Source organism: Carya illinoinensis, chromosome 10 (assembly GCF_018687715.1).
Source record: "Carya illinoinensis cultivar Pawnee chromosome 10, C.illinoinensisPawnee_v1, whole genome shotgun sequence".
Lineage (NCBI taxonomy): Eukaryota > Viridiplantae > Streptophyta > Magnoliopsida > Fagales > Juglandaceae > Carya > Carya illinoinensis.
The window spans coordinates 17,560,052-17,631,117 of record NC_056761.1 but is presented as its reverse complement, the minus strand read 5'-3'; the positions used below and the strand labels follow the sequence as shown (position 1 = coordinate 17,631,117).

The 71,066-nt window shown below is 36.0% G+C and overlaps 2 protein-coding genes and 1 pseudogene across 10 annotated transcripts; 1 reads left to right on the top strand and 2 right to left on the bottom strand.

The window, feature by feature from the left end:
* Positions 1 to 10,499: 10,499 nt before the first annotated feature.
* On the top strand, positions 10,500 to 44,876 carry LOC122278951 (annotated as a pseudogene).
* An 8,961-nt stretch (positions 44,877 to 53,837) lies between these two features.
* On the bottom strand, positions 53,838 to 58,856 carry LOC122279655 (flocculation protein FLO11-like). Of its 2 annotated transcripts, XM_043090408.1 has the most exons (6): positions 58,559 to 58,856; positions 57,814 to 58,439; positions 56,856 to 57,464; positions 55,475 to 55,883; positions 55,244 to 55,321; positions 53,838 to 54,600 (listed from the first exon to the last, which is right to left on the bottom strand). In XM_043090408.1, exons 2-6 carry the CDS (start codon positions 57,879 to 57,881, stop codon positions 54,547 to 54,549), a joined length of 1,218 nt encoding a protein of 405 aa, XP_042946342.1. In that variant the 5' UTR covers positions 57,882 to 58,439; positions 58,559 to 58,856; the 3' UTR covers positions 53,838 to 54,546. The 2 variants fall into 2 exon arrangements, with proteins under 2 accessions (XP_042946342.1, XP_042946343.1); XM_043090409.1 differs by lacking the exon at positions 57,814 to 58,439 and having other exon boundaries at positions 58,559 to 58,850.
* Positions 58,857 to 64,452: 5,596 nt separating this feature from the next.
* On the bottom strand, positions 64,453 to 70,460 carry LOC122280122 (transcription initiation factor TFIID subunit 11). Of its 8 annotated transcripts, none has more exons than XR_006229741.1 (6): positions 70,031 to 70,460; positions 69,216 to 69,303; positions 66,872 to 66,971; positions 66,398 to 66,584; positions 65,130 to 65,234; positions 64,453 to 64,787 (listed from the first exon to the last, which is right to left on the bottom strand). XR_006229741.1 is itself a non-coding variant. In XM_043091099.1 (5 exons), exons 1-4 carry the CDS (start codon positions 70,381 to 70,383, stop codon positions 66,457 to 66,459), a joined length of 669 nt encoding a protein of 222 aa, XP_042947033.1. In that variant the 5' UTR covers positions 70,384 to 70,460; the 3' UTR covers positions 64,453 to 64,787; positions 66,415 to 66,456. The 8 variants fall into 8 exon arrangements, 4 of the variants coding, with proteins under 4 accessions (XP_042947033.1, XP_042947035.1, XP_042947034.1 ...); XR_006229740.1 differs by having other exon boundaries at positions 64,453 to 64,768; XR_006229739.1 differs by lacking the exon at positions 65,130 to 65,234.
* Positions 70,461 to 71,066: the final 606 nt, after the last annotated feature.

The window sequence follows — 71,066 nt, the reverse complement described above, 5'->3', positions numbered from 1 at the left end:
GTGGTTCTGGGCGGAGAGAGAAACGAACGGAGAAAGGGGCAGAGAGAGAGAGTCGCACGGGAGGAAGGAGAAGAAGAAAAAAAAAAGAAAAAGAAAGAAGAAGAAAAAAAAAAAAGAGAAAAAGGAAAAAGGAAAAAGGGAAAAAAAGAAATATAGGAAAGAGATGAGGTCCAATCCTCACTCCGGGAAACAAAACAAATCTGCCGAAACGAGATTAAAAATCGAAAACGACTAAAAGAAATAAAACACAACAACAAATAAATTAAAAACAAATTTTAAACGCAATAAATTAAAATAACTAAACTAATATATTAATTAAAATAAAACAACCCTTCAGTGAAAATACACTCAAAAGCGAGTCACCACATCCTCCCCTCCATAAAAATAAATTTCGTCCTCAAAATTTGCAGATCAACCACCCACTTAAAGCAAGCCACATAAAAGCACATAAACCAACTGTGACTAAGATTAAGATACATACCTTCATTATTCAAACAAGTATGGGTACTGCTCCCTCATGTTCGCTACTCGCTCCCAAGAGAAGTCTTGTATTAACGGATCTCCCCAAGCCACCTTAACCAAAGGTATCGTCTTGGACCTCAACTGTTGCTCCTTCCAATCCATGATCTGCGACGGAACAACTTCATAAGTGAGATCCAGTTGCAACTGAATACCCTCTGGGTCGACGAAGCGGGGCTCTTGCTGTCCAAAGCTCCTCTTTAGGGATGATACGGGAAGACATCATGAACATCCCCAAAATATTCTGGCAAAGCAACTCTATAGGCGACGGACCCTACTTTCTCCAGAATCTGAAAAGGGCCGACATACCTCGGATCTAGCTTCCTCTTCTTACCAAAACGCTTAACACCTCTCATGGGAGAGACTTTAAGGTAAACCCAATCACCAACTTCAAAAGATAACTCTCTCCTCCTGGTATCAGCGTAACTTTTCTGGCGACTCTGAGCTGCCGCCATTTTATCTCTGATGATCCGGACTTGGCTTTGCATTTCTTGAATTATTTTGGGTCCAAATATCCTACTCTCCCTGACTTCATCCCAACACAAGGGCGACCTGCACTTTCTCCCATAAAGAGCTTCATAGGGAGCCATCTGAATGGTCGCATGGAAGCTGTTATTATATGCAAACTCGATGAGCGGCAAATGGTTTTCCCAACTCCCTTGAAATTCCATGACACATGCTCGCAACATGTCTTCAAGGGTCTGAATGGTGCGCTCTGACTGGCCGTCTGTCTGCGGGTGATATGCAGTACTGAACTTCAACTTAGTACCCAAAGCTGCCTGCAAACTCTTCCGAAACTGCGACATGAACCTCGGGTCTCGATCCGACACTATACTCTTTGGTATGCCGTGTAGCCGCACTATCTCCTTGACATACAAGCGGGTCAACTTACCCAAAGAGTCGGTGTTATTAACAGGCAGAAAATGAGCACTCTTCGTTAACCGGTCAACAATCACCCAAATAGAATTTTTCCCACTAGGCGTTCTCGGCAAACCCACTACAAAGTCCATCGTGATGTCATCCCATTTCCACTCAGGAATAGGGAGGGGTTGGAGCATACCTGCAGGTCTTTGATGCTCGGCCTTCACTTGACGGCATGTGTGGCATTTCTCAACATACAAGGCAATATCCTTCTTCATTCCATCCCACCAGTAATTTTTCTTCAAGTCCCGGTACATCTTTGTACTGCCGGGATGAACTGAATAAGGGGCCGCATGAGCTTCTGCCATGATCCATTCTTTGAATTCTGAGTCTTTAGGGACCACTCTGTGATCTCGGAACCGAAGTATCCCATCGTTATCCATGCTATAATGCAACGGCCCTCGAGATTTTCTGACTCTTTTCCTGATGTTCAGCAGCATCGGATCCTTCCTTTGGAGAGTCTTCAATTCTTCAAAATCAGTTACCCGAATATCAAGAACTGAAGATAAAATCTCTTCTTGCTGCGAACTCTCTATAAGGAGCCTTCTCATCCCACAAAGCAACGAATCCAATTTTGACGGCTCGGCTTCATCCTCCAAGTGTGACTTCCGGCTCAAAGTATCAGCAACTATATTAGCCTTCCCCGGATGGTACTTGATCTCACACTGATAGTCACTGATTAGCTCCAGCCATCGCCTCTGCCTCATATTCATATTTTTCTGGGAAAACAAATGCTTCAAGCTCTTGTGATCAGTAAATACCTCGCAAGCTTCCCCATACAAGAAGTGCCGCCAGATCTTGAGAGCAAAAACAATCGCAGCCAATTCTAGATCATGCGTCGGATAATTCTTCTCATGGTCCTTTAGCTGACGAGATGCATAGGCAACAACTCGTCCTTCCTGCATAAGGACACAACCCAAACCAAACTTAGACGCATCACTGAAGACTACGAATGGCTTATGCGGTTCTGGGAGCGCTAACACTGGTGCCGTCGTCAACCTGTTCTTTAATTCTTGGAAGCTTCTCTCACATTTATCTGACCAAACAAATTATGTATTCTTCCGAGTCAAAGCTGTGAGAGGTCTGGATAGGCGAGCAAAACCCTTTACAAATCTTCGGTAGTACCCGGCAAGCCCCAAGAAACTCCGGATCTCGCGCACTGTAGTCGGGTGCTGCCATGACAAAATGGCTTCTACCTTACTAGGATCAACAGCCACTCCGTCTCGGGAAATTACATGCCCAAGAAATTTAACTTCTTCCAACCAGAATTCACACTTGCTGAGCTTGGCGTACAACTGGTGTTCTCTCAATTTCCCAAGTACCAGACGAAGATGATACACATGCTCTTCAACATCTCAGGAATAAATCAGAATATCATCAATAAATACTACCACAAAGGAATCCAGATAAGGTCGAAACACTCGATTCATTAAATCCATGAAAGCAGTAGGGGCATTAGCTAACCCAAACGGCATCACCTTAAATTCATAATGTCCATACCTCGACCTGAAGGTAGTTTTAGGCACATCCTTGTCTCTGATCCTCAGCTGGTAGTATCTCGACCTCAAATCAATTTTAGAGAACACAGCTGCTCCTTGAAGCTGATCAAATAAATCATCTATCCGCGGGAGAGGATATTTATTTTTGATGGTCACCTTGTTCAATTTCCGATAATCAATGCACATACGGAGGGTTCCATCTTTCTTTTTAACAAATAAAACTGGTGCACCCAACGGTGACGTACTAGGCTGAATAAATCCCTTCTCTACCAGCTCTTGCAACTGAGTCTTCAACTCTTTTAATTCAGCCGGTGCCATGCGATAAGGAGCTTTATGCACAGGAGCCGCTCCAGGTTCCAAGTCTATAACAAACTCCATTTCCTGAACAGGGGTAGTCCGGGCAAGTCATCCACAAACACATCGGGGAATTCTTCCACAACTGGAATGTCTGCCAATGACTTCTTCTCAGACTGCGTGGACACCATCTGAACCAAGAATACATCCGCTCCCCATGCAATCTCTCTTCTTGCTTGAATCGCTGATATAATTATCGGCTTTTCTTTTAATTTACTCCCTGCAAATTCCAGACAATCACCATCTGGAAGCTGAAAGCTAATTATCCGACTTCTGTAATTAATACTAGCAGAATATCAGTATAGCCAATCCATTCCGAGGATGATATCAAAACCCAACAGCTTGAATACCACCAATTCAGCATCCAAGAACCTTCCCTCAAAATTTAACGGGCATCCCAAAGCAACCTTGGAACACCACACCATTTCACCATCGGGTAGAGCCACTACCATAGCCTTCGGCAACGGTTCCGTGACCAAATTACACACCCGCGCAAACGTGGAAGATACAAATGACTGCGACGCACCAGAATCAAACAAAGTACAAGCATAAAACTCATACAAACGGACTCTTCCTGAACCAAACACATCAACCCATGAAATCCAAAAAAAGCAAAGAAGAAACCAAATACACCAAAAATTAAATCCAACTTAAAATTAAATTAATCCATACCTGTGATTACTCCAGCATCATGGGTCGCTGGCGCCTCATCATCCACCTCTCCGGGTGTGACAACATAAACCCGGGCTTGCACTGTTTGTCTCGGGTTTGTTCTTCCACCGCGTCTACCTCCACGGCTTCCTTGAACTGTTCTTGGACATTCTCGGGCAAAGTGACCCTGCTGGCCACAATTATAACATCGAGCCCCACCAGAAGGGCACTCACCCACATGGGCTCTATTACAAACTCCGTAAACAGGCACACGTCCTCCCATGCGAACACTTGAGGATGCTTGCGGTCGAGTCCCGGTCCGCTGAACAAATTTCTGAGGCGAACCCGAGCTGCTTCCTTCACCAGAAAAACTCCACCTCTTATGCCCTGGAGGGGAGCCCATACTCAGATTATTTTCTCGTTCCACCAGGGTGGCCACATCCACTAATTCCTGAAAAGTGCATATCCGATGGCTGACCACTATACGGCGTATATCAGGGCGTAGTCCCTCCTGAAAACGATCAGCTCGCATCTCCTCTGTGGCGATAAGGTGAGGAGCAAATCGCCCAAGTTCTATGAATCTCTGGGCGTACTGTTCCACTGTCGCGCCCCCTTGGACCAAATCTGAGAACTCTCTCGCCTTTTGCTTCCTTACCGATGCGGGAAAGAAGCGGTCATTAAATTCCTTCTTGAAGCGCTGCCAGGTCACCGCAGCGAAAGATCCCAATTCTGATTCCAGCATCACCCTCTTGGTATCCCACCAATCAGAAGCGGTACCTTGCAAGAGATAGCTGGCGTAGAGTACCTGTTGCGCCTCGGTGCATCCACACACCTCAAATGTTCTCTCCAGGTCTTTGATCCATTTTCCAGCTTGAAGTGGATCCTCTTCTCCAGTGAAGTGTGAAGTCCTATGCGCCAGGAAGCGCTCATAGGTGCACCCGGCTTGCACCATGCTACTGGACCCTCCCGGGTACATCCAAGGCCCTCCCTGATATGGCCAAGGACCTCCTGGTTGTGGCCAAAATCCTTCTTGTTGCGGACAAGGCCCTCCTTGTGGCGGCCAGGGACCCCCTTGTTGTGGCCAAGGTCCCCCTGGTTGTGGCCAAGGACCTGTCTGTTGTGGCCTATAACTTTGCTGCATAAACTCCGTCATCTGCCGTATGGCTTGGGCTATGGAGTCATCTCTTGATGTATTGTCACGTGGCTCCTGAGTAGATTTCTTTGGCCTTCCCATCTCCTGCCACCACAACCTTTGACCCCCTTTCAGAAAACAAAAACAAATAAAACCAACAAAAACAAAACCAACACCACACACAAAACAAAAGAAACCAACTTGCAAAAACATAACTACGTAAATAAAAACAAACAAACAAACTCAAACAAATAAAACAACTGTACTTAACATAATTTTTAAAACACAACTTTAAAAGCATTCTGGTACTACCTACGGGACATGTGGTTTTACCCAGAGCCAAATCGCTCTGATACCACCTGTGACGCCCCCAAATCCGCACGCACGGACACGGAGAAATCGAGACGTCCGGATGATGACATCACGGGTCACCACCCTAACAACGTGTGCCAAGTGTGTGTAAAAGCAACAATGTGCACGAGAAATACGCAGCGAAAAGCAAGTCAATAACTAAGTACCAGAATTTTTCTTGTTTAATACAAAGCTTTTCAAAACATACATAAATAAATATTACAAAACACGAATATAATATAATATCAAATACAAAGCATAACATCAGCAACCCGGAGGAGCCGTATCCTCAGGCTCAGCCTCCTCCTCCTCATCCTCGAACTCTGCACCAAAAGCTACGGAACCGAAAATGGTACCGCAGGTAAGTAAAACTCAAACACCATCAGATAAAAACACATAGAACTCAAGCAACATGGATGCAAGAAAAGCCAATGCACATGTCCTGCAAAACCACATTTTTACCATGCACGCCAAAAAACCCATTTGGCCCATAAAAACATATCCTCAAAACCAAGCCTCGCCATTATCGCAGATAACGGCCCAAACCACCATTTTCCCAGAAAATGGATCAAAAGCCTCAAAACCAAAACTCGCCATTTTTCGAGAAAATGGCCCACATCTGAAAACCATAAAAACAATCCGGTTTTGCATGCACCATGATCTCCCCTAGGGATCATCCGCACACCCTGGTTCTGTGCCACACCGCAAGTAACGACTACGCATGTGACACCTAAACGAGCGATGCCCAGACTCGTGCCCAGCGCGTACCTGGCCAGGCCATCCTCTAGCCCTGGCCAGCGAAGGGCCACGGAGTCAGTGAGTAGAGCGATGCCCAAACTCGCGCCCAGCGCATACCTGGCCAGGCCATCCTCTAGCCCCGCTCCCGTCGTCGCCCAGCGACAACTCAGGGGACGTCACTCAGTATTATCCACTCCCGAGTGACCAGAGGAGCTCCACCGAGATAATAACCCATCCCAGCTTGGGCTCGTGAGACACACACACCCGAAAATCCATTCATGCCAGAAAAACAGGATTTCTCAAATAAAATAAAATACATGTGCATGCACCATGCAAATGCAATTATCAATGCACAAAACAAACAACCAACCATACTACAATAAATCAAGCAACTCTGTCCTCCATCCATCCGACCCCCGAACTCCTTGGACTCAGTCCGGAATCAACCAACCAGCAGATAAAATAAATTGAATGAGCGATATATATTTAAATCTGAAAATAGGGTTTGGAAAATACTTACAGCGCTATACGGTAATTTTAGAAAACACCTGGCATTGCAAACGGCGGAGAAAAAGCAACGTTATATTGAAAAATCACTGTGGTCGTGGGTTGTGAAATACCCACCTTTGAGCGGGGACAAACCAGGGCTTGGGATCGATAGGGAATGGTCTAGGGATGATTTTGAAGCTATTGGAAGTGGTGGTTGGCCGCGGGTGGCGGCGAAAGTGCCGGAGAGAGGCCGGATTTCCCAAAAAGGAAAGCTAGCTCGTGGGAGCTGTTCTGGTGGTCGTTGGAGGCCGAAAATAGGTGGGTTAGGACGGCAAGGGACCGGTGATGAAGTGGTGAAGAAATGGTGGCCGGAGGTGGAGTGACGACGGCGGATTGAGCTAAAACCGTGGAGCTTCAAGGGTGTTTTCCGGCCAAACGGCTGGCCGGATGGGGGTGGGAATTGGTGGTGAGAGAAACGGACGGAGAAAGGGGTAGAGAGAGAGAGTCGCGCGGGACGCACGGGAGGAAGGAGAAGAAGAAGAAAAAGAAAAAGAAAAAGAAAGAAGAAGAAAAAAAAAAGAAAAGAGAAAAAGGAAAAAGGAAAAAGGGAAAAAAAGAAATGTAGGAAAGAGATGAGGTTCAGTCCTCACTCCGGGAAACAAAACAAATCTGCCGAAACGAGATTAAAAACCGAAAACGACTAAAAGAAATAAAACACAATAACAAATAAATTAAAAACAAATTTTAAACGCAATAAATTAAAATAACTAAACTAATATATTAATTAAAATAAAAAAACCCTTCAGTGAAAATACACTCAAAAGCGGGTCACCACAATTGTGTTCCCAAATAAGGCCCAAGACTCTAAAATCTATATTTTAGTGCTTTAATCTTTCCACAATAAAATGATTTTTATTAGCATACACAATCTTGCAATCTTCAAACTTCATAATTGTTGGATCAATGGATTTTTGCAATCTTCAAACTCCTGATGTCACTAATTGCTATGAGAATCTAATAAATTGATTTGTGTTAAAAGTTATATGCTTGTACTAGTGTCCTATAATTATGCCTACCAAAATTGTCAAACATTTCTACATAATAATTATAGGACACTAGCATATTAGATGTACATATAAAAACTATGGGAGAGCCTCATAATCGGCAGCTCATATCGAAGTGAGAAACCTGTTCCTCCCATGGCATTGGGTGATAGACTTGCTATGTGGATTAATTGACTTCCCTTCAACCATTACCTCATACATTTAAATAAAATTTTGATTATTTAGACAAGAAAATGAACAATTTTGGGAAAAAAGCATATAACATGTAATTTACAAAAGAGACATGTTGTTGATGCCAATACAAAAATACTTCAAAATTTTCAATTACATAATACATCAAGTGAGGCATAGAATAACTTGAAATATAAAATTTATTGCTAAATTTCATAACTAAAATAGATATGGAAGCAAACCTAGAACCAAGAGAGGTTACCAAAAGCATAATGATTCTTGAAAGATTAGAGAGAAAGAGGGAGATGAGAGAGAGAGATAGAATTGGGGTGACTGGGCGAGGTGGGTCTAACTTGTGGACAACCAAAAGGAGGTCGAATGGAGAACTCAAAGAGGTCTAAGAGTGAGAGATGAGAGAGAAACAACTGAGAGTGAGAGATGAGTGAAAAACAACTGAGAGGAGGAGAAATGAAAAAGAAGGGGGTCGGGTTAGGGCAACCTAAAACAACGTTGTTTGGTGTATTAAAACTAAGGCTAAAAAAAAACTATTTGATTCAAATCGATTCATTCTGTTCAAATTTGAATCAGTAAGAAATTGAATCAATTTTACCGAACATTTTAAATCGTTCACTGAATCAATTCAATCGACTGATTCTACCTGATTTTAGACTGATTTGAACCAATTCCAACCTATTCAAAATTGTATTTATTTTTAAGTTGTCTAAAAATTGAGTTTTTTCTTTTAATTGCTTGTTCACAAAATGATAGAACTAAATTTATATCAACTTTTTCAACATTGTATTCGATAAGAATTGTAGAAAAATTGATAGATAAAACATGTAGTTCTTTATTTTTTTTAGTTGAACAAAAAATTAAGGAAAGGAAATGAATGAGTATTTTATATTAAATTTATAATTGTGCATAAAAATTTACATTTGCCATATGTTTATAACTTAATGGTCTTTATCTTTTTCGTATATAAAGTAAAAAAAATTGACAATTGAGGGTAAATACATAAATTTCATATTTATTGAAACTATTTAGATTCATATCATATATATATATATATATATATATATATATTTTATTGAAATTAGTCAATGAATTTATATTTTATACTCTTTTATATATGATATCAAATGCTTGAATTGTATCAGATATGATTTTAAATACTATTTTTTTTTTAATTATCAACATTGAAATATTCGATTTAAGATTGTCATGAATCGCCCGATTTTAAACTCGATTTCGATTTTTCGAACCATGAACCAGATAATGTCATTTTTATCAAGTTTTTTTTCCCTAACATTTAGCTATAAAATGAAATCGAATTGATTGACATCGGTTTCTATCATTTGGACCACTAGTCGATTGGTTCCGGTCGATAAAGGTTGGTTCTAGGAGCTACTCTTTATTCTTTCGTTAATACTTAAGGGATAACTGCTGGAAACAACTATGGGTTTTACCTATTGCTAATGCAATCAGGAGTTTTTTATGGAGAGCATGTACTGACTCACTTCCCACAAAACTAAATCTTCATAAGAGGAATATAATAGATGACCCTGTCCCATCTGTTTGAGGGAGGATGAGTCCACTTGGCATATCTTATGGTCGTGTCCTGCTGCTATGGACGTTTGGATGTTGGGTACTAAAAATATGCAAAAAAATTTCATCACTTATCTTGATTTTGCCCATATTTTTAAATAGGTGTTAGAACGACTAAAAGGGAAGGACTTGGCTTACTTTGCATATATTGCTCGATCTTTATGGCTTAGAAGAAATTCCTTGATTCATGAAAGTAGCTACTCTCAACCCTCAATTTGATTTTAGCATGTTGTCAATGAGTGCAATGCTTATCAACAAGCTATGGAAACCATTTCTCAACCAATAGTTTTAGTTTCGAATGCAGTTGTGAAATGGGAATTACTACCAAATGGTTGTAGAAAGATTAATTGGGATGTTGCTATCCAGAGGCAATCAAACAAGATTGGTATTGGGAGTGTGCTTCGAGACTAGGAAGGGATTGTTTTAATTAGTCTTATGAAACCTTTGGACTATTGTTTTGATGCAGTAGTGGCCAAAGCAAGAGGTTTATTTGAAGCTATCAAGTTGTGTAAAGAGTCGGGATTAAATGGATGCTTTTTAGAGGGTGATTCTTCTCAAGTGATGAATGCTATACTTCAATATAATGGGGAAGAGGGATGCTGTAATTCTCTTATTGCAGATATTAAACAGTTGTTGCAGGGAATTGGTTGGAAGCTTAGGCATGTTAAAAGGGAAGCAAATCAAGTAGCACATGTGTTAGCAAGAGAGGCTATGCTGTTTAATGATGAGAAGATTGATGTTGATATTGTTATCCCTTGTATTCATGCTCTTGTAATGGCTTAATGCCGACATGTTATATAATATATTTGCGAGTATTCTTATTTCAATAAAAAAAAAAATCACTATTTCGGTATTAAATACAATAATATAAGCCTAAGATCAAAAAAGAAGTAGAAAAAGAATCTCAAGTCCAATTCCCTCCTTAACATGACATTGCAGATCCTCCCAAGGCTTGACCAATTTTGTGCTCTCTCCGACGCGCAAAGAAACAGCCTCTTGGACTCCATGATACTGCTGCAATCTCATTCCAGATTTCTCCTTCAAGCCTTGCTGAATCGAGTTCAGAAGTGAGCGCTCTCTCTCTCTCTCTCTCTCTCTCTCTCTCTCTCTCTCTCTCTCTCTCTCTCTCTCTCTCTCTCTCTCATTTGCTATTTCTACCATGTTAATTCTCTATAGGAGTGGGAACGGGCCCCTCGTATACCTGTAATTCCGAATATTTTCACCTTTTGCATTGTTCTGTCATTGAAAACACTATTGTGGATCTTGTTTGCAATCCGCAAATAAGGATTATACCTCACTCCAGTTTTTGTTCACTAGGACTCAATTTCACAAACTTTTCCTGGCATCCATACATTGATTTTTGAGCTTAGTTTTGCATCGCATGAAGTTTATATAATTCTCAACTTATTTCCTCTTATTTGTATTCAAATCGGTTTTGTGCGTTTTCATGTGGTTCTTTGTGCTCAATGTATGCGTATCTCTGCATTTTCGGTCGAGTGGCTTATTTATAAATTTTTGAATGGACGTTCAATTAAGGGAAAAAAAATATATCGTTTGGTTAAAATTATTGCAGTCGAACTAGCAAGACATTGTTGCCAGTAATCACTTCCATACCACCCAATTTAATTACTATTAAGTAATCTTCTCAATTTTTGTGATGATACTGATGCTTATTCCAGTACTCAATTCATATTTTAGCTTTTTATCACTTGGCCACCTACAAAAATACATATTGGAAACCTGAAGTCAATTTTATTTGCATTTTTATTTTCCATTCCCTTGCACAGCATGCTGATCTGTTTTCAATCGCCTTGCACAGCATGCTGATATGTCATTTCTTTTCTGCAGTTTTGAGAAAGGAGTTGAATTTGATAACCATTGGGTTGAGTTTGATGATGTTCGTTACCATATTCAGGTATTTTATTTTAACAATTTAACATTCCTGTGTAAGGAAATAAAATAATTTCGATTAAACTCGTAACCATGGATCTTGAAGTAATCAACTGCATTAGTTATCAAACAAGTAGTTTTGTCATGTGGAGCATGGGTTTTGGATTAAATTATCCGGTTGCCAAAAATATATTGTAGGTTTCATTGAAGAATCCACACATTTTGCTGCTGTCAGTGTCATTACCCACTCCTCCTCCAGAGGCCATCTTCTTTGGTGGACTTCCTTCCGGAGCTATTGAAGCTATAAAAGCTGCATAGGGTGTGATTGTTCAAATTCTTGATCCTCCAAGGGATGGATTTAACCTCACACTGAAACTGAACTTATCCAAACGTCCTCCAGATGAAGGTTCAACGAGTTCCTTTTCTAAGGTCATTATTAGCTTGTAGTTGATGTGCTGAAGGATTTGTGGATCACTTGTGAAAGATATCCATTTATTCTACTTCTTCAAAATGTTTTTATACTAATTTTATGCCCTTCACACATGACATGGGTGAATGTTAGTGTCAAGGATCCATTCCAACGGCTTGCTAGTGAAATGATTAGAAGTTATAACTGAAAGTGTATAACATGTAGGAAGAGGTTTAAAATGTTTGGAGCTGTGTAGATTCATATTTAATTGCATGGATTTGCCAATCATACACATATGATTATATTCAAGTAGTCCCATTTATTATCGAACAATGGAGAATTTGTATTATTTAATTTCTTGGCCGAACTGATGCTGGATTGTGTTTCCTTTAGGTCTTGCTTGATGCTTTCATTGTGTTGGTTATAGTGTTGCCTATGCTACATATCTTCAAACATGCTATCTCCCCTACCAACAGGCAGCAAAAGCATTGGTAGAAATCAATGGGCAAGGGTTTTCCCTTAGCCTTTCTTAACCTATTGAAATGTCCGCCTACAAGTATAGGCGTGGATGTGTATCTAAAGGTTAGATTTGGTTTAGGGGATTATCTGTGAATAGTAATTCCTTTATTGGTTGGAAATAAAATTTGATTGCAATGGTTGCTCCTTAAAAAGCTTGGCTAGTTCTTGGGTGGTAGGGTTTGCCTATGAAGTATCTGGCCTCCCATTTGGTGCTTCCTTCAAGGCTTAGTCCATATGGAATGAAGTGATCGAGAAGTTTGAATGTAGGTTGGAAAGTTGGAAGAGGTTGTAATTGTCAAAAGATAGTTGGATCACCTGAATCAAGAGTACACTCAAATTTGCATACTTATTTCCTCTCGTTGGTCCCTATACGAGTGCGGTGAATCGCATAAAGCTCCAATGTGACTTCCTTTGGAGCAGCCTAGGTGAAGATTTAAATTTCACCACCTAGTCAATTGGGACAAGGTAGGCTCCCCAATCTCATGTGGTGGTTTGGGGATCCAAAATCTAAAAGTTTTCAACTGGGCTTTTCTTGGGAAATGGTTATGGTGTTACCTTCAAGAGGGGGAGACATTGTGAAAGGTGGTGATAAATTCCAAATATGGTGGTACTTGGGGGGGTGCTCTTTGGAGGCACAAGGTGTTTATGGTGTGGGCTTACGGAAAAACCTTAGAAGGGGTTAGGGGTATTTTCTCAACACACTAGATTTGTGGTTGGGGATGGTTCTAGGATCCGTTTCTAGCATAATATTTGGTGTGGCGAGAGGGCACTCAAGAACACTTTCCCTACTGTATATAGGATTGTGCGTTGAGAAGAGACATTGGTGATACACTTATTGGAGATTTCGGGTGGTTTTGCTTAGTGGAACATTCAATTCCTCAGGGAGCCATCAGACTAAGGGAATTTTCCCGAGATGCACTTATGGAAAATTCCCTACCTATGGTTTGTGCACCCTCAAGATTAATTGGGACTTTTTTCCAAACAACCCATGCCAATTAAAAAAAAAAAAACACTTATGGTGGCCCATGATGGGGAAAGTTGGGGTTCTTACAGATTTCTTCAGCTTATTGTACTCTACTAGAATAAGGAACCAAGAAATAGATAAGATGTCAAGGAGTCCCTCTACCATTCGGAAAAAAAAAAAAAAAAAAAAAAAAAAAAAAAAAAAAAGGAGGGGCGGGGGGGTTTCAAGGATTCCCTCTAGGAAAGGTACATTCTATAGAGTCATCACTAATTAGGATAATAACCACTTCCCTTGGAGGAACGCTTGGAAGAGTAAGGAACCATAAGTCTTCATGGTATCCCTCAAATTGCAACAATATGGACCATAGTTCCCATATGCCTTTTGTGATGCATTTGGAGGAAAAGAAACAAACGGATGCTTGCTGGAGGAACTCAGAAGATTCTTTTTCAACACGTTTTTTTGGGGCAATAGCTTTGGATTTTAATGGGATTAATGTTCATGATTTCCTTGTATCTATTTCTTCTTCCTAGTTTGGCGTTCTCTCTTGTATACATCCAGTGTATTTGGTTGCGCTTGCTGATATCAATAAAATTTTACTTAAAATGGTTGCTCCTTATGAGGGCACTCATGCTTCAAATGAATACTTTGTGAACTATTATGCCCTCATCTGAATTTAACATGCAACATACTTGAAGACTAGTGGAATATATTTAGTTGGGTATATATAACCTGTGAATTTGTTTTGGCTATCTTGCATTTGCAATTGATTGTAGTTGTCCTCATGGGTTCAAGCCAGTTTCTTACGTTCAAAATTATGTTTAAGCCTTTTTAAAATGGTCTTACCATTTTCAAGGATCTCTAAGCTTTATTTAGGCCCTCAAAGCCCCATTTGGATTCAGAGTTGATCTCAACTCATCTCATCTTATCTCATCTAATCGTTATAACTTTTCCAAATTCCCACCAAAATATAGCAAACAATTCAACCTTTTCAAATCGCAAAACAATAATAATATTAAAAAATAATATTTTATTCATTTTTCAACTTTTATCTTAACTCATCTCATCTCAACTCATTATCCAAACGGAACTTAAATGTGTTAAAGAATGTAAGACTTAAGACTTATAATGAGCAAATATTTGGTAATGTATAGCATCAGAAGTCTTTCTGGAGGAATTATCAGGTTTGGAGGGTGTGGAAGAGGAGAGAGTACTATCTGAAGAAGATAAGATATGGGAAAGCAAGTGATTACTGACATTAATGGAGTAGATTTCTTGGGGGTACAAATCAAGGGCTCTATTGTTAGTTAGAGAGGAAGCATGCGTAACAAGTTTTTCTATTGAGTGGCTAACTTGCATAGGAGGAAAAATGTTATTGAGATGCTTTTCATTGATTACTCAGTCTCCTCTAATCAAATTCAGATAAGAAATCATGTTATTTAGTCTGATAAAAATCCACTTTCTAATCGGTTTGCTTGGAGGCCTAAGACTGATGGACTAGCACTCGAGTTTGTAGAAGGAAGAGATGGCCATGTGGCTTGAGGTCTTTTGAAGAGATTGAGATTCTCAAAAGTGTAAAAAAGTATTATAGTTGACAAAGCAACAAACATTCATTAGATCTTGGCACGACAGTGGAAACGAGGCTCTCAAGTTGTAACACCCCCTTCCCTTAGGCTAGGGATGTCACACACCTGTAAATGAAGCCAGACAAGAGATTACACAATTAATAAGACAACTATTTAATTCAGAAAAGATTTATTAAAAAAACCATGTCTTGAATAAAAACATAATCAAAATTTTCAAATAAACTAAATTGAGAAAATTGATGTCATAATGTAAAACCAAACTAAGACTCTTGGGACCAAATTTCATCAAACTGCTCCATCTAAACTTGACCTGCTTGCTCATCCTCATTGTCTTCCTCATTTGGGTGGTTAAAACATAAAACAAAACTAAAGTGAGTCAAAGACTCAGTAAGAAACCCACCATAACATAAATATAGTAAACATAATGTTTTTCATAAAATTTTGCATGCTTGAGAGAATGAAAATCTTGACTATTAAAAAATTATGCTTATGACATGCATGACTTAGAGATATCATCTTCTTTATCTTATCTTAACTTATCTTGATTGGCCAACATACCTTAACCCCGTGTGCAAGGTTGTGCACCAGTTCCACATCCTATGGCTATAAGGGGAACCGCTGATTGTAGCATAACCTATTGTAGTGGACCACATTTAGGTTTGTGATTTGCACATCCACCCATACTGCATTGGTACCATGCATGTCTAAGCTCATCTTATTAATCTTAATTTTTATCTTATACTTTATTAATTTATCAAAAAAAAAATTTATCTTATACTTTATTATATGAAAGCTTATGTGTCTTATGCAACGTGAGATGCATGATATACATAATAACATAACTAACTATAAAATGTGGAAATAATCATGATCATGTGTTATGATGAATAGCATGCCTACATATCTCATGTCATGCATGGTACATAAAAATTGACTTTCAAATAATTGACTTTAATAATTAATTTAACTACACTAGCTAATATGTGCTAATCCTAATTATACGATCAAACTACTTACCTCGTAGCACTAATTCTTGAATTTCACGTTGTAGTTCGTATCTGAGAGAGAAAGGAAGGATGCGACGGATTGGAAGTTGAATTGAAGACGCCGGCGAGAAGGTAATCTCTGACCCTTTTGAGACATGGTGGTGGAAACGAAACAGTGCCATTAAATAGAGGAACACAATAGAGGTTGGAGAGAGAGAGAGAGAGAGAGAGATGTCTTACCGAAGCGGTGTGAGGGTGACGGGAGGTGTTCAGTCGGCTGTTTTTGGGCTGTCCTGTGATTTTCGACTCCCCCTGTCATGGTTGGCAGTGGAGCACGACAAATCACAAACACAAAAATAGTCGGTCACATACTATAGAGAGAGAAAATAGCGGAGGAGAGAGATAGGGTTGACGCTCGTAATGGAGGGAGAAGAGTACTTATTGATGGACACTTCTGTGGTGTCCTTTGGTGGTTTTCAATATGATAGGCTCGAATAATGTGGCTGAATGGACGGTGGGTGTCTCATTTTTTCTTGGCTTGCTTGGGCGGTATTAGGGTGGTTCGTGGTGGTCTAGGTGTGAGGGAAATGGATGTGGCTGCTGGGATGGTGAACGACGGTGCTGTGGCTAACAAGAACGTGAGGGAGGGTCTGGCAGTTTGGCTATCATGGCTAGTTGTGAGGTGTTAGGGACACCGGTCTTGTCCCTAATCATTTTTTTGATAGGTAAAAGAAGTTCTATTGATCCTCGTAAATAGGCAAAGCCCGAGTACACAGGGTCTTGTCCCTAAACATTAAGTCCACGAGCTCGCCTTGGTGATGTTGGTGACCAAGTGATCTTGCCAACTTGCTTGACCTTCAACAATGGGTAGGTGTTTGGGATGTGGAATGATGGAGATGGTGAAGGAATTGGGTAGGCTAAGTGTCTAGGGTTCACAATTCTCTATGGACGGCTAGGGCTTGTTCCTTGAGTGTAGTGTCAAGTTGATTGGGCTAGGGTTGATGAAAGTAAGTGAGGCTAGGGTGTTCGGCTATGAGGCAACTAGGGTTGCTGAAATTGCCCAAGGGAACTTAGGTGGCGCCAAGGTGGATGGAGGCTGGGGTTTTGGAAGGATTCCTAAGTGGTAGGAATCTTTGAGGATTTGGTGTGGCTAGTTTGGTAAGTCAATGTTGACTTGAGAGATTTAAGGAATTGAAGAGAATTGTCAATTTTTTAAATTAAGGGATGAGGGATTTAAGGAATTGAAGAGGATTATCAATTCCTTAAATTAAGGGATTGGAATTGGAGGAAGTCAAGGCTCCTATAAGGAAAGAGTTTCCTTATGGAGCATTGGGGGTGGACTAGGGCAAACACTATAGTGGGCGGCACTAAGTGCTTGGATGGATCAAATGAGGCAAATGGGGATATGGCAATGAATAACCAAAGAACACAATGAATTTTCAAGAACAACTCAAGAGCAATTAAAGAACAATGCACATAAAATAATAAGATCAATGGAAAGTAAATGGAAGACAAGAGAGTGAATGAATAATACTCATACGATTGATAGATTGAACCACATTTATTCACGAATTGTAAAGTGTGATTCTCTCATTAGGGATTCACGAATTGCATCCTAAAGAGCCCAAGTGCTAAGCACCGAAATGGATGATCTCAAGAACAAAGCCGTCCAAAGCAAATTGTCAAAAGATATAAAAGAAAGAATTAAGGGTCCTATTTATAAGAGTTACAACTTGGAAACCCCTAAAAGACCCATTCGAAATAAATAAATAAAAATAAAATAAATAAAAAGGAAATAACATAGTGGCATGGGCCAAGTTGGCCTTGGCATGCATGAGCCCATGGTGGGCTAGGATGGTGCATGTTGGTCTTCGGTCTAGTCCATGGCTAGGTGGCACAACATGGCTTGCTGATTCAACATGGCATGGCATGGTGCCATGCAAAGGCCTACTGGTGGGCATGTTATGGTGCCATGCAAGGCCTGCTGGTGGTGAGTCATGTATGCATGCTGCATGGCCTAAGCTGGTGGCCTGGGCGTTGAAGCTGCAAGGCATGGGTTGGAACCATGCGCTAGTAAGGCATGCGTGTAGGCTGGCCATGGTGCCGTCGTTGCTTCCCAAGGGCAGTGTCGAGGTTTTCCTGAGGCCACTTTTCTAGGGGTTTTAACATGAGGATAGAATGCTAAGTTTTTTTTTTTTTTTGGTGAAATTGTAGAGGGAAAGGAGAAGATTTAAAGATGGGGAAAGGTGCTCAACGTCTTCAAATTGGAGTCCATTATTGACTGCCATAACATTAACCTGCCGGAGGGTCACCCAAGAGGCAGTGGCGGAACCAGGAATTTATTTTAGGGGGGGCCAAATAAAATTATAATAATATACATAAAATATTTTTTATTTTACTTTTATACAATTTTTTTTTACGATATATAATAATCTGATAGGAAGATTTACAATAAAAATAAAATACGTTTAATACAACTTATATATTAAAAAAATATTTGATATGTCAAGAACAATATATCCTTGAAATAATATAAAGACATTCATATAAGTATATTAAACAAAAAAAATACAGAACGTCTAAAATTGTAACTTGCATTCTTTTAAACAAATAAAATCATCAAGTATTGAATTTAAATCAAAATTCTTAATAGACAATGGAAAGAGGTTAGAAATACTATTAGTTATAATTAGAATTTTTTTTATTTATAATAAAAATTATGTATTTTATTTTATATGAGATGTGTTTTATTTATTTCATTTTTATATTAGATTAAATTTTATGGAGGGGCCAATACATAATAAATTAATATTATTTTATTAATAAAAAAATTAATACATATATATTTTTTTTTCACATTGTAGGCCCCCCTTGCCCCAACATGGCTCCGCCACTGCCAAGAGGAGAGAGAGAATGACGGAAGTTTAAAAGCATTGTGCAGCAGTTTAATTAACATGACTCGAAGTGACTGATATTGCTAGTGGGCAGTTTACATATTAATCGTGTAATTTTGGTCAGTGATGATTTTAAACAAAAAGTCTTAACTGATGATTTAGCTACATTTATCCTTTTAATAAATAAAATGAATAATAATAATAATAATAATAATAATAATAATCTGAATTAAAAAATGCGCAGCTTGTTAATGAAATATAATAGTAGCAATAATAGAATGTTTCTAATAATATTTTTAAAATATAAATAAATAAATAAACAAAAATTTATCTTATGGCCTAATTTAGGATCCATATGTTACACAAGTAAGCTTTCTCAAAGGTGTATAGTATTGTGCATTTGCAAGGGGCTTTAGTGGCTGATCTATTGGAGTTGTCATGTTTGAAGAAAATTTTAATCTCTTGTTATCTTCTAGATAATGTTTCGGAGGTCCATACCCTTTAAACCCCCTTCTAGGAAAAGGAAGTTGACTGCCTGATTTTTCTATCATGTCTTTGTACCTCAGGATAGCAACTCTTCCTTGGAGGAATATTTGGTGGACTAAGGTGACTCTAAGAGTAGCTCTTTTCGCATGGACCTCTTTAGGGAAGATCTTCATCATAGATAATCTAAGAAAAGGTCATATTATTGTGATAGATTGGGCCCATAAATCACAACAATATGAAAGATGACCCTTATCCGTTTAATGTGGTGTATTTGTAGGGAAATGAATGATAAAAATTCCGAGGATTGCGAGCTGATGATGGAAGAACTTATAACTTTTGTTTTTCTTCAATACTCCATTCGTTTCATGATTTACTTTTACTTTTCATGATTTACTTTTATCCTTTTCTGTATTTAATTTGGTGTTCTTCTTTTATACGTCCTATATACTTTGGTTATGCCTTTTACGTTTTTTAATAAAATCCTCAATCACATGCAAACAAAATAATCCTCCCTTTTGGTGCTAAGTTGTTATAGCAAATTCCCTCACTGAAAATGCCATGAAAAAGGATGAGGATTATCCTGTAGGGCATAAGCCTTTTATAAGCTACAATGGGATATTCCTTCTTTTACATAGTTTTGCCCCCATGCGCTTTCTTTTCTACTTTTTCTCTCCCTGCACAAATAAAATAGATGTATAAAAGAAAGAATAAAAGTAGCTAGTACAATTGAGTTCTCCCACCATTAAGCACTTGCAATGTTACCCTAAAAAATGCTTCAACAATAATTCTCTCTAAGGATATTGCCCTATTTTTTATCGGTAAATAATAATTTTATTCATGGTAGAAAGTAGGTATAGCTCAAGTACACAGGACACATAAACGAGCAATACCTATGCATAATTGACTAGGGATACAAGGAAATCATGAATAGTCATGCCATTGAAGTTAATTACAATCAACCAATGGATTAAAGAAAAACATTTTAAGCTTGTTCGTTGACCGCTTGCGGTCTTCAAAACTTCTTTCATTCCTCTCCCTCCATAGGTACCGCTAAAGGCTAGTTGGGATCATCTTCCAAATTGCTACAATTTGTGAGTTACCATGAAGGCCTCTAAAATTTGCTAGAAACTCAACCAACCCTTCTCGGCATCACCCAAGCTATTCCAACTCTAGAAAAGATCTCATTCCATAGGGTCATGGGCCATGGCAACTTCACAATCAAGTAATGCATGGTCAATAGACTCCCCACTTTTTTTGCACATACAACAGCAATCCATAACCATGATTCAGCTTTTTAAAGGTTGTCTATAGTGAGGATCTTCCCCAAGGAGACCAACTTGTAGCTTTTAAGGGGCCTTAGTCTTCCAAATGCTTTTCCATGGAAAAGGATTGGAGTCTTCCATGGTGAGAGACTTGTAGAAAGACTAGATGGTGTATCTCCCCTTCTTAGAGGGACGCCAAAAGGTCTTTTCTCCATAACTCTTTGTTTTTGTAATGGAAGCTTTTAGCAAAATGATTTCAGGTGTCATGGAGTGGATTTCTCTCAGGATTCTTAGTGGCTTGATATCTCCCATTTTCTGTTCACATACGACACTCTCAACTTTTGTGAGGCCAACCAAGATTACATCCTAGCTTTGAGGGCACTCTTACTTTGCTTTGAAGTTGTTTCTGGCTTGAAAGTGAATCTAACCAAGTCGGAATTAGTGCCAGTGGAAAATGTTCCAAATGTGTAGAGCTTGGCTCACATTCTCAGGTGTAAAGTATCATCCTTGCCAATAAAATATCTTGGTCTTCCCCTGGGTGCTTCATTCAAATCTATGCCAATTTGGGGTGAGGTCTTGGTAAAAATGGAGCGAAGATTGGCTAGCTGGAGGAGGATATACTTGTCAAGAGGAGGGAGAGTAACTTTGATCAAAAGTACTCTCTAATCTGCCCACCTATTTCCACTCTCTGTTCCCAATTCCAACTAGGGTGGCCCATCGTATGGAGAGACTGCAGTGGGATTTCTTATGGTGGGGATGGAGGATGAGTTCAAATTTCACTTGGTAAAAGCCATGGTATCATTGGTATGTACCCCAATCTTAGAAGGAGGGCTGGGAATTTGTAATTTGTTAGCCTGTAAACATGCTCTATTGGGCAAGTGGCTGTGGAGATATCAATCAAAATATGGTGGGACATGGGGAGGATGGTGTCAAATGAGGTGAGAGGGTCACATGGGATGGGGCTATGGAAGCAAATAAGAAGAGTATGGGCCACTCTCTCTACATACACTTGCTTTGTGGTGGAGGATGGGTCTAGAATCAAATTTTGGCATGAAATATGGTGTGGTTATAGACCCCTCAAGGAAGCTTTTTTCCAGGAATTTACAGAATTTCACGAATGCAAGAAGCCTCCATTGCAGATCTTCTGGATGTATCTAGTGGCTTCTCTCAATGGAAAATTACCTTTATCAAAGCTGCACAAGATTGGGAAGTTGATGCCTTCACTTTGACTTTTCTATTGTAGTCTCTTGAGCATATGGACCATATATTTTCGTTTTTTCTTAAATATGTTTTATCACTTGTATAAAGAAAAAGAAAAGAAAAGAAAAAAGGAAAATAAATGGAAATCTCACTAGTGGTCCCTCTGTTGGTTATGCTAAAGATCATTTTAGGGGTCTGTCCTCTTCCACCCACCCTTCATCATCTGCATACCTTCCTATATTGGACCATGGATGTAAATGCCACATTCTGTTGCTGGAAGTTAAATATCCTACTTCAGGTGTGTAAATTGGCATTACGTTCAAAGTTGTAGAGTTGGGGCTGTGTTAAAACTTTGTGTGACTGGCTGCTGCACCTAATGTTATGAAGCATAATTGTTTGGTAAGGATTCATCTTTGCCGTCTAGCAGTGTAGGGCTTCTGTGCAGACTGGAGCATTTAATGATGCTATAATGCAAGTCATCGTGCCAACATTTTGGGTTTGCTTTAACCTTTTTTCTAAAAGCATATAATAGTTGTTTGATATAACTTTTGTCAATTCTATCTGTCTAAGATTACCCTAAACCATATAGCATAAAAATTCTCACTTATCTATGATAATTTGTTGATTTCTTCAACTTTTTTTCTTGTTGATGTTGTGCAGGGTACAAACATGCTCTTCTGGTAAAGATTGCATCTATAAGGGAAACAGTACTTGCTGCTCCATTGAGAGTAATTCTAAAGCAACTTGCATCAAGGACTGCTGCTTCTAATATGAATCAGCATGTTGCCATTGTGCATCGTTCGAATGAGTCCTTTTTCCTTATTCCTCAGGTAAAATAGCATCTTAACAGGTTAACGTATCTTTGTTGCATAAATTTTTCTTCTTTAGAACTTTGAACAACTTCATTTAACCTTCTTGATTTATTTGTAGAGAGTGGTAGTATTCAGGAGAAAATTATTCCTCTCTCTCTCTCTCTCTCCATCCTCACCGTTTAGATATTTCTTTGACTTCAACTAAGTTAGCATTGAATGTCTACACCATGCAAGCAGTCTTATTTATCCCACAACTATAATATAAGCTCAATTTGCTTTATGCTATCCATTGTGTGCAAATCTAATTATCTAACCTTACTCAAACTCAGCTAGTCTAAAGTCATTAGGTCTCAAAAAATGATTTTTAAATCATTACTTCTATCTTTGAAGTTTGCTAAAACCTTGTCTTGGCAGCCATAAACTAAGTTGCATAGGATGAATTTAAATAGAAATCCATCCTCCTATTCATATTTAAGGTCTCTTTTGCCTTTGTGGCTGCATTCGCTCTGTCAATTTTCCTAGGTTTTTAGTGCACATAAAAGCCCCTTTAAAAGATCTGTATTACTAAAAAGAGGCCTTTGAGGCCTTAAACCCATTTCTATTATTACAGAAAAACCTGGCTAAGTATCAGAGAAAGTATACTTTGCTTTAATTTAACAAGTGTTCTAAGGTTTTGGGCTTTCAACCATTCGATAGGCAACCCAATTTGGGCATAGTCACTCGGCTTTAAAACTGTCCTTAAAAAGGACTAACATTGGCGTTTGATTTATAGAATCTTACATTTCCCCCAACATCCACGTTACCTGGAATGTGATGTTTACAAATATGAATTCTCGGGTATGTGACTAACCCACGTTTAGATATGATTGTGAATCTAATAGGATTCCAGAAATATGTGATTCCCGTGTTTTGTCTAATCCAACGCATTCTCCAGGAATTCTTTATGCCTCTGAAATATTCTTACATTTCTCTGTTTGAAAGCTGTATATAAACCGTGCTTTTGTTCCATTTTCCAACCCAACAAACTGTGCATATTGTTTGATTTATTTTCATATGTAACTAGATCAAACCTGTTCTATTCCGTTTCTTCATGGACTAACAATTCTTTACTTCTATATACAGATTTTACAGAAAATGGTCACAATATGCTCTGATCACATAATTCGCACGCAATCTTAATCTTCTTGTACAAAAATATCCAATAATTAGATAAAACGAATAGAGGCATCAAAAGTTAAAATAATTTTACATCCAGAGACTTTGGGAGAGTTTTTTTTATTTTTTTGGCAAGGTTTGGAGATTGAGAAAGTCTAGGGAGTAAGTTTTCTAAAAATATTTCAGCCATAGTTATATGCTTCTGTCAAAGCAGTCAATCAGCAACTTAGCTCCTAAACACATTGATAATGCACTTGTCAAGAAAAGATATTGATAATGCAAGATTGTAACCCAGTAAGCAAGCAATGTGCAGACAGCTCAAAAAGCCTTTGTTTTCCACAAATTCCCGATTTGTTTCAAATGACTTACATGCATGAAGCATTTCAAAACATGAATTAAACATAAAAACATTATAAAACCAAGCTATTCTACCATAATCATGCCTATTTGATGGAGAAACCAGCCTATTCCTATTGCTGGCAGATTATTTTGAAAACCAAACAGCACTCCAATTACATCTTCATCTTTATAATATTCCAAACCCTGTGCACTAATGCAATAAATTCATTCTTTAGGAGTGAATCGGTCTCATAAACTAATTGTAAAAATACTCCTTAAGATTCATAAATTAAATTGCTAACCCCATGATCTTTTAGCTGCATCAATCTCAAATTTGTATAGAATATTATTGAATTTCAGCAAAAATTTATTTGCATTAAAGTTCATGACACAATTGTGGTAATCATTGTGTATGTTTCATTGTAGCTGATGTATTAGGGTCTGTACTTGAAATTTCGCTGAGAAGATGTTATAATATTGGTTTCTAACAGGTAGGAAAGGTGACGGTGATGTTTCCTATGAGATTTAAGGACTCCATAGATATTGTTCTTGCCACTTCCTTCCTGCAGGTACAATAAGTTTATAACTTATAGTTGATGTAATGCTATGTCTCAAAAAAATGCCAACATGAATTTTATCTGGGAAATATACTAGCGGAGTCACATTTTGTTGATGGTCCTCGGAAGGCCTTTCAGACGTGGAAGCTTTTAACAATTTGCATATATGTATGTTGATATTGTTGCCGACACTTACAAGCATACCTTCCCTTATACTGCTCATGTGCTACTTCTAGTTTTTCACTTCCAAGGTCTGTTTTTCATTCAGGAGTTTGTGGAAGCAAGGCGTACAGCTGGACTTAATAATGCCCCTTCTTGTATGTGGTCTTCATCTCCTCCTTTAGAACTGAAGGGAGCTCCTGCTGAAACATTATCGGCAAATGCAGGATTTGTAACATTTGGTAATGTAGAAAATGGTCAGAGTTGGTTTTTTCTGTGTCTATATCACCATAACAAATTCCAATGTTCAAACCATGCAGTTATCTACCCGCGTCATGTAGAAGGCAAAAAGCTGGACCGTACAGTTTGTAGTTTATCTACCTTTCACGCTTACGTTAGTTATCATGTTAAAGTGAGATTTCTTTCAACTTATCTTCCTGAGTCTTGCTTCCTTTATCTTGAATTTTTTCATATACTTGTAAATTTTGAAATAAAGAACACGTTAAAATTAATATACATCTACATATGTTAGTCTCAATATTTATATGGTCGGATCTCTCGCTCCAAGATGAGTTCTCCCCACCTCCCTAGTGAGTTAAACCCGTCCTAAGTAAGTTTTTTTCCGTTATACCCAACCGGATCATAGTTCTTTAACCAGATTTTCAAAGAAATCTTTCATCCCTTGACCCCGTCTTAAATACCCCCATCTTTCATCCATCTTCCATCGTTTCATCTTTCATCCATTTTATTCACTACCATTACCTTTCATCCATCTTCCATCGTTTCATCTTTCAGAATATCTCAAAAATGGCCAAAAAGAATCTCTCCAGCAACCAAGAGCATCAAACTCCTAACAACTCTGAAAATGCATCCCAAACTTTCAGAAGTATTTGGCAAGATTTGAACCTAGAACCAGAAAATGATCTTGCACTTCAACTTCTGCCCTAGTATTGATAGGTCGTATTATTTCGTCCAGACCACTCAACAAGCATGCACTGCATGCTACTATCAAGTTAGCATGGAGCTTTGCACCAGCGATTACTATAGAAGATCTTGACGTCAATACTTTCCTATTCACTTTCGCAACAGAGCAAGAAAGGATCAGGGTGCTAGAACAAAGGCCATGGAATATAAAAGGTTTCCACATGTTGATTCGTGACTGGCCACCGGGTTTGAGTTTGAATGAAATAAACCTGAAGAGATCAGTGTTCTGGGTGCAAATACATGGACTTCCCTTAGAGTTCATGACCAGCCAAAATGCTGGGAAAATAGCTACAAAGCTTGGGAAATTCATACAAGTAGAGAAAACAACCAGTCCAAGAATTCTCTTCAGAAGATTTATGAGAGTGCAAGTAGAAATCAATGTGGACAATCCACTGCTTGAAGGTTTTCCACTAATCCGAGCACGCAGGCCAGCAACTTGGGTAAGCTTCAAATACGAAAGATTATCAGACTTTTGCTACTGCTGTGGACGCCTAGGACATATTCAACAAGCATGCCCTATTCTCCAAACTCAAACTACAGTTTCCAACTTTGGACCGTGGATGCGAGCTGAAAACCAAAATGCCAAGAGGAATGTACAAGCTGAAGAATACAACCCTACGGAACAAAGAGACTCAGACATGCTATATGTTGACAACCACTCGGATGTCAATGAAACCAGGCAATTCTTCCCTCCGAGATCAAGCAAAGGAAAAGAGAAAATGTTACAAACAGAAACTGAAAGCATGAAAACATTTAGTAATGCATGGATGATGATCCCAACATACAATCAAAGGCAATGCACTGCAATGGATTTCAGCAATGGGCAAGAAGAAGGTACTGAAGTAGGTACTATAGCAGGAAATAGAAACTACATGAACGTGGGACTTGGAGATATTTTCACGGAGACACGTGTACACCAAGCAGCCGGGGGGACAACTTTGTCAGAATCAATCACTGAAGGAAACACAGAGCTTCTGATACAATCAAAATCTGGATTAAAATTCCCAAATGCCAAGGAAATCACAACTGTCCATATTGCCCAAGAAGATCCGATGGCTCAGCAAGCGCCTCTCTCATTAATCAACAGCCCATCCTCTTTAATCCACATCAACTCAAAAAACAGTGTAGCACCATCGGAGCAGTCAAAGCCCAAGGAAACGAATCTGTTTCATCAGATCTTAGCTCAGTTTGAAAATCTTAAAAGCCCAACAGATTCTAGCCTAACTAGCCATTCTCTGTCGCTACTAGTCAGCCTGTCTGGGAGGTCAGTGTTTGCCATAAAGCCCAAGCCAAACAGCAACAACCCAAATGAAGGCAGCCAGCCTCATAACCGAAGCTTTCCATCTGCTATCGACCTTCAGAACATTTCGGTAAACCAAGCCCTAGACATAAACACCCTTCATTTGGGATCTTCGGTTGAACACTCAGTAAAGACAGGTTTTACTCAGGAGGGATCTGGGGAATCAACTTTCTTGAGCGAGATAAACACTGAGAGAACATTTGGTGAGGAAGAGAAATCATTAGCTGAACTTTTCCACTCAGCAAAGAACAAACGAAATGAAGCAGGCGGGAGAAAATCAAAGCGTACCAGGTTCTCACCCTATTTCAAATCGGACTCCAGCACGGGTAAAGCATCTCAGTCCCTCTCAATCCAACCTTTTTCCATCTCTGATGGGGCTTCAGTGGCAGAGCTGATACTGCCACCAAGCCAGAAATGAAAATTCTAGCTTGGAACTGCAGGGGACTTGCCCGACCCTGTGCAAACAGAAGTTTAAGGGCAATGGTCAGGAACTATAAACCTGATCTCGTCTTCATCTCGGAGACCATTTTGAATTCTGTTAATATTCCTAATATTGTGAATAGATTAGGCTTTTGTAAATATGTATATGCCCCAGCAAATGATAATTGGGGGGGCCTCCTAGCTATGTGGATGTATGGTCTGGAACTGGAACCTGTCTTTGTTCACTGTAATATAATTTCGATGCTTGTGTATTTGAACCCCTCTCACAACCCCTGGCTTATGAATTTAATTTATTGTCCTGCGCAACATAGTAAAAAACAGATTTTTTGGAATAGGCTAAACTCTATCGCAGACAACTTTGAGGGACCTAGACTGGACATTGGGGATTTTAATGATATTCTCAATCAAAATGAGAAAGTAGGAGGGAGACCTTTTGGAAACTCTTCTAGACAGAATGGCCTCATTTCCTACCTTAATAGACATGGTTTAATGGACCTAGGCTTTCATGGACCAAAGTTCACTTGGTCCAACAATCGAAAAGGTGCTCGTCACATTAGAGAAGTTCTTGATAGAGGTGTTGTAAATCACACATGGATGCAGCTCTTTCCTAACACCACTCTCAAGCATCTTCCTATCCATGCTTCTGATCATTCCCCTATTTTTCTTGATACCTTTGGGAGAAGATATCAAAAGAAGGGCTTCAAATTTGAAGAGTTTTGGATAAGGGATCATACTAGTCAAATGGTTATCCAAAATGCTTGGAACACTAGATTTACTGGAAATCCTAGTTACATTTTTCTGAGGAAACTGAAAACTGTCCAAAAGGCTCTTAATCAATGGAACAAACATCACTTTGGTCACATCCAAACTTCAATAAAAGACACCATCAATTCCCTTTCTGAAAACCAATCAATTGACCCAAATCTGCATACTATGGCTGAGGAAGATGATCTTAAAACTAAATTAAATGAGCTTCTGAAAAGAGAGGAAATTCTTTGGAGACAAAAATCAAGACTTCAATGGTTAACCACCACTGACCTTAATACCAAATTTTTTCACCTCACCACCACGATGAGAAGGCGAGCAAATACCATTGAGAGTATAAAACTCGAACCCCAGAACTGGACCTCTGATCTGGACACCATTCAAAGCACCTTTGTTGACCATTTTAAGAACATTTTCAAGTCCAATAATTCTCAAATACAGCCTGATCTTGAGGATTTGTTTCCTGAAAAGCTCACTGATCATGATAATTCCTTACTATGTCAAATTCCAAATGATGAGGAGATCATCAGCACTTTGAAACAAACTCCCTCGAACAAAGCCCCTGGCCTTGATGGCTTTACTGGTTTGTTTTACAAACACTATTGGGAGATCATAAAAGAGGATTTTAATGCAGCCATTCGAAACTTTTTTAGAAGTGGAAAACTCCTAAAAGAAATGAATCATACCCACATAGCCTTAATTCCAAAGACTAATAATCCTAATACTGTTCATCAGTATAGGCCTATTAGCCTTTCAAATGTTTGCTATAAAATTATTGCAAAAATTTTGGCAAACAGGCTAAAAAGAATTCTCCCAAAGATCATTTCTCCTTACCAAACTGCTTTTGTACCAGGGAGAACCATCCAAGAAAATACCATTATAGCCCAAGAAGTCTTCCATTTTCTGAAAAGAAAGAAAGGGAAAAAAGGTGTTATGGCCATCAAAATTGATATGGAAAAAGCTTTTGATTATATGGAATGGGATTTCCTTTTCAATATCATGAGCTGCCTCGGTTTCCATACAACTTGGATTAGTTGGATTAGAGAGTGCATCACTTCTGTTTCTTATTCTGTAATCATTAATGGAAATCCTTATGGTAATTTCAGACCAAATAGAGGATTGAGATAAGGTGATCCTCTCTCTCCTTTCCTCTTCATCCTGGGCACTGAAGTCCTTTCCAGATTAATCATAAAAAAAGAAAACTCAAGTCATTTGAGAGGCATGTCGATTAACAGAAATGGCACTCACCTTTCTCATCTCCTTTTCGCTGATGACCTCATTCTTTTTGGGAGAGCCAATATGCAAACTGCAAATAGCTTTAAAAGCTGTCTGGACAAGTACTCTCTTTAGTCAGGGCAAAAGGTTAACATCAACAAATCCTCCATCAAACTTAGTGATAACACTGCACCCAGACAAAAAATGGAGATTAAAAGTGTTTTTGACTTAAAAAATGCCTCATCCAGCATTAAATATCTTGGCCTTCCTTTAAACTTCAATGCCTCAAAAAAGATTCACTTCCAAGACATTCAACAGAAGATTTCTCAAAAACTTGCTAGATGGAAAGCAAAGTTACTGTCCCAGGCTGGAAGAACTACTCTTATCAGATCAGTTGCTAGCTCTATTCCCTCCTATTTCATGTCAACAATTGCAATCCTAAAAACCATCGCTAGAAACATTGATAGGGAGTTTATGAAATTTTGGTGGGGTTTTCCTACTGGAAAAAATCATAATCTCACCCCAAAATCTTGGAAGTCTATATGCAAACCTAAGTCAATGGGCGGCCTTGGCATTAGACTAATCTCTGATTTCAACAGAGCTTTCCTCTGCAAAATTGGATGGCAAATCGTTCTTGGAAATAGTTCAAATTGGATCAATATTCTAGCTGGAAAGTACTTAAAGAATACCTCCTTCCTCAATGCCCTTCAAAAGCCCATAGACTCTTGGACATGGAAAGGAATCCTCAGCCAAAAGGATATGCTGTAGACAAGTATCTGTCATCAGATTAATAATGGAGTGAAAACAAAAGTTTGGATTGATCAATGGATTCCAACCACTCCACCCTTAACCCCAACTCCAAAGGATAACTCGATCCAAATTGATCCCAACATGAAAGTCTCTGAGCTTATGATGGAAAATCCAAGAAGTTGGAATACGATTCTTCTCCAAACCCTTTTCCACCAATCTTCTGTTGAAGAGATTTTGAAAATACCTTTAGCCTAGGATAACTACCAGAATAGGGAAGATAAGCTTGTTTGGATCCACCATTCCTCAGGAAAATTTAGCATAAAATCGGCTTATGCAGCCATAGTGGGGAGTCAAAGCAATAATGAAAACCAAAGTTCACACCAAACAAACCTTTGGAAGAGTATTTGGAAGCTCAAGGTCCAGGACAGGCTTAAATTTTTCTGTTGGAAGATCCTCTGTAATATCATTCCCACTCGTGCTCTCCTTTGTAAGTTCATCCCTATGAACCAAGAAGACCTTCACTGTCCCTTATGTAACTCTGGAGAAGAAAGTATCCCTCATCTGTTTCTAACTTGCACTTTCACCAGAATACTTTGGAGGAACTCTCCCTGGCCTATAAACATTTCTGCCTTCAAAAATCATAGCATAGACCATTGGATTAGATGCATCATTGACCCCATAGGACAGTTAGAAATACCTCCTCCAGATGAGCACCAATTTCAGATCTTTGCATTAATTGCAATGGATAGTATCTGGTACCTAAGAAATAAAGTTGTCCATGATGAGTTTAAGCCTAATGTTCACACCTTTGTGTCATCCACTTTAAAAACACACAAAGAACACTGTGATGCATGGGAAAATAAATTGATTAACTCAAGCCATGATTGGAAAGCCATCCCTCAAGATCATTGCTTCTTAACCTTTGATGTAGCCGATAGACATCATGGTAGTACCACTGCTGCAATTTGTAGAAATGCAGCAGGTACTCCAATCTTTGTTGTAACTAACTGCATTCGGACATCCAATTCCAACCAAGGAGAAGCTGCAGCATTACTTCTAGGAATTCAAGAAGCAAAAGATAAAGGGATTACAAAACTTGTAATTGCTGGAGATTCCCTAAACACACTGCAGGCAGTAAAGGATCCAAGCATCAGCCCAGACTGGTTAGCTCAACCAATCATCCAAGACATTAGGCTTGCTCTAAAGTCCTTCCAGAACTGGGAAACGAGGAAAATACATCGAGATACAAATCGATGTGCGCATTCCATTGCGCAGTGGGCAGCAACCAACAATATGTTAGGAAGCATACCCCTTATCTCTATTTCACCATCTTTACTTAATTTTCATAGTGGGAAAGATCCTCCTGTTTTTTGTATATAACTACTAGTGCTACTGCTGCTAAACAGCTTTCCTTTTATGCCTTATATATAACATGCTGCTTTGTTGAAAAAAAAAAATGTTAGTCTCAATATTTATGGCAAAGAAAGCAGTAAGCATCTTCTTACAGAAAGATTTCACTTCGCATGTTCAAACTTTTAAAGGAGTCACACGGTTCATTCTTACCTATTAAAAGAACAACCTGTTCATTTTAGGTAAATTTACATATAGTGACTAGGTTCACCTGGAAGTAATTACTTTTTATCACTTTATTTACTTTATTACATCAGACAAGATCTAAAATTTGTCAGTGGATAATTCCTTGCAATATGGTTTAAATCTTTTCATATTGTTCTTTTAGTGTATTTGATGTTTTGGTGAGGGGAATGTTTCCCGTGTATGAACTACTGGAAATCTGTCATGTTAATAGTTAGTGTATGTTACTATGTTTACTTTCCTTTCGCAGCAGCCCATCAAATGCATGCAGTAGATGCTCTGGACTCATTTATCTTGAAATCTATTGTTATGCTTTCAAACTCATAAAGACGTGCACATATTATGCATCTTTCTTCCCGGGCCAAGACTAATTAAGAACCCTGCTTCTAATATGATCTTTCCACTTTCAGTAAAAGTAGAAAAACCTTGATCTATTTGGATGTGTTAGATTGTGTGGTATGCAGACTTTATTTGGTCCTATCAGCATCTTTGGGCGTATTTTTGGGGTGCAAAGTCTTCACTTTGTTTTCGCATGCTTTTGTCTTCTACCTTTCAGTCCGTTTTGTTCCCTATATTTTTTTAACAGTGCTCAGAGGGCTTCATGCATACAAGGATGCGGCGTCGTGTGGAGTCTTTGATTCAGGTTCTATATCCTCCTTCAACAGAGTGCGTTTTTATACTTTCTGAAAATGTCCCACTTAGTTTGATTTTGCATTATGCTAATATATTATGCTTGATCCTGAAAAATTATGGAGACAAATGTGAATATCTTAATTAGAAATAGAGCAGACGCAATTGTTGCTGCTAGTAATAGGCTAGAAACGGACCAAATCTCATAAAAGCCATAACATAAAAAAGTGTTGCTCTGTAATCAACAATGAGGAGAAAGTATGATGCCATTTGAGGTTATTTGATGAAATTTATGGATGTTTTGACTTCTAGGAATTTATAACCGTTTTTTTTTTCCAATTTTCTCTTTTTTTTTATCTTATGTACCTTGAATGATACACATATGTATAGGAGTATAAAGGTCTTAATTGACCGCTAAGGCCTGGTCAATTATGACGGCTAAATATGATCATACAATATAAGTCAGTTTATAACACTTCTCTTTTGGATGATCATATTTAAAGAATATGTTTCGTTAAAATCTTATCAAGGAAAAATCCTGTGAAAAAAAAACCAATGGCGAAGGAAAAATAGTACAGTATTCATGTGTACCGTCAAGCGCTTTAAGATTACCTCATTAAAACCTTGCAAAGGAAAATCCAGTGGGATAAAACCTTAGCGAAGGAAAAAGAGTACAATCAGCACAAGTCTTCGAGACATTACTCTCCTTGAAAAGTGCATGATAATAGGTCTTCAAGTTTCCGCATTTCAATGTTCTGCATAATCTTCTTAAATATTGCAGTTGGTAATGCTTTAGTGAATAAATTTGCCAAATTATTACTTGACCGTATCTGCTTGACATCAATTTCACATTTCTCCTCATGAATTGCAATGATCTTTTTGTGTAGATATGAAAGATAACCTGCATCCGTATACCCAAGTAATTGTGGACTTGATCCATATTGATAAAATAATCACATATTCAGAGCTTCAATTGTACTGAGAAAAGGTACTTCAGGACCAAGAATTTATTCACCGTCTTCACAAGAACGAAATAGATCTTTCTGTTCATCAAATGATCGAGCAACCATTAGTGTACTCAGATGATGAGCTTTGTCCATATAAAAGTGATTCAAGACTTTATAGTAAAAAGTCTTTACATTGATGCATATCAATATTGTGTACCAATTCTTTAAATGATGTAGTTAATAATGTTTTGGTAAACAAATTCACCATATTGACTCAAGATCATTTTAATATTAAATTCACTACTCTTCTGGAGTTTTTGAAAATAACATGGTTAGTGAAGAAGTCATCAAAATTAAGCCGCTAACCTCCATATTCAACAAAAACGATGGTCATCTTTTTAGACAAAACAAGTACCGTAGGATTTTACAGCTCTTCTGTAATTGTCAGGCGCCACAGGGTTATGATGCTACATCTCTTGTCTCTAGTAGAGAAATGTTTCACGAGAGATGCTGTGAAGCAATAGAGATGCTTTGTCATAATCTTCTCTATAAAAGAAATATTCAGCTCATCTTCATTCACATCTCATCTTTTTCACTTTTCTGTAATTAATATGCATTCTTACTCTGCAATCTCTTTCTGTATTCTTACTCTGCAATGGCTCAACAATCTTTTCATGACCAATATATGAGATATTCTACATTTCATTCACCAATTGTTTCTACTTCTACCGTAAGTGCTATAATGTAATACAATAATGATTTGACTAATAAGTTAGATAATGATACTATCTACGATCTTGTGAGGCGAAGAATCTCAAATTTCTGTAATTTTATTTCGAGATAATAAAATAATATTTTACAAATATTCATATTGTGTTTCTAGCTTCTAATAGATGTTCTGTGTGCTCCATTTTATTTCTCCTTTAATAATGCACACTTCTTACAAAACCGTAATATGAATCTAAAATACTAATTGCATTTAAAAGATAGTATTTCAGAACTAATAATTTCATTCATCTCCCCCTTAAAACCAAAAGGGTTTCATATTTATATTTCAAATATGTGCAGTTTTCATGAGCTCTTCTGAAACCTCAATGAGATTTAAATTATCTATATAAACTGCAATAAGTTAATATAGATACTGAAAATATATGGAAAATAGCTTGTTCCACGTACGTTTGGATTGTTTTTAGATCATATAAGGATTTTTGAAACTTGATAGAATACATATTTCTGGATGTATTCAGATTAGAAGCTTCAGGCATTTTCTATCATTCAGAGATTTTCATATATATGTCATGATCAAATGATCCATATAAATATGCAGTGAATCATGCATATCCAAACTCTCGATAACTTTCAAACTAATGAAAACCTCAATATAATTTCATCCACTTCAAAAGCATATCAATATTATTTCTGCGAGAAACTGACTCATGATTTATATATCACATTTTCATTTTATTTATACAAATACCCACTAATATTCAACAAGTATCACCTTTTAGGTGTTTGGACTACAAGTCCTTATGTATCATATTTTACTAGTGATATCAATTCTCCAGGAATTATTTCTTTCTATTTTGGCTAATATTTTACGTCGGTATTTTTCGATAGTTCTTGGTTTTTTTCATTACTTTTGGTAATATCAAGTGCCATCTTATATGAAAATACGTTGTCGACAACGGTTTATTTCTATCTAGAATTTCTCCAATACTTATAAAATGTATCGAGATCTCGTTATTTTCAGGTACCTGTCTCTCTTCAAGAGAAGACATTTCATGAAAAACCTTTTCAGGAGGCACTCTTCAGGAGTTTTTTATGGGAGAATTTTGTACATAAAATTTGGATGGATCTTATTGCTTGTTTGTGGGTACGGCTACTTTAGGAGCACCAATTTCTTTTATTTGTGCTTTTCTCTTTCGGGATATTTTATCTTTTTGTATCAATAGGTCTCATATGATTTTAGACATGTCTTATGTTCATTAGACTGCTAAATTTCTTAATTGTCCTACGAGGACTTCAATTCTCGCTGGGATTTTAGCAGCTAGAATATGAGACATTTTTATCTTATTGCATCCATAAATTAATTATCATTTGGACTTCCAGTTCACCTATGATAATTAAGATAACGTCGAATTACTTTATTTTATTTGCTTCTAGCAAATTTTTCTTTTCGCTCCTGGTAGGAAGACTTTATAGTAAAAGAATCTTTTGATTCTTTTATAGACGTCCATATGAAAATTATTCGACTTAACGTAATAGATTTTGGATGATCAAGATAATCATGAAAAACATACAAGTATTTTGAATCATATCACTTTTGATGCATCATAATATTTGATTCAATAGTTATATGATATCATATCAAAGAGAAAACTGGTAGTTTTTCCAATACGAGCTTCTGGCCCGAAATCATAAAAGTATTATAAAGATATTCATTAACACTTCTAATCTCTTAATTTTTTGAATAAAATGCACCATTCTCTTCTGAGAATAATATAAATTCAATATCATTCACTTCAGAGAATGATGTGGAGCTAGTAGGACGTGACTAATGATTTCTTAACAAAAATTCATTACTTTGCTTAGCCACTAGAAGACCAGATATAAATTTAGAATATATTGTGAACTTGTGCACTCGATATTGCTACTTTAGGAGTACATTAGAGACATTCATTTTAAACATATATTCTTTAGTGGCTTTTTTTTATACAATTTCAATTATGCAACTTCAGGTGCATTAATCATAATAAGATTTTGGTACACGTATTACTCATTTAAATTATCTTACATAATTAATAGATCTTTTATTATGAGATATTCAATAAAATTATTGATTTAGAGCGATCTTTCAAGGATGTACAATTTCTATTCCAAGATGAATCTTAATATGAGATACTCAATAAAATTATTGGTTTAGAGCAATTCTTCAGGGATGCTCAATTTCTATTTCAAGATGAATCTTATCATCAATAATTCATAAAAAAATATAAATAAAATAAATAAAACTTGTATATAAACTATGTGAATAAATATAGAATTTTATCAAGTAATAATAATGAATATAATTTTTAATACTCACATTGAGGATTGCAAATAATATATTGAAAAACTTACTTGAAGTAGAAGACTACTAGTTTCAGAATTAGCAAAACTTGAATTAGAAGACCACTTAATCTTATCGTGTCACCTTTCACATCTTTTTAGGTGTAGCTGTTGGTGGGCAGTAGATGCAATAATGGTCTTCTGTCGTCTTGCGAGCTAACTTGCAAAATTTTGTTAAAGTCTTCCTCGAGTAGTGTAGCCCACCAGAGAAATATCTTGAAAGGACAGACGATCAAGATTTTACGTACAATGCGTTGAGAACAGGGTTTGGTAAGGACGTGATATGGGTTACCCGAAGGATCTCATTGGCCGTGATTGGTCTAGCAATCTCTTCAACGTTGCTGTTCAAATGGACGATACCATGTGGGTAACCGAGAGAAGAGGTTGAACCTCTGGTTCGATCCTACCAAGGAGTCTGAAGAAGACCTTGGATCTAAAGGCAGCGAAAGAAAAGCTAGCGCGGAAGCTGGACTCTTCGAAGCTGTCAGCGGTGGCAGAAGGGGAAGCACCGCAACTCCAAGAGAGAGGCATGGTGGGGCTGCCTCTCGTCGAGTCAGCTTCTTTTATCGGTGGAACGGCATTGCATCTCAACGAGACAGACCTTGAAAGTGGCAGCCTCAGTCCCCACTGGAGCGGGACGATCGCTCTAGTCCAAGACTTGAGAGAAGATGACACCACTTAAGATTGCTTGAGCCGCACGACTCTTCGATGAAAAACCCAACACCTGAATGGTTGTCAAGTTTGAGCTTAAGAAGCTCTCCTTCATGAATGAAATGGTCCAGAGCCCAGCTTAGCTGAAAAAACTCAAACTTTGTCGAGCTAACCAATCCCATCACCGATACAAGACCCATAAAGAAACCAAATAACAGAGACACTGGAACAGCCATGTTGCGATTTTTTAGTTGTTGATTTCATCCACGACTTCTTGTTTTGCCACGACCTATTGGCACCTTTCTTGTTGGAGAACATTTCTTCTAGGATTGGGACCTCGAGGACCGTATCAAGCCCATCTTCTCAATCATAGTTTGGACAGAACTTCCTCATCAGAAAGATTGAGATCGGGTCTTAGCAATATTGGCGGTGAGGGTTTGGAAGATGAGCTGCTTCTCAATTCTCTCACTAGAAACCCAGAATCCAATTTTGATGAGGATTAGAGAAACCCATAGAGAGAGAAATTCGAGAACCATGTGGTAGAAGGAAGATTTTTCTGTTCGTATTGATAACGTGTTGTAAAATTAATGAAAAGATAGAGAATGAGAGAGAGAGGTTTTTTTTTTTCCTTGTATTGTATGATCACATTTAGAGATCATAATTGACCAGGCCTTAGCCATCATAATTGACCAGGCCTTAGCCATCAATTAAGACCTTTGTACTCTTATATATATGGGTATCATTCAAGGTACATAAGATAAAATAAGAAAACCTCTCTCTCATTCTCTCTCTTTTAATTAATTTTACAATACGTTATCAGCATGAACGGAAAAATCTTCCACCTCCCAGCTCCCATTTCCATTGGGTATCCACACGAGAAGGAAAAGGTCATGACTTTTTTGTAGACCATCATTTGGATTTCACCCAAAACTCATGAAGTGCTTCCACTTCACCAACGGTGAAGAGAGGCGTGACGACAGCGACGACGACAACTACAGCGTATATGGCGTGGTTTCTTGGGCCACGTCCAAGGTATCTTGGGCCCGCTCTCTCAGCATCGCTTCAACGTCCAGCACGTTCAACAACAAGCGCTTCGAGTTCGACCTCTTCGATCACAGGGACTTCTCCGACTCGGCTGGCTTCCTCAACTTCCTGACTCAGCGGCGATCCAACGATCTTTGCGTGTTCACCTTCTCCGAGCTTAAATCCACCACTAGAAGCTTCAGCAAGGTGTTGCTTGGCTTGTGTTCTTCCCTATGGAGCCCTAAACTTGATCCATATCGTCCATTTGAACACCAACGTTGAAGAGATTGCTGGACCAATCACGGCTGGTGAGATCCTTTGGGCTAACCCATATCACGTCCTGACCAAACCCTGCTCTCAAGGCGTTGTACGTAAAATCTTGATCGTCTCTCCAGATTCTGAGCTCAAGAGAGGAAGCATATACTTCTTAATCTTGGTTTCCTCCCTACTCAAGAGATGGAATCTGTCCTTTCAACATATTTCTCTTGTGGGCTACACTTCCTGAGGAAGACTTTAACAAAGTTTTGCAAGTTGGCTCGCAAGACGACAGAAGACCATTATTGTGTCTACTACCCACCAAGGCTACCTACTTCTCTTATACTATTATATCTTGAAAAAGTGCAGGGTGTGAAAGAAAATATGTGCGTTGAAGGCCCACTGAAACAGTACATATTTCCCACTCTCAAACAACTACACCTAAAAAGATGTGAAAGGTGTCACGATAAGATTAAGTGGTCTTCTACTTTAAGTTTTGCTGGTTCTGAAGCTAGTAGTCTTCTACTTCAAGTAAATTTTTCAATATATTATTTGCAATCTCCAATGTGAGTATTAAAGATTATATTTCTTATTATTATTTGATAAAATTTTATATTTATTCACATAATTTACATCTCAGTTATATCTATGGTGAATTAAAATTTTTATAATTTACATTTCAGTTATATCTGTAGTCAATTTTTATTCATATAAAAAACTCTTGAAGAGTATAATCCTCTTGAAGAGTGCCTCCTGAAGAGATTTTTCATGAAATGTCTTCTCTTAAGGGACAGGTACCTGAAAATAACGAGATCTTGATACATTTCATGAGTATTGGAGAAATTCTGGATAGAAATAAAACCGTTGTCGATAATGTATTTTCATATAAGATGACACTTGACATTACCAGAAGTAATGAAGAAAGTGAACCAAGAACCGTCGAAAAATACCGACGTAAAATATTGGCCAAAATAGAAAGAAACAATTCTTAGAGAATTGATATCACTAGTAAAATGTGATACATATGGACTTATAGTGCAAACACCTAAGAGATGATGCTTGTTGAATATCAGTGGGTATTTGTATAAAGGAAATGAAAATATGATATATAAATCACGAGTCGGTTTCTCGCAGAAATAATATTGATATGCTTTTGAAGTTAATGAAATTATATTGAGATTTTTATTAGCTTGAAAGTTACCGAGAATTTATATATACATGATTCACTGCATATTTATATGAATCATTAGATCCTGACATATATATGAAAATCTCTAAAGGATATAAAATGCCTGAAACTTCTAATCTGAATATATCCAGAAATATGTATTCTATTAAGTTTCAAAAATCCTTATATGATCTAAAAACAATCCAAACGCATGTGGAACAAGCTATTTTTCATATATTTTCAATATCTATATTAACTTATTGCAGTTTATATAGATGATTTAAATGTCATTGAGGTTTCAAAAGAGTTTATGAAAACTGCACATATTTGAAATATAAATCTGAAACCCTTTCGGCTTCAAGTGGGAGATGAATGAAATTATTAGTTCTGAAATACCATCTCTTAAATGAAATTAGTATTTCAGATTCATATTACGGTTTTGTAAGAAGTGTGCATTATTAAAGGAGAAATAAAATGGAGCACACAGAACATCTACCAGAAGATAGAAACACAATATGCATATTTGTGAAATATTATTTTATTATCTCAAAACAAAATTACAGAAATTTGAGACTCTTCGTCTCATTCTTTAAAGGATCTTACTCTTCAAAAATTTGTATGGCATCCCTATCTAAAGGAGTAGGCAATCGAAAAGAAGATTTAAGTAAAGATTTTAAATTCCTATTCTCTTACTTTATTACTCTTATCTTCATGTTGGATTTTAGAAGAAGTTGCTGAAGGATAGAAATTTTCTCATTGAGTTTGTCAACATCACAAGTTTTAGATTGTAGTCACTGAGAAAATGCGACAATGGTTTATGAGTATCGGGTACCGAAACTCACAAGCTCGTAGATAGCATCATTATCTAACTTATTAGTCAAATCATTATTGTATTGTATTATAGCACCTACGGTAGAAGCAGAAAAAACTGGTGAACGAGATGTAGAATATCTCATATATTGGTCATGAGAAGATTGTTGAGTCATTGCAAAATAAGAATGCAAACTAATTATAGAAAAGTGAAGAAGATGAGATGCGAATGAAGATGAGCTGAATATTTCTTTTATAGAAAAGATTATGACAAAGTATCTCTATTGCTTCACAGCATCTCTCATGAAGCATTTCTCTACAAATGTAGCATCATAACCCTACGGCACTTGACAGTTACAGAATAGCTATAAAATCCTGCGGTGCTTGTCTGGCCTAAAAAGATGGCCACCGTTTTTGTTGAATATGGAGGTTAGCGACTTAATTTTGATGACTTCTTCACTAACTATGTTAGTTACAAAAACTCCATAAGAGTGGTGAATTTAATGTTAAAATGATATTGAGTCAATATGGTGAATTTGTTTATCAAAACATTATTAACTGCATCATTTAAAGAGTTGGTACACAATATTGAGATGCATCAATGCAAAGACTTTTTACTATAAAGTCTTGAAGCACTTTTATATGGACAAAGCTTATCCCCTAAGTACACCAATGGTTGCTCAATCATTTGATGAGCAAAAAGATCCATTTCGTCCTTATGAAGATGGTGAAGAAATTCTTGGTCCTGAAATACCTTATCTCAGTACAATTGAAGTCCTGAATATGTGATTATTTTATCAACATGGATCAAGTCCACAATTAATTAGATATACGGATGCAGGTTATCTTTCAGATCCACACAAGAAGATCATTGCAATTCATGAGGAGAAATGTAAAATTGATGTCAAGCAGATACGGTCAAGTAATAATTTGACAAATTTATTCGTTAAAGCATTACTAACTGTAACATTTAAGAAAATTATGCAAAACATTGGAATGCGGAGATTTGAAGACCTATTATCATGCACTTTTCAGGGAGAGTAATGTCTTGAAAACTTGTGCTAATTGTACTCTTTTTTCTTCGCTAAGGTTTTATCCCACTGAATTTTCCTTTGCAAGGTTTTAATGAGGCAATTCTAAAGCGTTTGACGGTACACATGAATACTGTACTATTTTTCCTTCGCCATTGGTTTTTTCCCACAAAGTTTTTCCTCGGTAAGATTTTAATGAGGCATATTCTTTAAATATGGTCATCCAAAGGGGGGGTGTTATAAACCGACTTGTATTGTATGACCACATTTAGCCGTCATAATTGATCAGGTCTTAACTGTCAATTAAGACTTTTGTACTCCTATATATATGGGTATCATTCAAGGTACATAAGATAAAATAAGAAAACCTCTCTCTCTCATTCTCTCTCTTTTCATTAATTTTACAACACGTTATCAGTACGAACAGAAAAATCTTCCACCACCCAGCTCCCATTTTCATTGGGTATCCACATGAGAAGGAAAAGGTCATGACTTTTCTGTAGACCATCATCTAGATTTCACCCAAAATTCATGAAGTACTATTTTTTTATTAATTGTGCCTTCGAGTAATGTTTCCCTTATACTTATCTTCTGTACTTAAGAAATTTATGCAAGTCATTGGGCTGTTTGGGCTTCTTTCTAGCTTCTTCTTTCTTTCTTTTTTTTTTCTTTTTTTTTTTTTTTTTTTTTTTTAAGAAAAGGACGGTACTCGAATTTTGCTGTTTTAGGCTTAATGAGAGCATGGCGACTATGTTTACCATTGTGGTAGGCATGGGTTCGTTCATGTTGGGGATGCGTGACTCCTTAATGGGGAGGGTTTGTGGCCTCTTAGAAATAGAAGATGCATAGAGATGGTTTGGGTAGGCCTGAAAGGTTCAGTCAGGGCTTTTATTTGTTATATTTACATATAAATATGTATATATAATATATGGTTGCGTGGGTATATATCAACGCCGATTTTGATTGAATCCACATCCCACCTGCACATATGTTTTGGAAATTAAGGGATCCGCCTGCCTGCGTACCTGGAGTAATGGGTGGAAAATCTGATATTACCCTAATGAGTGGGCAGATTAGCACGGGCAGGCCGGGTAAGTAGTCTCTGTTTCCCATCCCAACTAAAAGGGTACAAAATTATGCATTTTTGTCTATGGAGAGTATCCAAAAAGATAAGTTATACTTTGCATCACCACTTCTCTTATCCCTTCTCTTCCCCACTCTTGATTTCTTACCATTCATATAACTTCTTTACTACCTAAATTTCCAAACATAGTAAAGTTAGTTCCGGCTGGAAATTATTGTTTTGAATATAATCAATTTGACAGGAAGCAGCATGTGTTTCGCTTTACTCTTTCATTCTGATTATACTAGCTAATTTGGAAAAAAAAAAAAAAGTACTTAAAATCTTACTGTGATGAGTTTGGCTTTGGGATTTTCCACTCCAAAATAAATATGGGGCAATTTGAGGGTCTCAGTGCTTGGTTACTCAGCTTTTGGCCATTCAAGTATAGAGTGACAGAGGTTAGTCGCAGATTCAACATTAAGAAACTTGTGATTGCAATTGTTCTTTTTCCTTTCCGACTTTGATCTGCTTCATACATATGCACTGTCTCCTCATGGAGCGTGATACTCTTGTAAGCTATATCGCATTTGTTTTGTTGGCGTTACATGTATTCTTGTTTACGTGTTGTGCATGCATACATACATACATACATACATACATAATTATGATCACCTAATTATAAAAGTTATTTAGCTTCCAATTTGAAGCATAAGTTGTAATTTACTCGTTAAGATTGGACTGTTATAAGTAATAAAACAAAAGTTGACAGGACTATCTTCTTAATGGTTGAATCTTAAAGGAGTGTGATAGTCTGGAGGGTTGAATCTTAATGACTTTGATGGGTTTGCTAATCAAATTGCAAAACGATTAATTTGATATGGTGTAACTTTCCCACACATGAGCGCGTGCACCTACTTATATTTACAGTTTTCTTTTTGAGTCAGAAAAATAATCTCGGAATTCTTAGTAGAGGTTTATAATAAGCTTACATTTTACTACTCTGCAGGCTCTGGATCGTGCCAAGCCCGAGTTGGAGAAGTCAAAGAAAACAGTGCTAAGCAGATCCTTCAAACGAATGGTTTGTCACGACAACAATTGTTTTAATGCTTTTAAAAAAAAGAGTAATGGCATATATAGTCATGAAGTGTACAAGTATCATACAATTATTTTGAAAAAGAGTGAGATTTATTATTAAAAAATTAAATTTTTTTATATGAATCTCGTATTTATTCATTTTTTTCAAAGTAATTGAGTGGTGTTTATACAATCACAATTACAACTATCATCTCCCTTTAAAAAAATAATATAGTTATGATATATACACACACATATATTATTTCATGTCTTGTAACTGTCTGACTTTTTGGTAATATTTGGTTAATTTTTAAAAAAGAAAAAGAAAAAATTCATACACTGGACTTAGGGGTGGCAATATGTCACACGACCCGTTAACCCAACACGAACACGACACGATAATAGCGGGTTAGGGTTTAGCCTTAATGTGTTCGGGTCAAAACGGGTTGACCCGTTAAGACACGATTGCTTAACGGGTTAATCCGTTTTGACCCGTTATGACACGTTAAGAAAGTTAAAGTTACAATTATATCCTTATATCTAAAAATAAAATTGTTAGAATTTCAATTTCGATATTTTTATTATTTGGATTTTAGTTTTGGACTTATAATTAGTTTTATAATTTTTATAGATATTGTAATTTTAACATTTATATAAAATTATGTTAAATTTAATCAGGTTAAAAAGGTTAATTTCAGGCCTATTCAACGTATTTATATAAATAGTTTAAAATAAGTTGTATTGTGTCGTATTAACCTATTTCGTAATATTTTTTTAATTTATTTGTTTACTTATAAAAAAAACATATTTCGTAATATTTATTAATGGGTCAAAACGGGTTGACACGACACGATCCGTTATGTTAATGGGTCGTGTTAGGGTTTGAGATTTTGACACGATAAGTTTAATGGGTCGGGTTAGGGTTGACCTATATAATCCATTAATACGATTTGACACGATACGAACACGACCCGTTAACACGATTTGACACCCCTAACTGGACTTTGGAAAATATAAAACCTATATGCACTGGATTGCAGAGCCTCAAAGAAGGAAGGATCAATTCAGATTCATAAAGTCGTACTGGGTAGAAGATGGATGGCTCATGTTTGGGCTCCAAGAAGCCCATCGTCCAAGGCATTGTTTGCTTTATCATGCAGGGAAGACACACCAAAGTGCTCTTGTTTTGTTTTGTAATGAATAAAACAAGGAGAGAGAGAACATATTTATTCAGTTGCTAATATGTTACAATTTTGTCTGTGGTTCCGTACTTTTATTGAACGTGAACTGTGCTGTTTTATTTAGGTTAGTTTTGACTTTTGAGGTCTGTATAAGTATTTTCTTCGAAATATTGATTAAGGTTGCGATCGGTTACTAAATTCATCTTAACTTATTTTATCTAATTATTATAATATTTTTAATTTTTAATATAAAATATAATAAATAATTTAATTTTTTTAAATTTTAAAATAATAATAATATTAAAAAAAGAATATTATAATAATATTTTATTTAATTTTTAACTTTCATTTTAACTCATCTCAACTCAACTCATTATTCAAACCGACCCTAAGATTACGTTTAAATGTTGAGCTGAGTTGAGCTGAACTGAACTGAATTCTTTATTAATAATAGTGAGTTGAGTTGGTCGAATAAGTTATATAGTGCTTATCTATTATGAGTTTATATATGTTAGGATGTTAAGATAAGTTTAGAGATATTTATAGAAAATTAAAAAATATTGTGGATCTCACATATAAAGACGTGTTAAGTTAAAAAATATTATAAGTTTTATGTATAAAAAAATTTTAAGTTAATATAAATTTAATAATTTAAAAATTAAATATTTAAATATTAAATTCAATTTAAAATTATAACAACCAAACCAACCCTGAGCCTGCGAATTTTGAAAGGTTTGACTTCGTGGGCTTGTCATGTCTAAAACCCTCTATTTCTTACCAATCTCCCTCGAGAAAAGAAAACAAAAAAGACATTGCTATTGTAATCAAGAGTTTCAACCGATCACTGCAATTACAAATTTTCTTTTTTTCTTTCGGTTTTTAAATTTTGAACCTTTTTTTAACTTTTTTTAAATACATAAATTATATATATTCATTTCTTTAACCATTAAAAAAAAAAAAAAGAATTACTACAAATCATGGATCAATTTCTCAATAAAATGAGAAATGTTATTTATCATCTTTACATCACACATTATTAGATGATTTGTCATTTTTACTCTTTTATTTAAATATACATATTTACATATTAATATATGTGTGTTTAAATAGAATGATAAAAATGACAAATCATATATTAATGTGTGGTATAAGAAATATGTAGAATTTTTCTAGTAATATATTGCCTGAAAATTCTAGGGAGAAGAAGTCAAGCCTACAATGATGTGATTGCTATATAATACAGAGCCTGGCCAATATAATTTTCTTTTTCCTGTTTCTTTTCTAAGAGTGCTTAATAAATTGAAAATGGTAAGAGCATAAGTAGCTCGCGGTTTAAAGTTAAGCTACAGTTTAAATGTAGCCATTTCTTTTAAAATATGGCAAATAATGAGTTGGGTACATCCACAATATTTTTGGTCTCGAGTATTTCGGCTGTCTTAGTTCCATGTGTTCGGTTTCATTTCAACTGAGAAAGTAGAACTAGATATTTGCAATGTTAAGCTTAACAAATGCGTGGAACTTGTAAAGATGAGTCTAGAACCACAGATATTAGAATTACATATTTGGAAATTGACAACCGGTCTCCATTGATCCATTAATGTTTTTGTTTATTTCCATTGAATTTTAAGGGGATGTTTGGACACAAAGAGGATATATGAAATTCTCAAAATTATCAAAAACTTCTTCTAATTTCCTTCTCTAACATCACTCAAATACAAAACACTTCTTGATTTCAAATCTTTTAACCTTTTCATCTAATTATTTCCTAATCATTATCCAAATAAATAAAACACAAAAATCAATACAAGTTTTTTAAACTTCAAAATAAAAATAATATTAAAAAACTATATTCAAACAAGCTTTTAACTTTATAATATTTTTAATCATTATTTTCTCTCTCCATTTCTAAAATTTAATAAAATATCTTAATTCAAACAATTTTATTATTATTAACAGAATTTTTGAGATACTCCAAGTATGTAAAGGAGCCCTTAAACTTACCCTATGTTTATTTATTTATTATTGATATTATTATTATTTGGAGTAGTATAAGAGTGCAAATGAAGGGCAAACTGCAAAGGAAGGGAGCTAGCTATGGGGGATAAAAGATATGTGGGTTTGAGAGAGTATGAGGGGGATACTTAAATTGGGAATGCTCCATACAATATTGTGGGAGGTGACTCAACTTGTGAGACTTGTGTTATAGCGTTGGCACGTTCGTTCATCATGATTCATGATGAGAAGAAGTGATTGAAATTTGAGGGCTGGATATGTCTTTAATGGGAGGAAAGATTCTTCAACCCGTTCTGATGTGGTTATGCTCAATGCCTGTGATTACTTCGAGGATTAACTTCTAAGATAATGTTGTTAAAAGCATTAGCATTGGAATAGGTGAAGGCGAAGTTAAATTTTGTTAAACTCACATGTTTTTATATTTTGCCTATTCCATTTAAGAGAGATTCCCACGTTAAATATCTTATTTTGACAACCTTTCTTTTACCTAACAATCACATCTACAATTCTTGATATTAATAAATATATTTTATCAACCCTTTTTTTATTACTTTTAAAATTTTATTTTTTATTGTTAAAAGGGACATTAATTTGCCTTATTTATAAGCTATTGAAAAACTCTATTGGTCTTATGACAATCATATCCAATAATCCACAATCCCAACTTAAAATAATAACAATTTAAAACAGCAAAAATTAGAAAGAAAAGGGGGCCGGAAAAAATACTGGTGGACAGATTATCCACAATCCAAAAATCCACAAATGACAAATCCACTGTAGTTATGGGTGCCGTGGCCATTCGAGTCCGTAGGGAAGCGAAACTCATTGGCCTCATTCATTTTGTCGTTGGTGCATCGACTGGAAAGGCACCATCGCACCAATTCCAAAAACCCACAGTCCTGCCAACCCTTCTTCTTCTGCCAAAAGCCCACTCATTGCACCAATTCAAGCACATAATAACAATTCATTCAAAAAACTAGGAACTCCAAACCAGCCCAAATAATATGTGGTTCCATTTTGGTTAACATAAACCATACACAAACCAGCCCACAATACATGTCATTTTAGAACTTAAAGCCACATAACAATAGCCATACACAAAACTTTCCGGTACTTAAAACCATCAAACCAATAAAAAAAAATTTTATTTATCATTCTCATACTACGTTATATATCATTTTTAATTTTTTAATTTTTTTTCTCTAATCAAATGTGTAGTGTGGATTATGAGTTGAAAATTTTAATTAGTTTAAAAAAAATAAAATCAAAAAAATTTAAAAAAAATAAAACTTAGTGTGGTGTGTGATGTCAGATGTGTAGGAATGATGAATAATAAAACTCAATAAATTATATGTCATTCTAGCTTCCACATAAAAAATTAATACTAGCAATGTTCAATCCAAAAATCTGGCCAGCCAGAACCATGCGCAATGAATAAAAACTGGCCAGCCTTGTATCTTAGAGTTAGGCAATAATTGTTAGGAAGTTAGAGCAATGAATACCAAAAAATGTGCAATGTATAAAACTGTTTATTGGATCAGTTTAGAAGTATAATCCAACAACACCATTGTAATCTAACAAGGATTTATAAAGATGGGCTATCAGCCTAGATATAATACCCAATATCTTTTTCAAGCATAAACAGAATGTAAATCACACAGGATAGGATATCAATATTCACATGTCATCCCCCCTCTTGACTGACATGTGGAGAGTGAGGGTCAAACACTTTTATTAAAAAAAATCATCCTATCTAGTGTGATAATTGAAATATGTAAGTCGTGTGATATCCTTATAAGATTAAACTATGTAGAAGCAAGTGTGATAATGTGGCTCTCTCGATTTCAGTCTTCAAATCTTGAACTTGTACAGTGAGAAACAGAGGATATTTTAGAGGTTGTTCCCAATCTTTGGATAGAACATAGAGTGGTTTTTGGGTGTTTCAATTTACGTTGAATTTTGGGGAACTTTTCCACTGAACTTGAATTATAAAAATTCAACACATCAGATGGAAGTTTATATTATTAGAAGAAGCATGATTCTGTAAGAGAAAAAGAGTAAGAAAATATGGGTTGAACCTTTACTAGAGTGGCTGCTACTTCCAAACATTTTTCTCCAATAATTTTTTTTTATAATAATTTTTTTTTAGACCACAATGCAGAACATGGCGATTGTTAGAACCATTGTCCCAACCAACAACGACCAAAATCGGACAAACCACTGAACAGATGCCACAACGTCATGAACAACAAATCAGTAAACATGGCACCACCCAGAAGCACAAACACTAAAACCCACAACAAAAACACTTTAAAAAAAGCTAAAATCCATCCAACAAACGTACGGCACAATCATTGGACAAAAGAGAAAAAAATCAGCACACAATGAAATAAGATAAAAGAGATTTCAAAAATTTTTACCCTTGAGATGAGAAATCAAAATTGGGAGTCTCGATGAGGTAATGAGAGAAGGGAGACTGCTAGAGTAGAAAGTATGGGAAAATTGGTCCAACCGTTGGAGATTATTTTTCAATATAATATGGATAATGATATTCTTACACCTCATTTACTATTATTTTATTATCCATTTTTCTCCTTTTTGCTCTTTGAATGTGGATTAAAAATCTCAGAATATAATCTTCTTGCATAATCTAGAAAATAAATTTAATCAATTAATGTAATTAGGTAATTTAATTAAAAATAAATTCAATTTTATAAAAAATGACATTATTTTACTCTTTGAGTCAATTTTTATAAAATGAAATTTAGTTTGAATTAATTTACATGATCACATTAGATTATGCAAGAATATTATATTCTGAAATTTTTAATCTAGATTCAAATAGCAAGAGGACAAAAAAAAAAATAGCTAGATAGTAAAAAATAATAATAAATGAGGTGTAAGAGTATTATTATCCATAAAATATGCCTTTGGTTGGTAAATAGTGGCTCATCAAGTATGACTTTTTCCTTTCATTTAATGTAGCTCATAGTCTCGCTTGAAGGACTTTAGCTAGTCCAATACAGTTGATTTAATAAAAAATGAGCTATATTTTTTTATTCACTGGCATTTGGCTAGTCTAATGCTCGTACTCGAGCACTTGCATCAACTTGGCTATCCATTTAGCCAAAATTTATCTACTATCACATTTTTCATCTTTTATTTATTCTATTCAAAATCTAATTCCACGTTACATTATCTATCTAAAATCTATATAATAATAAAATATTATTTATAATTTATTATTATTTATTTAATTTATTATATTTTATCTTTAATCAAATAAAATATATTTTATTTAAATTATAATTTATAATGCACACTTTTATATTTAATAACATTGCGGTTATTTCGTTCATCCTAATCAAATTCATTTTTTAATGATATTTTAAATGATATCTTTTCTGAATCTAACAGTAATATCTAACATTCTATTATTGTACTCGTTTGGAATCTCATCTAAATGCCTTAATTTGCCAACATTTCTTGTATCCAATCGAATATCAACATTTTTCATGTATATTTTTTGCCAACTTTTCTTCAATTCAACGATCATAAGAATAAGAATGAAATGTTAAAATGACATTTTCTAGGTCAAATAAGAATACGAAAGGGAAATAAACTGTGGGAAATGGTTTTGTTGTAATGTTTGGCTGGGGTCTAATAAGAATAAGATAATAAGATGAGTTTTCTGCAGTTGTGATCAAATTTGTTGAACCATTTAGAGTTACTATAGCTAAAGTAAGGATGACTTTATCTTAGCTAGTCCATGCAAGACATTTTTATTAAAATTAAACAATCGTTGGATTCTGCTACCATTTGGTTAAACCAATGCTAATGCTCTAAAGAGTTAGACTTGGACTTCTATGACCACCGAGAGAGTGGCTTTTGATTCATTGACTGTTGGGTCATCTAGGCCATAGTTTGATGTCCTTTGGGAGGCAAGTAGTCCAACTTTCTTTCTTTACTTCCTTGTTGATTGAACGTGCACTTCGCTGCTCGATGAAATTTATGTGTCGAATAATGCTACAAATACAAGAAGGATTCATGGACTTCACACAAAATAAGTCAGGTTTTTTTTTTATTGTTAATTACTGTTTATGTGAAGAGTCATAAACAATGAAAAAGATTTGACCTATTCTATGTGAAATCTATAGTTTCCTTTCATGCATATATCATTTTTATTTTTGTGTTTGGAGCATTTTATCTAAGGAGATAAAGTTGCAAAATTAATTATGTAACGAAAAAATATACCAAGCCCAAAATGGAGGACCTAGTCCTCTAGAAGGCCACCATCATAATGCAAGATGGAGGAAAGGACAAAAGTAAAAAGTAGAGGAGAAGGGGGAAGTGACAAGAAGAGAGAAAAAAAATTGAGAAAATTGTTGTAGTGAAGTTAGACGTTAGACGGGAAAAATAAAAATTTTGTATACAGTCCACACTTTGGGACTCCCCGCACATGATAGGAACGAATCATTTCATTAATACTCAAAACACTATCATTCTATGGAGTAAAACACATGAAACAATTGGATCCAACATCATACTTCAAAGATCTCCATGTTGTGGCAACTCCGCCGGTGTAACCAAGGGTAGAGGCCAATAGCAATTGAGGCGATATGGGTGCCGTGGCCATTCGAGTCCTTAGGGGAGCGAAACTCATTGGCCTTATTCATTTTGCCGTTGGTGGACTTGAAGCTAGATTAGAAGTATTTAGTGCTAATGAGCTTGCAATTGCAGGAGGAGGAAGGGAAGTCCTTGGTAGCCTTTCCACTTGTAGGGTACAAGGCCAAGATCTCAATCATTGAAACTCTTACACTCAAGCAAATGCTAGTATCGATTACTCAAATGACAAGGTCATGCCCAAAGTTTGATTCTTTGAGGGGACCAGCATTGTCAGTGATCTTAAGGCTCAAGACCAGCAATGGCGGACTTGCTCGAGGATGAGGGAAATAACGTGCGAGAGGACAACTTCGGGGAGGGAGGAAAAATGAGAGCTTTGGAATGCAGTGTGTTGTGTGTTTGCGAGAACTGAGAGGAGTTAGTGATTTGTGATGGTGGTTCCATCCTCGTTTTCTTTAATGTAGAAAGTATATACGACTTTTTCATGAATTGCAGCTTTTTAATTTGGAGGATTTTCCTTTTCTGTTTAATCTATGCATGTCTTTATGCTAAAGTCAATGGTGGGTAGGGCTCCGCCTCTGGCCTGGCATGCACCTGACCCTATTTCTGATTACTTTTGGAGATTCAGTGCATTTTTTGTAAAATGAACAAATATGAGCAAATGAACATAACCTAAAACCATAACTACCAGAGCTCGTGGGTAGGGAAAATGGAAGGCTTGGCATCAACTTAGCTTTGGCTATGTAAGTAGTCTTCTTGTGGTCATCTTTAATAGTGGAAAAAGAGGAAGAAGATGTGGAGGAGGTGGAGATGGGTGAGAGAAAAAAGAGTAGGAGGAGGGTGAGAGAGGGAGCCATTGGAGGGAATAGCAAGATGGCTCTAGAAATACAATGGGGATTGTACCTAACAATAAATGACCAAAAAGCTCCATTCGTCTGCACGCAGGCCCCCAACGGGGATTGTACCTAACAGTGCTCTGGGAAAAAAAGGACGAAGTGACATAAAAGGGATTAGATGGACTGAAATTAAAAGGAGCCTTCAGGACGACTAAAGAAAGGGGAAGAGAGAGTTTCTTCAACCTCCATACGAGAAACATTTTTAACTTCTCGGGTTAAAGGAATTCCAGCCTCATTTGTATTATGAGATACGAGAGACCATAAGAGACTATAAAATATTTTCATTATAGTGGATTTTTTTCCCAAACTAGAGTTTTAAATACCGTGTCGTACCTGCATGTACAATTGATATTTATCGTGCTGGGTAGTGACCGATACAGGGAATATATGTATTTTGTACCGGATCAAATACCGATCGTACTGGTGTGTTTTGGTCAATATAGCCAGTTTTCAGTGTACTAGCCGAAATTAGTGGATTTTTGTAATTAATGTAAAAATTCTGACTTTTTCGTAATTTTCACTCCAATTCTCATAACTTAAGACTATTTTTTTAATTTTTTTTAATCCCCTCTTCTCAATGACTGAAAATCAAATCACTACTCCATTTTTCGTGATGAACATGAGCTATTATTTTTTTTATAGTTGGATTGAGAATTTAGAAATATTATTGAGTTTTATAAATATGTGTTTTAATTTCTTAAGACTTGCATTGATATTATTTTGAAATATAATTTTTATATATAATTAATTTATTATATATAGACTATCCTGAAACGGTATCGGTATTGATATCAAAATATTTCATTCTAGTGCCTTAACCGAAATGGTCACCAAAGAGATATTCAAAACTTTGCCCCAAACAATCAATGGATGTAGACCCTATGCCAAACAACGCAAATCTGTGTCTTCCTCTCTATCTACATTTACTCATTTATTTTCTATTCACTATTGTGGACATACGTATGGGCACCATACAAGCGCTTAGGACTGTTATTGTGGGTTATAGATGACACCAATCGAGGCCCAAGTCATCATTGTAGGTGAAAATGACTCTTTCTTCCATTCCTATCGTCTAAGAAATTTTAGATATTAACAAATTATGTTGGGCGAGTAAGGGAAAAGCGATGGTGACCAATGGTAGGCAAGGTTTCTTTTATTGGGAGAGATATTTATTTATTTTTTCAGGGTTAATTATTTAGTCTTTGAATTTGTTTTTCAATAAAAGTTCCATGGGTTTTTAAAGGTGTCAAATTCTTGGGTTTTCACTTATGGTGAAAATAATTTGTTTTTATATCCCATCTACCATTTTAAAAAATTAATACAAGTTTTTCACGTACGCAGAAAATCTATATCATAATCAGATGGCTAAAACCATCGATAGTTGCATAGTTATTGTCCCACTAGCATCTTAATTAACAAGAATGATTAGAAAAAAAAAATCTTAATTAACAAGAAAAGACAAAAACAATTGTACAACCAAAAACATGAAAAATATCAAGGAGTTGAATGGAAAAGGATATAAGAATAACTATATTACAACTATTAGATTATCCTTTATTAATGGCAGAAGGATGGAACAGAGCCAAGCATCTCAAGATGGATTTAGGTGGTTGTCTGATTCCTTTGAGCGATTTCATACGGTAAATAACATAGGATTAGCTGTAAAGAGTTTCACATTTAAGATGGAAAGAAAAACACTTCCAAAGCGTGAACCAAGGCAAAACCTAAAAAAGGGTGAAACGGCTCTTTGTGATTGATGGGGAAGAAACTGCAGGGCAGGTTCCTACAGGTGAAGAGCATGAACAACATCAAAGAAGTTCACGCAAAATGAATGACAAAAACAAAAACCCCAAAAAAAAAAAAGAGCAAAGCAATTGAGAAACCCCAGGTGGCTTGAGCACGTGAGATAAGATGGTGATAAAAGCTCTTATATGTCAGTGGGACCCTCATCTCTGAAAGGATGCCGGGCCTGAAACCTCTCGATTTTCATGTCTCCACAGCCTCTGACCCCTTTGTCTCACAGTATGTTGACATCATAGGGATCAAGTTCATGATATTATAGTACCCTACCAAGTATCTCAAACTTCTGCATCTCTCAACCTCACCTGATATAATATCATTAACAGTAATAACCCAAGTAACAGACTCATCAATGGGGCAGATAGAATTGCAGAAGGTGGTGGTGGTGGTGGTTTGTGGACCCCAATCACACCAACTATACACAGACATAATTGCTTTGTGACTTCAGAGAGAGAGAGAGAGAGAGAGAGAGAGAGAGAGGCTTGAGATGGCAAAATTGAATATCAAGCTTTCCCCCTACTCGGATTCACTGTCAAAGCTCTCCATTCCTTTCAGACCCCTTCGCTTTTGCTGCATATGGCATCCACAACAAGCAACAAACATACTAATCGTTTCAGTCTACAAAGTTATGTATATATTATACACACAAACAGACACTTGAATCTAATACACCCCTTTATATGTACCCTTGGAGCACTTGTATTATTTACTTTGACCATAAACATTATGGGTTTTTTTTTTGGGAGAGGGGGCGGGCGGGCGGGCGAGTCGAGATGGATGGTTGATTTGCAAAGAATATGTCAAAAAACTCCAAAAGAAATGTGTGGGAATCAAGTTGTAATCTCCATCAAGGAAAGTAGATGGAAACACCCAAAGTCAAGCACATGATTATGAACGATGACCGAAAGGAAGAACAGGTAAAAAAAAAAAAAAAGATCGTAGGGACTGGGTCAATCAAAAAAGGATAAGTTTTTGGAATTTGAAAATGGTAGATGGATGGGAATTTATTTATTGTCCCAATTTTTTTTTTCTATATATTGTTTAGCTACAAAAGACTAAAGAGGTGTTTGTTGAGACTCCAAGTTTATTTTAAAAGTCTTTGATTAATACAAATGCTAGCCAAAAAAGATCGAAAAAATAAAAGAGTTGTAGTTTGTTGTTGGGCATCCAGAAGGGCAAAGAGAGTAAAACAACCGAGAAAGAGAATCTATACCTTCTTCACACATTTCTTCTCCCGAACCTCATATCGATTCCTTGTCAAGTCCGACAGCCACATCCCTGGAAAACAATACTGCACCAAAAACACAGTAACCCACAAATTTATATTTGGTATCTGTATGGAAGAATTTGGAAGGAAGAGAGCTACTCAAGAAAGGAAACATATTATTTTTAATATGATTTATGTGGATTTTTTCAGTTGGGTTCTTATTTACAGTATTTTTACCTGTAGAGCTTTATCAATATTCTTGGCTCTTTTCTTGGGTCTCTGAGAGAGTTTTGTGCCTTTCATTGCAAGGAAATCATCTTCTTTCTCCTTTCTAGACAGAGCAATGTAAATCCTGGGCCACTCAGTCACTTCAAAATTCACCTTTTCTCCTCCTCCTCCGGCCAATGAAGCAGCAGCGTTACTACGGCGGGATTCCTGCTCCAACAGTGTTTGATTTGCAGTCCCAACACGATCAGAGGATCCATTTGGCTTCTCATCTTTTGCTGACCCAGAACAAAGCATCACCTTTCTATCATGTTTTGCAGGAGGAGGAGATCGTTTCCCCGCCGTAGATCTTGGCAACACCCTGCCACCGTTTCTTGATGGTGACCCATTTCCTCCACAACCAGATCGCTCTTCTAAATTCCTGGGCATGGCGGCCAAGAAATATTAGGTAATGGATAGCTAAAGGAGCTTGCTTTGGGATGGCTGCAGAGTAAATTCAAGTTCTAAAACTTCGATGAGAACGGAAAAATCGAGAAGACAGGATTTTTAATACCCACCCAGAACATTAAAATGCATTTAACATATTTATCTATACTATACTAGTACCACACACTAGTTATTAATTATATTAAATAAATATAGTAATTCATGTCACTATATCTTATAAAAAACAAAAAAGGAGTTTGAATTCTAATCAGAAAGAACAAATAACGATTTTCAAAGAGTTCTTTTCCTGTTTTCTTGTTCTCTCAAATTTTAAGATCGGGGACTAGAGGACTGTAACGGGGCTCAAAGCAATGCTCTGTCATAATCAAGAGAGAGAAAAAGGCATTAACGGGGGATACCCACTAAACTCAACAAACATTTGTGAAAGAGAATTGGAAAGCAGGGACAAAACCAAGAGGGGGAAGGAGGACTGGGATTGGACTGCCTGAATCTTGATAACCCACTTGATCTTTTAGGTCTTTATTTCCCATACCCATCTTTTTGAGGGGCACAAAAGTAAATTAGTAAAAATGTGCTGTTTTCAACTAATATATTCTACAGAAGCAGCTAAAACATAGCAATCAAGGGTAAGCAGTAAACACAGCAACATGATTTCAGATCCTGGATCGACACGAGTAACGTCTGAAATTTACTAAATAAAAGCAAACACGAAGGCCGGAAATGACATTTAAGGAAATTATTCATCGTCCATCCTACATCTAAGAACAGAAGAAACCAATCAAAAAAGTCCCTGATGAAATCATATTGCAAGATCAAAAAATAAAAAACTTAGCAAATAAAGGTGCATAAAAACGTATTAACCAGGAAAAAATTTTCCAGGGAAAAAAAAAAAGAAAATATTCGGCAGAGAGAAAAAAACAAGAAATGAAAGCAAAAAGGTTGATACCTGTTTGAAAGAAAGGAAGAAGCTTCCCTTCTGGGTCTGGTGGTGCCATTAGAAGTAGAAGCGGGAGGAAGGGGCAGTGGCGGCGGCGGCGGCGGCATCGATGAGGCGGGGGTGAGTCTCCTCTGGGATTTGATAGCAGCAGATGACGATGAAGATGAAGCCGAGTCATCGGTCGGTACGCGGACATCTGTCCTTGAGACCCTTGCCCTTTTTCTTTGGCCCCACTGCAATAGCATGTCTCCGTTACCAGCTCCAGCACCCCGGCCGGGGCTGGGACTCGCACTCACACTAGGACTTGGACTCCTGTCGCGTTTCGGATTCTGGGTCGGGATCTGTGCCTGGTGGTTCTTTGCTGGTGGTGGTGGGGAGTCATGGTGGTGATTCTCGGATTGGGGAGAAGTGGGTGCAGCCTCGAGGGTGGTGTTATGGTCTTGAGTTGTTCTAGATGGGGATCTGAATCTAAAGCCTTTGCCTTCCAGAGTAGAACAACTAGTGCTGCTCACGTTTGTTTTGGTAGTATTCGTCGTGGTGTGGAGAATTCTGCCATTGGTGATGGACCTTTTCACATTGCTCAGAGGAACACCATCTGGGCTGCTTACTCTCTGATATCTGCATAACCAAAAAAATATAAACATTCAATACCATTAACCCTTCCGATTCAATTGGGAAAAAGAATTAATCACAAGATCTGATGGCGCAAAGGAAGGATATGACAAAAAGAACAGATTCCCTTCCCTAGCTGCTCACCCGAATTGCTCTATAATGTAATTGGCATTACATGGATGAACACATTCAATACACACCAAGAGAAAGCACGCAACACTAAATGTGCACAGGAAATGTTCAGACATTCAACGATTTATGTTTAGCATAATGAAAATAACAACATTTTTCGGATGGAAATTCATTTTTGGAACATAAGGCCACAAGCGAATCCTCCAGCAACGCAACCGCTGACCTGCAACAAAATCTAGCAGAAAGCAAACGAGCTCTGGTAAAGCTTCTTAGCTCGGCGAATCGCCCCATGAGCAGGGAAGAATTCTTCTGGAGGTTTGGTCATGTTCCCTTGTTAATTATTTTCCGAATATCTAATAGAGAAATCCAGGTTCACAAACATCTCGACCGCTGTAGAGAAGTAATAATCTCAAGGCTTGAACCAGCCAGTGAGATTTGTTACCAGATTAAGATGCAGAGACTCTCCAGCAACCGAATCTAAAGAAATATGATAATCGATTGGAATTCAAAACAACAAAACCGTAAATCTCAATCTCAATCTGCTGGGTATCTCGATCATTCCACACTCAGAGAGAGAGAGTAAGAGTTTTCCGTGATATTTTCATTCATTCAAGAAAAACAACAAGCAACAAAAGGACCAAATTCGAGTCCAACCAACGAGAAGGAGCTCAGTTTTCAAACAGACCGAGGCATTGCGGCCTCGCCAACAATTTCCACCATGAAAATGGCTGATCTCCAACAACCGGGGGGGTGGGGGGGTTTGAGGCGAGAAAAACAAAAGAATAAGAACATCTCAATCAAGTATCGGCAACAACAGGATCCAGAAACTCATTGCGCCATCAGATAAAGCTACAAAAGCGAAGAAGAAAATAAATTCATTTCCAGGCCTCGAGCAATGGCTATATATTCTGGCCTTTTATAATCACAACAGAGAGACACAGAAAGAAAATGGATATATGGAGGCAGACCTCATCGACATATATGTACTCCAAAGGATGAATATTGCTGGAACAAATTCTGCTTTGATCCCTCAATCACTCACTCAACCAGCTTTCTGTGAAACAAACGAATACGCGTTTCGGTAATAAAAACACCTATCAAAATGACTTCTTTCTTCCCATAAATTCAAATGAGATAAATCAAAATAAGACACGAACAGAAGATGAATGCTAGAAAGGGAGAAAGAAGAAGAAGGAGGAAGAAGAACAGTAAGAGAGCTACAGAGGATGATGGGCTATGAAACGATATAGTAGTAAACAAAACAGGTTTTACAATGTTGTTTCTATCATTCGAATTCTCTAAAACACCCCCATGTTGTCACGCTATCTCCCACTCTGCCCCTATTTATATATATATATATATTTATTAAAACCCATTCCCAAGAATCCCAACACCTTCAATCCCATTACCCTACAACTTCCCAACACTAGGGTTAGAAGTTGCCGTCCCAACCCAAATGCATCGAATCCTTCGCTTGTGAAATTACCATTTTTGTTTCCCTTTCTTTCTTTTATTCCCTTTAAAAAAAAATATTATATAATCATTAAATGTGTAAATATAATATAATTATTTAAAAAATAAAATAAAATTTATGATTAAAAATTTAATTTTTAAAATAAATCTCGTATTAATTTATTTTTTTTTTAAAAAAAAATTATACGACGCTTACACACTCATTTATTATAAATATCATTTTTTCAAATGACAGTTATACTAAACTTCATTAGATACTATCTTTTAATCTTGCAATGATACTTCCAATAAGGCTTGATATGGTATTCTTAATTCATACTTTAATCTCGCTTTGCACTCTTGCTTGAATTCTAGTGTTAAATTGGATGAAAATTAGTTCACATGCATCGTGTGAACAATTTTTTGATTTGAAATGATCGAGTTATGTTTATTTTATGTATCTATTTGAAAAATAATATTATATTTTTAAAAGGGTACTTTGATCATTTACGTAAAAATTTACACTTGAACAATACATCAACTACTTTTCCTCTAATTTAAGAGCAATACCTAAGTATTAGCCATTATAATACTAATTTAGGATGTTAGGCAAGGAAAATGATAATTTGGAAGTGTTTTAGAAAAGGTGGCAATTGAGGGCTTGAGTATTAGCCTTCTTTTGTATCTTTGTATAAGTATCTTTTTTATTTTATTTTATTTTATTTATATTAGAAAGTCTCTCCAAGACAAGGTTCTTCGAATCCATCTTTACAGAGTAAACTCTGGTTTCAAACACAGAACTGATTAACTCATTATTTTTTCACCAAAAGGTATGACTCTAAAAAATTATTTGCATCCATGAGGTATTGAATTTTGAACCTTAAAAAAAATGATATTCCGAGATCAAGACTTTTACCACATAGACGAACTCCTGGGATTGTTTAAATACTTTTTTTTTAACATGTTCAAATAAAATCTCAAGACATTTTTCTAATTAAAATTCAAATAATTTTTTTTTTCATGGTGGGGCCCTTCCCCCATGAAATTTCAGTTCTAGCTCATCAGTAGTGGTGGCGTTTTCTTAACCTTGAAACCCTTTCAAAAATGACCTGCAAACAACAGCAGCAAAAATATGGTAGAAATCATCATTTGTTTCAAAAAATTAAAATTGATGAAAATATATTAATTTAATTATTTATATTATATTATTAATACTCTTACTTATTTATAGGCGAGACTTTATTTTAAAGAGTGGATCTAATATATAAAATATTTAATTAAATAAAATAGAATATAGAATCAAAATTCGAACACACTATTCTACTACTACATAATATCACTCATTGTCCCAAAATCTTATTGTGATTAGAATAAATAAATTTAATTATTTATATTATATTATTAACACAAATATTGAACCCTATTCTTATGATGCCACGTCATCAACAATCTCACTAGATTATTACTAAATAACAATTACTTCTACAAAGCACGTGATCATTGACTCCCTAGTTCTTTTATTATTAAATAGTATATTTTATAAAGTTAAAATCATAAATATAGTATAGTATATCCAATTAAAATAATTAATCTTATTTAAATTCAAAATTATTAATTGAAAAACAATACATTTAATTAAATTACTAATTTTAATTTCAAATTACTAGTCCTTTAACATTTTTAAAGCGCATTTATTTTCCTTTTTCAAATTATACCCTTTAATTTTGAAAAATTATTTATATAAATAGCTCTTGGTTTCTCTCTCTTCACATCACTTATTGAGATTAAAAGGCGAACGGATGGGTAGTTAAAGAGTCACATAAATGCTATCATATTTATATCACTATTAAATTTCTTGGTTCCTATCCATAAATGCTATTTATGTTTTAAAACAAGTTTAAGAGTAATTAATCCGTTATGAGTCTTATGACTTTATGACTATAATTATTTTGGCACACTTTATACATTATAAATAGCTATAGATTCATCTTCTTTTTTTCAATTTTTTTTTTTCTTAAGAAAATGAGATGTGGGAGTAGCCACCGTAACAACCCTCCCTGGATGTGATTATAGGAGCCCCTCCCCGTTACGGAATGTTCGGTTTGAGCCATAGCTATTGCTCCAAGGGCAAGCTCATCAACACATTATTCCCAAAGTATCTAGTTAGTTCAAAATCCATCTCATGGTCTAAAGGTCAGATTTTATTACTACAAGTGGTTTCAACTTATATTCTGATTCGAATTACTACCACAAGTTGATGAAATTTCCTTATCACTAAGTGGATAAGAGATTAAGTTAATTAAAAGTTTAGAGATCAAGATACTAATATTGAGATATTTTAAAACTTCTAATAATTATTCTATGATATCCCAAAGCATGCTAACTTAGTTATCTAAAATGTTTTTTTTTTTTTTTACTTACTAAATAACTGGTGCATTTGATATATAAAAAAAAAAAAATTAGAATTATTCCAACTACAAGTTTTCAATAGACACTAAAGTACTGAGATTGAAAATAGACACCAAAGGCATTGAGAAGCTTTGGAAACATAGATTACTAATCAAAATCAGAGATTGTGACGTGAAACTCATAAGTCAAGCTCAAATAGCTATGAAATTTCAAAATTACGAAAATTTTACTTAAAAATGCAAAATCTTAATTATTGAAAGAAAAATAAATACTTAAATAAACAAGAATTCTACCATAAAAATTTAGTCAGAATTGAAATTAAAATCAATCCCAAAATATAAAATGAAATATTTCCTAAAAATACAAAAGTAACATAAATTAATGGTTTGAAAAGAAAAATAATTTAGCTTGGGATTAAAATGTAGGCCACCAAGCGCAAGCTAGCTAGTGACCACATCGTCTTGCATTTGAAAAGAGATTTAGATTCAAATTGATGTCTTATGCATGATGATTGTTTCTTGCCATGTTTGCTCTAATCTACCTTATCTAAAATTTAGTCCGGCGCCATTATTTTGGAATGTAACAGTTTTGCCATGTTTTTAGTTTTTTAAATATTAAAAAAGAAAAACACACACACGTAAAGGTGGGGCTAGCATGCCCCATTATTATAAATTTTACTTTTTATTATTTTCTTCTTTTTTAATATATTTCAATATTTTTAAAAAATAAAAAAATACACTAATATATTAAAAGTCATTTCCTTAACTATTAAGTAAAGAAAAAAATTAAAAATATAAATAAATACATAAGCGATCAAAATGAAGAGACAAACTCATAGAACATACTAGTATTTTACTACACACAAATATATTAATGGTAACTTACTTAAAACATTAAAAAAATAAAAACGGTCACTACACTTAAAGTTAATTAACATTTTTCTACTAGGTGGAGCAGTGCTGGTTTGGATGTTGAGTTGAGATGAAAGTTAAATAAAATATTATTTTTAAATATTATTATTATTTTGAGATTTGAAAAAATTGAATTGTTTATTATATTTTATGTTGAAAGTTAGAAAAATTATAATAATTAGATGAAATAAGTTAAAATGAGTTGAAAAATCAAACGCAACCTAAGTTGTTAACTAGAGTTCTTTTCTGTGTTCTCCTTCCATTTGTGACTGTTCAATGCCAATGTTGTCTTCAATGTCGCACCCTTTATCATTTGAAAATTTTTATTCGTTATTTATGCACTGCACATTTATTTTAATATTTTTTTTCTAAATAGTTAAAATTAAAATAGATATGTGGTATTAAAATGATGAATAAAAAACTTTAATTAATTTAATAAAAATAAATTAAATATGATTTATAATGTAGACGGCTGGATAACAAAACATTTATCAATATTATTTTAAAATTAATTCGTTTCTTTCTAACGAGTAGGAATGGAAAGTGTAAAATCTCGTTCCAAAAGACAGATAAATTATGGCGTTCTACAACATTAACTTTATAAAAAAAATAAAAATCTAATTGTAAGTTTCATTTTTTACATAAATACTCTTATTTTCCTTTACTGACAATGTTACCGCCACCACTGTGAGTTACCGCTGGGTTTAAATTATTTTTTAATAATTTTAAATATTTAAAAAAATATAAAAAATTTATAATAATATTAAATAATTTTTTCTTAATTATTAAAAAAAAATAGCCAGCAGCTGCTAACGGGAGCCACCTGGGGTGGCCTAAGTATTTTCCTTCACTTTTTGTATACATGGGAAGAGCGGTGATTTGGAGAGCGCAATGAAGTCAATCACCAACAGGAGTTATTCCACAAATAAGACAAAATAGAGGGATCTCCACGTCAAACTTTTACAATTCTATCCATCCATTCCTTAAAACAAGCAATCAAAGAGTCATCAACACTATCTAATAACTTGGAAGTCAAGTCTTGCTTCTTTTTGCATCACAATTATTATGCTGGAAAAATTTGAATTCTAATTGTCAACTGCTCCTACCGAAAATAGGATTGAATATGAATTGCAGCCACAGCACATGGTTTCATCAAACCATAAAACTGAAGGTTTACATGAAGATTTGGGTCAACATGCTGTATTCGATGATACCATTGCCCAATGTCCCTTTTGGTTCCAAAGTCGTGAAATTTTTTTACTTTTTTCGAAAATACCACTGAAGCTCACTATTTGTTAACCTGATCCATAAGTTCAATTTATAAATATATCTATTTTTCTTCAGAGATCAAAATAATCTCACATATTAATCCCACCTCTTTAGGGGATTGCATGACGACCATCAAATCCTTTTCTTCTTGCAGTTCATGGAGTTCTTCCCTACACCACCTAAGAGGCTCTTCTTTTCAATGTATAAAAGTTATCTAGTGTTCAGCACATTTGCCTTAAAGGCTTACACCTTAATATATATATATATATATATATATTCATTTTCCACAACTTTACAGAGAATTTAGAACCTCCTGCTTTAACCATCTTTGCCACTCCTTCGCATTGTTCTTCATCCATTGATGAATGATCAAAACACACTCCCATGCATACATAACCAATACAGCTCTCTCACACTCAACACCTCTTTCATGTCAAGTATTTTTAAAATGATCTTAACTTGGATTAGATACAACATTTAAAATGTAACTGAGTACTAGAACTTTTTTCTTATTGGCACTGGGTGTCCAAGAACAAAGTCCCAACTAATCTCAGGGGTGCACAGACCCTCGGCATGGAGTTTTTTGCAAGTGCATCTTGGGTAATTCAAGGGGAAGTTCCCCTAGTCCAAAGCTTTTACCATTTCAACCAACTCCTAGGGGTTCCAAGTACTAGAACTAAACTAAGCTAATTCAACGTTTAGGCCATGAACTTGTACCCTCACAAAGATCCACGAATTGCTATATTTGAGCTATAGGAACAATGAGAAAAAAAGAAAAGAAAAAAAAAGGGAAGTAGAATTTAAGTACCGGCACAAATATCTAAAGCCCTAGAAAATAATGAAACATGTGGCTTATATGGCACCATTATATCCACTCTACTTAGAATAATACTAGACAAAAAAACAACATGGCACAATGACATCCACTGGCCTCATGGCGCATCCGTGGGGAATATATAGTATAAACTTATCTAGCGTCATGACTTCCAAGTGGAAAATAAAAAATAGGGAAAAATGTCTAGACTCACGAATAGTTATTATACAATATTGAAGCAGAAGTAAATTAGACTGTTGATACGACCTGTGCATGTTCTGCATTTTGGGAGATATGTTCCTGAACGCCATTGACGTGCATGCCTGATTTACAATGAACGAACTGCATCACAACTCTACAGTCAAATTGACCAAATAATACATGGCAAAACAAATATTAAAATAAAAAAGACTAGTTAGCCATCATTTTCACAAAATGTGAAAATAAGAAAGAAAGGAAAAGCAGAATTTTGTATGAACATATGAAGACTTAAGGATAAATGATCTCAGCAGGAAGATAAAAACTCTTGTGAAAGCAATGAGTCACCAAATCTATGAGATTGTCACCAAACATACCAAAAAAGAGAAGATAAAAAGCTCTGAGCCTCAGAGTTGGAACAAAACTACAATATATTAAGTACAGAGAGTCTTCTAACTCAAAACAAAATGAGACACGACTGCATACCATTTAATGTATGGAACATAGCTGCTTTCTCTATTTTTTTTTTCCTTGTTATGGAAATGACCAGGAGTGGAAATTCTCATCTTTTGGATTATGAATTTATGGTTCCTGACACATTGAGTAATCTCAATAAGGCACGATGCAAAAGAGTTCTAATTATGCTATTTATTATTTCTGTCCCTCTTGATATAGCTGTTTACACCTCTGCAATATTGCATTTCTGGATAGTAAACTCGGGAAAATCATTAACCTTTGAATAGAAAATCCACAGTGCATACACTGAGAGTATAAACTATTATATTCCATCCTTTAACGACATATGAAGCCTCAACTTTTCTTTTCTTTTTTGATAGGTAACCATAGAAGCCTCAACTAATCCAATCATTTCAATTTGCAACACCCTTGTGGACTTATCATTACCAAGGTCAACCTAGCACTAATTCTGATTTCTTTGACTTGCCGAACTGTTATGGACATAAGACCAGCTGGCCAAGCATTGAAGATGAAACAGGACACAAAAGGCCGAAGAAAAATGAAGCTTATAGAATAACAAAATCATGCAATCTTTGAAAGGCTATTCAAGATACCAAGTAATCTTAATTTATGTTTCACTGTCAATGAGGTGGGTCTTCAATATGTAATTTCTTTGTTTGTTGTGTTTTTTTTTTCTTTATAATTTTTATTTGTGGTCTTTTATAGCAGTTGGGTTCTGCACTTCTTAAATTAGGACTTCAATTTCTACTAGAAGCGGTAGAATGTAGAATCTACCGACATTGTTGGAAGTCTAACAATCATCAAACAAGTTTGGCTTTCTTTTAACAATAAACTGCATCAAAAAAATTTCTAGGTGAGAGACTCCTAGAAGGCCTTGAAAAAACTCCAAGGTTCCAAAATGTCTGAAGTAGCCTTAACCATGAAACCAGAATATCTAGAGTCCTTTGGCCCACCTACATTGGTAGGAAAACCTAAACTTTGAACTATGGTCAAATAGGTTTTGGGGCCTAGCAGTATCCAGATTCTTTGGCATATGGAAAGGTAAAAGGATTGAATCCTCAAGTCCTCTTTAGCAGCTATTTCTATAGGTGTTGTGAGAGGCCATGTGATCAGCTCAGCTTGCTTCCAAAATTACTCTTCGCAAAAGAAAAAAAGTTAGGCTTACTGTTCTAAATCCATATCGTTTTTACTGTGTTGGCGTTCTTATTCTATTTACTTAAACATAGAAGGTACAGGCCTAGTACTAGAAATGCCAAATACAATGTTAAATTCCATACTTCAAAACAAGGCTGACCTTGAAACCTGTGCAATCAGCCATAACAACGTCTCTGCCAATCTACCGAAAGAGCCTTGGAACTGATCTCTTTGGTACTTTGCCTTCAAGTTTTAATCTTCTATATGCTTCTCTGATATGGCAAGGCCTGATTGGCCCAGATTCTTTCCTCTCCGTCATAACCATTCTAGCTGCAAAGTAAGGAGTCTTGTTACTAATGCTCAACTACTCCAATTTTAGAAGACACAGATAGTTGGACTTCACCATGCACTATATTTTAGATTTGATACATAAGTGTTCAAATAAATATAATTGAGAAAGCATCTCACACAATCTCATTTATTCTCTGTTGCACAGTCATTCTCTTTATAGTCATAAGAGTATATATATTTCCTTCATATGATTAACCAGGAGGTGAACAATGGTTGTTCCTCAAACTAGTTCTTAACATAAGCTCAAGATTGGACAACATGCATACCTGTTTCGACAAGTTCTCCAACAAACATTTTTGCTATCCCTGACACTACAATTGTCATTGGCACAGAAATTTTTGGGGTTCCTGTGATGCTTGCTAGCAACTGCATCCACACCAAAGGATAAATATGCAAACAGCACAAACGAGAAAAGAAATACGAATCTTTACAAGGATGTACCAAAAGCAATCAGTAATTGGTGAAGGTAAGTTCAGAAAACAGTACACAAGACCAAAGGAATAGTTTGACAAATTCAATATTAAGCACAAAAAATGGCATTCATGTAGCAGAAAAATGTGAGCCTCTTTTTAACTTCTCTTTTGTTTTTACCTTTCAGAAATTCAAACTCCCAACCTTCCCCCCCATAAAAAACTAAAAAAAAAACAAAAACAAGAATGAAGAATTCCGTTAGGCCTGAACTTAATATTGCCGGTCCCCCTCCACCATCTCTCAGATAAACAAAGCAGAAACTGTAACATACGAACCTAGAATTTAGGTTAATTCAGTTAGAAATTATTTAGTTATGTTATGATTATATTTATTCTTTTTATTAATTACTTATTTATTAAATTATCTCTATGGTAAGATTTTAAGTAATTAGATTGCTATGACACGTTTTCTAGAAAGATTAGTAACGTCTAGTGCCTCGTATAGGTCACGAGTTACGACGTGAGATTTCGGAAGCAGCGCTAAGAGGTAAATAGTATAATCATATAAATGTATGCGTAATGTAAATATTATAATTGGGTATGATAATATGATATGGTTTTGATGGTTATCTACGTTGCGCTAAGAGCCAAGTCAAGGTTAGATCGCTTTCACGAACTTCTATGGATTACGATGATTTACATGAAAGTTAGCCTATGTATATATTATGCTTTTATGGATTGTTGATTGATGGATTGAATGTTACTAAAATCACATGGAAGTCATGATATAATCATATAATAATTTAAGATAGGTATTCTATGAATTAAAACAGCCAGATCATGCATGCTTCATTCATGTAGTACTTAGACCATATATGCCATGTATTGTCCATGCAATAACTTAAGTCAAGCATGCCATTTAATAAATAGCCAGATCATGTATGACATGTTCATTAGTTCTCAGATCATGCATGCCATGAAATGTCATAAAATGATTAAATCATGTTAGGCCATGTCATGCTATACTATACCATGTACAAGAATATATCATGTTATGCCACGCCATGTACAAGAGTATGCCATGCTAGAAAAGTCTAAGAAGTCCAAGAAAATTATCATGCATCAAGAAAGATAAACATTTTAAGGTAATACGGACTCAAGCGTGTTTACCACAGTTATACTAAGACGGTACCACGGACTCAAGCGTGGTTACCACAAGTTAAGTGAAACACGGACTCAAGCGTGTTTCACTCCATGTCATGCAAGTTAAGTGAACATGGACCCAAGCATGTTTCACTTCATGTCAAGCAAGATAAGTGAAACACGGACCCAAGCGTGTTTCACTCCATGTCAAGCAAGATAAGTGAAACACGGACTCAAGCGTGTTTCCCTCCATGTCAAGCAAGATAAGTGAAACACAGACTCAAGCGTGTTTCACTCCATGTCAAGCAAGATAAGTGAAACACGGACCCAAGCGTGTTTCACTCCACGTCAAGCAGGATAAGTGAAATACGGACTCAAGCGTATTTCACTTCATGTTATGCAAGTTAAGTGAAACACGGACTCAAGCGTGTTTCACTACATGACAAGTTATGTGGTGCCATGGACTCAAGCGTGGTTCACCATGAAATAAATACAATTCAAGATAAACAAGTTACTCATGCATTCATGCTTCATGTTTGCCATGATTATGAATGTTTCCGCTCATGTTAATCCATGAATGTTATATGAAAGTTATGATAAGGCTTTAAAAACCAAATTTATGCTAAGTTAGATAGTATTTTTCGGTATGATGTATTATTTACTGAGTATTCGACTCATTTTTGTTGTTTGTCTTTTTGTTTTCTTCTATGTTGATTGCCACAGATGGTGATTATGGTGATGCAGAGCTGGATGGCCAGGAGTAGATTTAGTATAAGGACTTAGAGATGAATAAGTGTCATTTACACAAGGATTAAGTTTTTTTTTTTTTTTTTTTTTTTTCCAATAAATGAGGTATTTCAGAGTAATGAGTCTCTTTACCGGGCATTTTATCATGTTTGTTAGTAACGTCTCTATCCTACGGGAACGAGGTGTTACAGAAACTGACCAATTTATTGGAACTAGAAGACTTCAATTAAATACACTGAACCAAACAAATGAAGCCCAATGACAAGGGAAGAAGAGGAGAGGGGAAAACAACAACCAAACTGAAGCGTACCCTTTTCATGTTAGATTTCTGAAATCCAGCTCTCCTAAAGGACTCGTACCTACTCATCTGTTGCTCAGTGAATTGTGACAAAATAGCCCTGTAGAAGTGATCAAGATGCAATAGTTAGCGGACATGTCTAATTGTATAATTAATCACATCAATTTCCAATGTAGATTACAGTAGGATTAAGAAAAGGCAAGTTAGAAGATTGGCCCTTCCCTCATATCCCTATTCCGCCCTGCCTCAGTAATAAAAAGAAGAGAGACAGGACAGAGGGTTAGTCTGATGCAGGACTTGGTGTACGTCTAAATTGAAGAACCTTAAGAAACAGGCATTTTTTATGAAGTGGGACTGTAACCAAAACGGCTATCAGTACATGCAATTGCAGTTTAGATAAAAGAAACTGCTATTATTGATGAAAATATACTGAGTGGTTTCATTCTCCTCAATACATATCAAAACGTGCATTTGCAGCCACTCCTTCAGAGATGATTCTGTCATAAACTGGTATCTAAAGCCTTCAAAAGCTTATCTTTACAAACAACTTGACATAATTAAGCGATTAACGGGTTTCTCCATACACGCCTCCGGTTTATTTTTCTTCTTTTGTGTTTAATTATGATTTTATTTTCCAATTGATAGAGAAACATTTTTTATGATAATTCAGGCGCAAGTGGCACATGGGTTGTCAAAATTGAATTTTTCTCACATAAGAAAAGGTAATGGAGAACATCAGTAAAACGGGTCTGCGATAATAAGAGAAAAAAGAAAAAAGAGCGATATCATAAAATAAAAAAAAAAGAAAAGAAAAGAAAAGAGCATACTGCATCTTGGCCATTTTAGCAGGGTCGGCAGTGGAGGGTAACTTGGAGAGCTCAACATCCATGTTGTCCTCATCCTCTTCCTCCTGATCGTCGTATTTGTTCTTTGCATTGGATTTAGCGGCGGAGACTGCTGCTGTCGTAGCGGTCGATGCTGGTGCGGACGTGGAAGCAGAAACGGAAGGGTCAGCGGCAGAGGATTGAATACCCGTACCAGTACCCGAACCCGTACCCAGACCATCGTAGTCTTCGTCGTCGTCGGGGTCTTGTTGTTGTGCATCGACAGCTACTGCGGCGGAATCATCCTCTTCCTCCTCAAACGCCGCCTCGAACGGATCTTTCGATGTCTGCTTCATTCTCTCTGTCTCTCAAACAGGGAAATCACAAGGGACTGTAGAAAGAACTAGAATCAGAATCGTTCTACTTTGTCCGGAACGATACGACCTGTCGATCAAATATGTTTGTAAACGGTATATCGTTTTTCTACTGCAATCCAAATCCCTAGAGCCAGACATTTAGGACCGATTTGGATTTAGAGATGAAATGAGATAGTTTTTTTATAAAAGATAAAAATTAAATAAAATATTGTTAAAATATAATTTTTTAATATTATTATTATTTTAGGATTTGAAAATTTTAAATTGGGATTTAAAAAAGTTAATTTGTTTATTATATTTTGTGTGAAAATTTAAGAAAGTTGTAATAATGAGATGATATGAAAGTTGTAACGTTTTGGATTTGGAAAGCGTTTCATCTCGTCTCATCATTATAACTTTATCAAATTCTCATACAAAATATAATAAACAATTCAACTTTTTTAAATCCTAAAATAATAATAATATTATTAAAAAATAATATTCTAACAATATTTTCTTCAGCTTTTATCTTTAATCTAAAACTATTTCATCTCATATCTTAATCCAAACCATAAATAGAAAAATTTGATCTACTCATAAATTTTATAAAGTATTTATACGATGATGCGGTTTAATGTGATTCATCATACCACAAAGTTCATTTTATTATAAAGTAAATCATA

Excerpts from the sequence above, each read along its gene's own strand:
- LOC122279655 (XM_043090408.1), bottom strand. The coding sequence starts at position 57,881 with ATGGGGCGATTCGCCGAGCTAAGAAGCTTTACCAGAGCTCGTTTGCTT. Across the intron at positions 57,465-57,813 it reads TCTGCTAGATTTTGTTGCAG|ATATCAGAGAGTAAGCAGCC; the intron begins GTCAGCGGTTGC and ends TTGGTTATGCAG. Across the intron at positions 55,884-56,855 it reads TCTTCCTTTCTTTCAAACAG|GAATTTAGAAGAGCGATCTG; the intron begins GTATCAACCTTT and ends CGCCATGCCCAG.
- LOC122280122 (XM_043091099.1), bottom strand. The coding sequence starts at position 70,383 with ATGAAGCAGACATCGAAAGATCCGTTCGAGGCGGCGTTTGAGGAGGAA. Across the intron at positions 69,304-70,030 it reads GCTAAAATGGCCAAGATGCA|GGCTATTTTGTCACAATTCA; the intron begins GTATGCTCTTTT and ends TCACTTCTACAG. Across the intron at positions 66,585-66,871 it reads TGGAGAACTTGTCGAAACAG|CTAGAATGGTTATGACGGAG; the intron begins GTATGCATGTTG and ends CTTACTTTGCAG.